This window comes from Zingiber officinale, chromosome 6A (assembly GCF_018446385.1).
Source record: "Zingiber officinale cultivar Zhangliang chromosome 6A, Zo_v1.1, whole genome shotgun sequence".
NCBI classification, from domain to species: Eukaryota; Viridiplantae; Streptophyta; class Magnoliopsida; order Zingiberales; family Zingiberaceae; genus Zingiber; species Zingiber officinale.
This window is the reverse complement of record NC_055997.1, coordinates 82,715,977-82,788,065: the sequence shown is the minus strand read 5'-3', so window position 1 is coordinate 82,788,065 and position 72,089 is coordinate 82,715,977. Positions and strand designations below refer to the sequence as shown.

At 40.6% G+C, this 72,089-nt stretch overlaps 2 protein-coding genes across 2 annotated transcripts; one reads left to right on the top strand and one right to left on the bottom strand.

Annotated features, from left to right (window-relative positions):
• Positions 1-34,856: 34,856 nt before the first annotated feature.
• LOC121994133 (probable pectinesterase 68) lies at positions 34,857-36,523 on the bottom strand. Its single transcript, XM_042548281.1, has 5 exons — positions 36,140-36,523; positions 35,871-36,060; positions 35,578-35,784; positions 35,279-35,517; positions 34,857-35,185 (listed from the first exon to the last, which is right to left on the bottom strand). The coding sequence occupies exons 1-5, from the start codon at positions 36,430-36,432 to the stop codon at positions 35,029-35,031; spliced, it is 1,086 nt and encodes a 361-aa protein (XP_042404215.1). The 5' UTR covers positions 36,433-36,523; the 3' UTR covers positions 34,857-35,028.
• Positions 36,524-37,150: 627 nt separating this feature from the next.
• Positions 37,151-44,950, top strand: LOC121996739 (NADH dehydrogenase [ubiquinone] 1 beta subcomplex subunit 8, mitochondrial-like). Its single transcript, XM_042550815.1, has 5 exons — positions 37,151-37,343; positions 37,435-37,521; positions 37,613-37,708; positions 44,626-44,699; positions 44,836-44,950. The coding sequence occupies exons 1-4, from the start codon at positions 37,206-37,208 to the stop codon at positions 44,680-44,682; spliced, it is 378 nt and encodes a 125-aa protein (XP_042406749.1). The 5' UTR covers positions 37,151-37,205; the 3' UTR covers positions 44,683-44,699; positions 44,836-44,950.
• The last annotated feature ends 27,139 nt before the right edge of the window (positions 44,951-72,089 follow it).

Genomic DNA, 72,089 nt, shown 5'->3' with positions numbered 1-72,089 from the left:
AAATTGGTGAGGAGTTTAAGTTTACCTGTAGAGAAGATTAATTGTTGTATAAACAACTAGATGATATTTTAGAATAAATACAAGGAACTGATTCAATGCAAAATCTATACTCACCCTCATCGTAGTAGCATAGCAAGGAAGTTGAAGAAAAATATTGCATGGAAAGTTATGTATTACTTTCCATTAACTGTTAGACTTCAATTCTTATATGCATCTACCGCAACAACTTACCACATGAGGTGGAATCATGAACATGTGCACGAATGAGGTATAACGCGTCATCCTTTTAATTCTTTTGCATGGAAACATCTTGATATAACATTTCCCTCTTTTGTAATGGAATCATGTAATATGAGACTGTGACTTTTCGCAAATGAATTTTAGTCATTTGGTCAGTTGGGAAAGTAATATTTATCTTGGTCTGTTATATTAACATCGTACAACTTACTGTCATGGATGTACATGAAAGACAAATTCATATTCCTTATTGTACTTATTCCAGGCCAACGAATCCAAAAGAGAAGATAAATATTTTCTTACAACCTCTGATTGTCGAGTTGAATGAATTATAGAATGTAATGCCAGAGACTTATGATGTTTCAACTAAAACTAATTTTATCTTGCATGTTGCCTTATTATGAACAATTAGTGATTTTCCAACATCCTCAATATTGTCAGGATGGAGCATGGCTGGTAAGTTAGCATGCTCACATTGCATGACAGAGTCTAATATATTTTTATTACCTTATAGTTAGAAGGTATTTTTGTTTCATAATTACCATAAATTTTTTATTAGTTAAACACCCTTTCAGACGAAATAAGAAAGTTTTCATAAAGAATGTTGTAGACAGAAAACTCCTGCCAACAATCAAATCAATTAGTGAAGAAATCATTGACCAAATAGACAACTATGGATTCTACTAGTATCTTAGCCTAATTTTGATGAGATAAATAAATACATTGTTAGATTGTGAAAGTGTGCTTGGAAGAAAACAAGTATTTTTTGGGAGCTGTCATATTGGAAGTATCTACTCATTTGACATAATTTAGATGTAATGAATATTGAGAAATTTTCTTCGCTAATATCTTCAATACTGTGATAAATGTTCCTGGAATAACTAAAGATACTATAAAATCACATGATAAATTAAAAGAACTAGTTAGTAGACCTGAGTTGCATCAAAATAAAACAATAAATCAATTTCCAAAGGCTTGTTATACATTGGACAAAGAAGGTAAGCAAGTTTTATATAGTTCGTTGAAAGAAATCAAATTCTCTGATGGGTATGCCTCAAATATGGCTCGATGTGTAAATATGAGCAAGTTAAAAATGTTTAGAATAAAAAGTCATGATTGTCATATGTTCATACAAAGACTTATTACAATAACTTTCCATGACTTACTATCTAATAATGTTTGACAAATATTTACAAAATTGACTCTATATTTTAGAGATTTGATGGCAAGATATGTTATGACGGTCGATATGCTTCGACTAGAAATAGATATTTATCTCATACTATATAAGCTTGAGCGCATATTCCCACCTAATTTTTTTGATTCAATGAAATATCTACCAGTTCATTTACCTTACGAGGCATGACTAGCTGGTCTTATGTAGTACATAAGGATGTAACCTTTTGAACAGTTGTTTAGGAAATTAAATAATAATGTTCTCAACAAAGCAAGAGTTGAGGGTCAATATGTAATTCTTATTTGGTTGAAGAAGCATTTTATTTCTGCTCATATTATTTTTCTTATAATGTAAAAATCAAACAGTGTAAGTATCCTTGAAATTCTAATGATGCTCAACTAATAGACTCATAGATGTTTTCGATTTTTAAGTTTCTTGATAAGTTAATGGGTGCATCTGTTTCGATATGGTTAAATCACCAAGAATATCATATTGCAAGAATATACGTACTTCTGAACTGTAATGAGGTCAAACCCTACATAAGGTGAGTTGACTGATATAATCAAACACTTATCCTCTTATGTTTGTTTAGTATCTCAATTGTCTTAAAACTATCTTCCGTGACAGCTTTTACGAACAATTACAAATACAAAATCCATCAATCGGTGCAAGTGATGTAAAGGAAAAGTTTGAGATTGAATTTGTATTATGGTTTCAAATCTATGTAAATTAGAGAATAAATTAATTTTCATACATCTATATCAAATTCCCACCTAATTTATTTCATAACTATTTTTATAGGTGAAGGATCATAGAATATCAAATGTGCAAGATGAAAGAATAACCAATCTTGTATCTTGACCCCTCCGTAACATAAGAGTATACTTTTGTTACTATGTTAATGACTTCAAATTTCAAGTGGCGCAACCAGATTCATGCACACTAAGCTTTAATTCTAGTGTTTCCATATAAAAGTATCTATCAACAACAATAATTCTGAGTTTGATTATTATAGGAAACTTGAAAAAATCATAGAGGTTGAATATCCTACCTTACCTATAAAAAGGTGTGTATTATTCAAATGTTCTTGGTATGATCCGACTCCAAGAATATGTACCAGAATATATTCGAACTATAATTTAGTTGAGGTTAATGTAAACAAAAGGTTCAACAGGTTTAAACTTTTCATTTTCTATCTTGAATACCCAACGAAGAGAAGAAGAGCTAGTGAATGGTTAGCACTTTGTCAAATAAAACCTCACTCAACAATAGAAATATTAAACTCCTTCATGGCCCAAAACCATTATGCATTTTAAAATAAAGAAATAGAGATACATTAAGTAGATTCACATATTTAATCAACATCTCAATTGCGTATAGATGTTAATGTACCTTATGAGGAGATAAATGATGGATAGATGTCCAACAATGAGTAGCTTGTTGAACTAACATAGTCTAGCGAGGACTTACAAAATGTTAATGTTAATGTTAATGATTTAGATTATAATAATGATTAAATATTAGTATTAATGTTCACCAATTCAGAAGTTGTAATTGTTATTTTTAGATGTAAATCTCACTAGTTATACCATATAAGATATTATTGTTCTGATTTGATTATTATTTCAAATGTATATGTATTATAATGTTATTGTGTACATATAGATATGTCAGATCAAGTGGCAGCACTCGGTGGCTAGACTATGCGTGAATTGTTAGGGGTTGGTAAGTATTGGTGTTATTAGTAATTTCCAATTCATCTAATTTTTTTATTTGTAACATATTTCTCATACATTCATTTTTCTCATGCAATTTTACTCCAGATGGTCATCAGGTGGCAATGTCTATGTCAATGAAATTTAAAGAATGAGTGTGCGCTACTAAAACTCTATAGAGGCATGCAGACCACGAGATGTGAGATTTTTATTATCAAAAATTTTTGTAAGTATTTTTTATTATCAGGAATTTTATTCTATTTTATACTAATTTTTGAACTTATTATTGCAGAAAAATATACTTGGGAGACAGAGCAAGAGGTGGACTTTAATGCAACCTGAAATAGTACTTGTGCTAAACTCTACAAGGATATGTTATACAAATATAGAAGAAAGAGAACAATGTCATCCTTTCTATCAGAAGATATTTAAGATGTATGGCGAGTTATTTGGGTTGCAGAAATATGATAGTCAAATTTAGCGATAGCTCAAGTTAATAGAAATACTGAGCTAACTGGCCCTAGTACCGAATTCACAAAGCATATAGCTAAATCTCGATTGATCGTAGAGTATGTCATAGACTTGGTGAGTTTACAATTAATAAATTTATATAAAAATTGTTTTAATTATCAATGGATTTATTTTGATTGAATTACATTATTAATATTTAGACAGATGAACTATAGTGACCTCCTTCTTGTTGGGAGGAATTTAGTAAGACACAAGAAAAAGGATGATGCATTTGTCGATCGTCGATCGAAGACATTAGATGTAAGAATATAAACTTGAATACCTTTAAGATTAACAATTAATAGCTTTTCTAATTATATATCTGATATAAATATTTTTTTATTTAAATAGGATGAAATGACTACTAAAGTTGCACAAGCTTCTCAGCCTGCTATAGAGGGAGATGAGGCGCAAATTCTATCCATTGACCAGTTAAATGAGCTTTATTATGATGAGGTCGATGGAAGGAAAAAGACCTCCTCCCTCTACGGTCTTAACTCACAAATGAGAGTCATATATGATCGTGTGATGGATCCTAGAGCTGGGGGTTATCCCAGCGAATCAAATACTGAAGTACAAATCTTAAGGGAAGCAAATCTAGATTTGAAGAATTGACTCTCAACATTAGAGCAACAATTTGAAGAGTCTCAGCAAGCCCAAATGAGATATGAACAAATTGGATAGGAAATGCAAGAATTCATGGCTCGAATGAATCAAACGCCATATGATTTTTGACTCTAAGTAGATTCAGGATCCTCATGATACTGATTAGTAGCTGATTGAGAGGTGTGTTCACCTTTAATTTTTTTTGTTTACCACTCATAAAACATGTAAAATAGATCTATTAATTTTGATATTGGATGCATCTATAATTATATTATATCTTTTCAAGAACATTTTAGATAATAATGTATTCTATATATCATCATCAACAGTAGATATCCAAACTAGCATTCAGGTTTTTTTTAACTTATAAAACTATTGTCTAGCCAATATATTTTTATTATAGTGTTCACCTTATTTACTTTAAAATCAATTTGATTCGTATAATTCTGATGATATATGACTAGTTTTTTCCTTATTTAATTAATAACCTATAGTATTATACTTTCTGCGGGATTAGATACTAATAACTAGTTTTAGATTAGATTGGATGTGATATATCTATGAGGTTTTTATTATCGATGGTAATGTGTTTCAATTTATTGGATTTAGATGTTTATTAGTAAAATTTGAGATGTCTTGGATATTGATCTTTGTTGAACTGGTTAGATACCATATTGGATTGGATTTGATATGTTGTTGGATTGTATTTGATATGTACTGTGATCCTGTCCGAGAGTCGAGACGATGAATGCTGGGGGTGTGGCGCTCCTGTCCCCGGCGATGGCCCTCCGACGTTTAAATCAAACACTCGCGATGTGGAAGAAACAAGGAAGCAAAATGGTAGGATAACTGTAGCTCCAGTAGAGATTATGCATACCTCCGTCGAAGCTTGGGGGTCTCTATATAGGACTCCCGAGGAGCATGTGCACGCTTCTCGAGGTGTGCATGCTTCTCGAGGCGCGCATACTCCTCAAAGTATACCCTGAAAAATCATGTCAGAAAAGCATCCCTGACACCATACCTCAACGACCCAAGCACACCTCTGACAAGACAGCGGAACCTTCCATCGTACGATCTTCTGTCTGACCATGCCGCCAAGCATGCTGTCTATCGACGGCACAAGTTCCAATAAGGATATCCTCTAATCCTCCTTTTGTCTGTTATAGGCCGAGCGGAAGACCCACTCGGCCAGCTATCGGTCGTCCGGGTGATCTTGTCCTCGGGTCGAGCGGAATGGCTACTCGGCCAACATCCCACTATTCGGGCTCCACTGCTATGCAGAACGGAGAAGCTGTATCTGAATGTAGTCTGCTCGGTCGTTAGTGTCTGCCAATGCGAGTCCGAGCGGGCTGATCGCTAGGCACATACCTTGTCTGTTTGAGCGCCGGAAGCTCGGTACATGACCAAGTTGTGCTAACATCTGTTTCATGTAGGCTCGGCAATTCTTCCTCCCAATCGGGAAAGGGGGTTGCCCGATTGGACGATGATACCGGGGTGTTGACCAATCTTGACTGTGACCTCCACCATGTCATTGACCACCCTGCTGATCGGGCCCCTCCTCATCACCAGATTACATGTCTCCCCCTCAAGTCTATTCGAAGGAGGCTGCAAGTCCAACTGACTGGACGGGTTAGTCTGGAGATCTGTTGGCCGATTGGTCGTGGTACTGGTTGGACCCCGACCGGTCTGCCCGAGGGTGTCAGGCAACCCTGACATTGTTCATTGAGGTTGATCATTACTTCGCATATTTACACTTGAGAAGTTTGCAGTTTTGATCCTTGGCTAAGAGCGGTCAACGTTGACATCATCCGAATCCCCTCGGCATTCGTACAAATCGTCTCCCTTAAAGTTGAGCACGCACCCACGCCTGTTAATGGTGTTCATTAAATGTTGCCCTATAGGCGTGGGCCACGTGTCACTGCTGTCGTCACCTCCCCGAGGTCTTGACTGACGGCGTCATCAATCGCAGCCAGCTCAACGACTCGATGCCTGATGACGTCTTCGATTATCTTGAGTGAGGTCGGAGGGTTTGTAAGAATTTTTGAAGTACGTCTGTATGCCATCCGCTCGGCTATTTCACTTCTTCTTAATGAAAGATCTTATTTTCTGTAAATTTTCCTTGCTCGTATGCCCGCTTTTGATCCTCCCGGTCAGCATAACCACCGGTCTGTCTTGCTATCTTCGCTATTAGCAAGTTTTTGACTGTATCATCTCGAGCGGACAGTATATTCGAGCGCGGGTCGTAGTTCGACCGCTGATAAAATCAGTAGGGTTGTTTCTCTCGGATTTAAGGTTGCCGCTCGATCATTTATGAGAACTCGCGCTTACTCGTCGCCATCCTATGATTTGATGAAGTCATAGGTTTAGGGTCGTCGTTCGACCGTTAATGAAGTCGTGGGTTTAGGGTCGCCGCTCGACCCTTGGTGAAGACTGGGGTTTAACGTCGCCACTCGACGATTTGACGAAGACTTGGGTTTAAGGTCGCCGCTCGACCGTTGGTAAAGACCAGGATTTAACGTCGTCGCTCGACGATTTGACAAAAATAGGGGTTTAAGGTCGCCGCTCGACCGTTGGTGAAGACCAAGGTTTAATGTCGCTGCTCGATGATTTAACAAAGACAGGGGTTTAAGGTCACCGCTCGACCGTTGGTGAAGACCAGGGTTTAACGTCATCGCTCGACGATTTGACGAAGATAAGGGTCTAAGGTTGTCGCTCGACCATTGGTGAAAATCAGGGTTTAACATCGTCGCTCGACGATTTGACAAAGATAGGGGTTTAAGGTCGCCGCTCGACCGTTGGTGAAGACCGGGGTTTAACGTCACCACTCGACAATCTGACGAAGACTCGGTTTTAAGGTCATCGCTCGACCGTTGGTGAAGACCGGGTTTAACGTCGACGCTCAATGATGTGACGAAGACTCGAGTTTAAGGTCGCTACTCGACCGTTAGTGAAGACCAGGGTTTAAGATTGTCGCTCGACCATTGGTGAAGATCGGGGTTTAAGGTCGTCGCTCGACCATTGATGAAGATCGGGGTTTAAGGTTGCCGCTCAACCATTGGTGAAGACCGGGGTTTAAGGTCGTCGCTCGACCGTTGGTGAAGACCAAGGTTTAAGGTCTTCGCTCGACCGTTGGTGAAGACCGGGGTTTAAGGTCGCCGCTCGACCGTTTTGCATGCCATTCGACACAAAGCTTGGAAGCTTAATCTTTTATTTTCTGTCCTGCATCGAAGGAACACAGGGATATAAAGGTACATTGATCACATCGGCGCACCTCTCATCTGGCTCGGTAAGGCTAGAGATGGTTCGCACTCCACGGTCATTCTAGTCGCCGCCCGTCCTCGTCCTCTAAGTAATAGGCGCCCGAACAGAGCTTCTCCACAAGTCTGAAGGGTCCAGCCCATGGGGCTTCTAGCTTGGTGACATCGCCGACCGGCTTTACTTTCTTCCACACCAAGTCACCGACTTGAAACGATCTTGGGATCACCCTTCGATTGTAACTCTGCCTCATTCTTTGTCAATATGTCATCAGCCGGCTGGCCGCTTTAGCGCGCGCTTCGTCCACCAAGTCCAGCTCCAGAAGCCTTCTATCGGCGTTGTTTTCGTTATAGTGTTGTATCTGATCGGATTCAACCTTGACTTCGATGGGGACAACTGCCTCGTCGCCATATACCAGGTGGAAAGGCGTTGCCCCGGTCCCTTCCTTGGGAGTCATGCGGATCCCCCATAGAACGTTGGGGAGTTCATCTACCCAGCTCCCTCCGATGTGGTCGAGCCGAACGCGCAGGATCTGAAGTATTTCTCGGTTGGCAACCTCCGCCTGTTCATTACTCTGAGGGTAGGCTACCGAAGTGAAGGCTTGTTGAATGTCATACCCTTCGCACCACTCCTTGAGCCTCTGGCCCACGAATTGTCTTCCATTATCAGAGACGAGCTGGCGCGGGATCCCGACCCGACAAATGATGTGTTGCCAAATAAATTTCATGACCATCTGCTCGGTTATCCTTGCCAGCGGCTTGGCTTCAACCCATTTGGAGAAATAGTCCACTGTGATGAGCAGGAACTTCCTCTGACCCGTCGCCATGGGGAAGGGCCCCACGATGTTCATGCCCCACTAGTCGAATGGACAGACCACTATGGACACCTTCATCTCCTCGGTTGGCCGATGCAAGAGGTTGTGATACTTTTGGCAGGACAAGCAAGTGGCCACTGTCCGAGCGGCGTCCTCTTAGAGGGTTAGCCAGAAGTATCCGGCAAGTAAAATCTTCTTTGCCAATGAACGACCGCCCGGGTGTCTTCCAAGGGCCCTTGGTGCACCTCTTGTAGTATGTAGTCAGCATCCTCCGACCCGACACATTTAAGTAGGGGCTTGGAGAAAACCTTCTTGTAGAGCTAATCTCCGATCAGGGTGAACCGACCAGTCCTCTTTCTTAATAAGCGGGCCTCCTCTTGATCGGATGGTGTAGCTCCCGATTGAAGAAACTCTGTCAGTGTCGTCCTCTAGTCGTCAGGGAAGGTAAGTCCCTCCATCCAGTCAATGTGGGCCACTAAGGACACCTGCTCGATCAGTTGTGATAGGATGATCGGCGATAACGAGTTGGCTAATTTGGCCAATTCATCTGCAGCTCGATTCTCCGCTCGAGGGATCTTCTGTATTACGACCTCCTGAAAGTTGGCCTTTAATTTTTTGAAAGCCTCAGCGTACAGCCTGAGCCATGGGTTGCTTATCTTGAACGTCCTGGCCAGCTGCTGTGCGACCAACTACGAGTCCGAGTGGATGAGGACCTTGATGGCTCCGACGTGCCGGGCAGCTTGTAGGCCTGCTATAAGTGCTTTATATTCAGCTTCATTGTTGGTTGCCCAATAGTCTAGCCGAATGGACAGCTACATCTGCTCCCCTTGGGGGGAGATGAGCAGTATTCTGATCCCGCTCCCTTGCCGAGTGGCCAAACCATCTACATATATTCTCCAAACGACTTCTAGTTCAGGATTCTGTATCTTAGTGACGAAATCCGCCAAGGATTGCGCTTTGATGGTCGTTCGGGGCTGGTATTAGATATCAAACTCGTTGAGCTCTGTCGTTTATTTGATTAGCCGTTCGGATGCTTCTGGATTGAAAAGGCCCCTCCCCAAAGGACTGTTGGTCATCACAATGATGGAATGCGCAAGGAAGTAGGGGTGAAGCCTCCAAGCGGCGAGTACCAACACAAAAGCTAGTTTCTCGAGACCGGTGTAGCGGGATTCAACATCTTTCAATATATGACTCAGGAAGTACACCAGCTGTTCCTCATCGTCCGGCCTAACTAGTGCCGATTCGACCGCATGCTCGGTCAAGGATAAATAAATTTTGAGTGGCTCGTCGACAGTTGGCTTAGCCAATACTGGCAATGAATTGAAGTACTCCTTCAATTCTTCAAACGTCCGGTCGCACTCTTCGTCCCATTGAAATTTGGTGGCTCAGCGTAGTATCTTGAAGAACGACAGGCTCCGATCGACTGACTTGGAGATGAACCAAGCAAGTGCAGTTATCCAGCCGGTGAGACGTTGGGCTTCCTTAAGATTCCTTGACGGTGGCATATCTTGTAGTGCTTTCACTTTGCTTGGATTCGCCTCGATGCCCCGCTCGGTGACGATGTAACCCAAGAATCACCCCACCTTTGCGCCGAACAAACACTTGCTTGGATTCAGCTTGATTCCGTATGTCCTGAGTGTCTGGCAGGTCTCCTTGATATTTGCAACTAGGTCAGTGGCTTGGAGGGATTTAATTAGGATGTCGTAGACATATACCTCGAGGTTGCTGTCGATCTGCGGTTGGAACACCTTATTCATCAACCTCTGATAAGTAGCGCCAGCGTTCTTTAGCTCGAACGACATGACATTGTAGCAGTAGGTTCCGTTGGCCATGATGAAACTGACCTTCTCTTGATCTTCTTGGGCAAGCGACACTTGGTGGTACCCTTAATACACATCCAGCATGCATATTAGCTCGCACCCGGCAGTGGAGTCTACCATCTGATCGATCCGAGGCAACGGGTAGAAGTCCTTCGGGCACGCCTTGTTGAGATCCCGGAAGTTGATGCAGACTAGCCACTTGTTGCCCGGCTTTTAGACCAGCACTACATTCATAAGCCAGCTCGGGAATTGAACCTCACAGATGTGGTCGACTTCCAAGAGCTTCTCTATTTCTGCTCAGATGATCAAATTTTGTTCGGCCCTGAAGTCCCTTTTTCTCTGCTGCACCGGCTGAGCGTATGGTCAGACGTGAAGCTCGTGCTGCGCTACGCTCGACGAGATCCCGGGGAGCTCATGAGTCGACCACGCGAATACATCGTGGTTTTGTTAGAGACAGGCATCCGACTCTACGTTCTGCTCTGCTCCCAGGTCAGACACGATGAAAGTTGTTGCATCCGCTCAGCAGGGGTGGACCTATACTTCCTCCTTTTCTTCATAGACTAGAGTAGGAGGCTTTTCAGTGACGGCGCTTACCTCTAGTCGGGGTGTCTTCCGAGCAAACTTGGCTTCGGTTTTGATCATCTTGACATAACAACGCCGAGCGGCCAATTGGTCGCCATTAACCTCTCCTACCTGGTCTTCTACCGAGAACTTGATCTTCTGGCAGTATATTGAGACTACCGCTCGAAATTCATTGAGGGCCAGTTGTCCAAAATAACATTGTAAACTGAGGGGGCATCCACCACAATGAAGTTTCTGGTCTTGGTCTTTCTGAGTGGCTCCTCTCCAAGTGATATGACCAACTTGGCTTGGCCGATTGGCAGAACTTCGTTGCCGGTGAACCCATATAGTGGGGTCGTCATCGATAGTAGCTCGCCTCGGTCGATCTGGAGCTGATCGAATGCCTTCTTGAAAATTATATTCACCGAACTCTCTGTGTCAACGAAAATCAAGTGAATTGTATAGTTGGCTATTACCGCTCGGATGATGAGGGCGTCATTGTGGGGGACTTCCACTCCTTCGAGGTCCCAGGGTCCGAAACTGATTTCGGTCCCGCTCGCTTTCTCCTGACTACAGCCCACGGCGTGAATTTCTAAGCGTATGACTTCCGGGCTCAGTTAGAGTCACCACTGGTTGGTCTACCGGTGATGATGCTTATTTCTCCCCGAGCGGCATTGCTTCTATTCTCTTCCTCCCGAGTGGACGACCTGTGTCACTCGTGTGAAGCTAGGGGATGGTCATTGCTCTTCTGTTGATGGTGGTGCTGCCGCTCAGGTGACCGCCTGGCGTCTTCTCGTCGCCTAGAGGTTTGATGCCCGTGTCACCGGTTGGGTGAAGGCGATCTGCAACGATAACCCCTACGTGTCGATCGGGCGATTGGTGTCAACCCACGATAGTCGCGGGTGTTGTGGGGCGTCGATTGGTGGAAGGAACAGATCATAAGTGTCCATACCTTGGCCTTAGATGTCTTTGGCCGATCGAAATCCACATGTTGCACGGCCTGTGCCCTTGTTTCTTGGTGCGGTCGACCTTCAGCTCTCACCCCCCTTGGCGGTTGGTGGCTGCTCGGCAATCGTCGTTCGGTTGGTGCTGAGGACTCGGGCGGTGCCTCCTTCCTCCTGGCTGCCTGGGCTTCCTCCACGTTTATATACTCATTAGCCTTCTTGAGCATATGGTCGTAGTCGTGGGGCGGCTTCCTGATTAGCAACCGGAAGAAGTCTCCCTTTACGAGCCCCTGGGTGAAGGCATTCATCATGGTCTCGGATGAGACCGAGGGGATATCCATAGCTACATGGTTGAAGCGTTGGATGTATGCTCGGAGGGTTTCTCTCGGCCCTTGCTTCACAGAGAACAGACTGATACTGATCTTTTGGTAGTGTCTACTGCTCGCAAGATGGTGGAGGAAGGTCGTTCGAAAATCCTTGAAGTTTTGCATTGATCCGTCCGACAGCCTCCTGAACCAACGCTGGGCTGAGCCAGACAACGTTGTAAGAAAGACTCGACACTTCACCCCATCTGTGTATTGGTGAAGTGTAGCAGTGTTGTCGAACTTTCCCAAATGATCATCCGGATCGGTCGATCCATTGTATTCTCCAATTGCCAATGGACCATAGTGCCTCGGCAATGGGTCTTGAAGTATTGTTTCGGAGAACTGGCGGTTGATCCGCTCAGGAGACGCATCGACTCAGGGCGCCTTGCCTTTCCTTGCATCCCGAACGGGCGCTTCGTCTGAAGAAGATCTCCTTTCCTGATTTGCTTGCGCAATCTCTAAGGGTGTTTGGAACAGAGCCCGATGGAATGGAATAGGCACAAGTGGAGCTTCTCCATGCGTGCCGGTCGGCAGTCTATTTTGTCCCCAAATAGAATACTGCTTTGGTCGGTCGTCGTGAGCCGCTCGGCCTCTAGAGGCCGACGTTGCTTATTGCGCCAGTCGGTCGGCTAGTGCCTTTTGCTGTTGTTGCTCGACGATCTTCGCCGCTCGCGCTTATATTAGCGCGTCGAGCTCCTCTTAAATGAGCGTCACGGTTTGAAGTTGTCCAGCTTCTTCCATTTTCTCGGCTCGGATGCAGGTACGTTCCCACAGACGACGCCAAATTGGATCTTGTCCGAGAGTCAAGGCGATGGATGTTGGGGACGTGGTGTTCTTGTTGACCATTGGTGGACTTCTCGTCAGTGAAATATGCAACCACAGCAACGTCAGTGCCGAGCCGGGGAGGGGTTCTCCAGCAGTGGCCCTCCGACGCTCAAGTTAAACACCGGCGATGTGGAAGAAACGAGGAAGCAAAACGGCAGGGTAACTGTAGCTCCAGTAGAGATTATGCATACTCCGTCGAAGCTTGGGGTCTTTATATAAGACTCATGGGGAGTGCATGCACGCTTCTCGAGGGTGCAGGCTCCTCAAAGCATACCCTGAAAAGACGTGTCAGAAAAACGTCCCTGACACCATACCTCAACGACCCGAGCATATCTCTGACAAGACAGCGGAATTTCTATCGTGTGATCTTCTGCCTGACCATGCCGCTAAGCATGTCGTCTGTCAATGGCACAGGTTCCCATAAGAATATCCTCTGATCCTCCTTTTGTCTGTTATAAGCCGAGTGGAAGACCCGCTCGGCCAGCTATCGGGCGTCTGGGCAATCTTGTCCTTGGGCCGAGCGGAATGGTTGCTCAGCCAACATCCCACTGTCGGGGCTCCGCTGCTATGCAGAACGGAGAAGCTGTATCTGAATGTAATCTGCTCGGTCGTCAATGTCTGTCGATACAAGTCCGAGCGGGCTGGCCGCTCGACGCATACTCTGTCTGTTTAAGCGCTGAAAGCTCGGTACATGATCGAGCTGTGCTAACATCTGTTTCATGTAGGCTCGATGATTCTTCCTCCCGGTGGGAAAGGGGGTTGCCCGATCGGACGATGATACCGGGGCGTTGACAAATCTTGACTGTGACCTCCATCATGTCATTGACCACCCAGTTGACCGAGTCCCTTCTCATCACCGGATCATATCGTTTGTTATGTTGTTTGTATATAATGTGAATATGTGGATTTGTGAATGAGTTATGGTGTTATGCTATGAGATTATTGTTTGTGTGGATTTATAAAAAATGTGGAACCGCCACATCAGCGGCCCCCCTAGAGCCGGTCCCACGGATATGGAGGGAGGTAAATGCAGGTACACAGGTGGAAAGTGCATAGCGGAGACGTTAACCCCAGGCAGTGACACCCCGGGGATCGACCCCTGGACCTTTCAGCCACAGAACCATGCACTCCCCATCTGTGCTACGCCCTGGGGACTTGTTTGTGTGGATTTATGATTTGATATGATGTTTGTATCGTTCCTTTGTTGTGTTGTATAATGTGAATGCGTTGTGAAATCATTGTTTGTGATGATATGTTGATTGGTACTTTATATATAACTAGGGAAAATGTTAAAATGGAGAGTTGTTGATGAAATTTTTACATAATTTAGTGACGAATATTAAATATCCGTCGTAATTTAATGATAGATATTTAAATTTCCGTCTCTAACTTTTGACAGAAATTTAAATTTTCATTAAGGATTTAAGCAATGAATATTAAGATATGTCGTTAATTAGCGACGGAAATTAATATCTATCGTTAATTTTAAAGACAGGATTAAAATTCCTCGCTAGAGCTATGACGGAATAGTAAGGTTTCATCTATGAATTTAATGATAGAATTTTAATTTTATCGTAAATTAACGATGTTACTAAAACTAGCAATGGAAGATTAACATTCGTCACTAGTTTTAGTGACAGATATTAATTTCTTTTATTAAGATTAGCGACATAATTAAAATTTTGTTGCTAAAAGATGTCAGTGGCCTATTTTATAACGAACGGAAATAATCGGTAGCTATTCTTAATTAGTGATCGATTAACGACGAATATTTTCAATACTAATAGGATTTTTTTTAGTGTTGGAAAATATTCTAATAGGATTTTTTTTAGTGTTGGATGACAAGATCGAAGGATATATCTATGATACCGCCACAACAATACGTTGATATGACATTTTTCCTATTAAGATGAGACATCCAATTACTAAGGAGAGCAGTACTATTCCAGTAGCGTTATAAAAGGAGTTGACTGTATTTGTGGCCAAATGTACATGAACACGTATGTATACAGACACTGGTTAATCACACAACTGTTTCCTCTTTCTGTTCATCTTCTTCATCTCTCCGTCTAATTAAGATTTTTTTTGAGCGTCAAAATGACTAAACCCGAGTAATTTCTTACCTCTATTTTAACGCTCTCCTCTCTTTCCCTCCTGCTTTGTGGATTTCAGGGTGGCTGCCACTCGGCACGCAGACTTCATCAATTTAGAAGATAGCTCACTCACTCACTGATGGCTTATCACGATCTCATACAGAAAGAAACGCTTTACCATTCCACCACGTCCCAGGCAAGATCCGATCCCTTGCCTCCATGATTAGACAAACATTAAATTAATTCCCTTCATTCGTTAGAGCGACCAGAAATTTTGAGCCGATTCATCTGCCCAGCTAAAAGGGGGCAAGATTAGTGTGATTTTGTTTTTATAACTATTAAATTTAAATAAATCTCAAAATAATTAATCTTGATTACTAAGATCGATTAACAGCTAAAGGGACTGTACTTGGCAGGGCAACAAGCCATGCCCCTCAGCGCGCCTCGGATGCTGACACGTACGGGACAGCCCTGCACTACATGATAAAGTCATTTGAATGATTTTTTTTTTAATAAATTATATAAAAATTATCAATCCGGCGCATGAGATAGATAAGAATAATCGTGTTCAATATTACCACCAGCAGTGGACGGTGGAACGTAACAAGCGAGGAAGATTCTTCTGCCACAGGATTACGTGAACACAATCCATGCATCAGGATCTTTCTACGAACATACTTTTTTTGAAAAAGGAGTTTGCTTTAGGGCATGAATTATTTGTATTTATTAATGTGTATTCAATTATTATTGCAGGTATTTTCTTCGCTGGTAAACAGACAAAAGAAGCCAATGATTTTTCCCTCGCCAGAAGGCAAATGCCTTTAAAATTCATCATTTTGTCCCCTCGATAGCACATAAAAGGGGTCCCGCGTCTTCACCTACAGCTACCAGCTCTGTTGTTTACTTCAGCAGACTGGCCATGTCTTATGCCTTCTTTCTATGCATGGTTTTGTTTCCATGCCAAATGCCAAAGGTCTTAAATTTGCAATGCAGGCAGCTACATGGTCATAAATTATGAGAAGACACGGATGGAAAGGACGGAGTTTAACACAAAATAAAATGTATAATTAATCTTAAAAGCATATTGATGTGGATATGGTTTAGAGGTAGGGGAAGAATTAGGAAAAAGAGGAGAGATAATTTAATCAAATTATATCATTGTGTAGATTTTAAGAGGAAGGGGGTACTGTTTAGAAGGAGGGCCTTCTTCTTCGTGCTAGTTTTTCGCCGTCAGGGGGACCAACTTCTCTCCCTCATGCTCCGCTCCTCGTCGACGCCAACCGTCACTCCTCTCCTTCTCCTTCTTGCGACGCTGCCACCAGATAGACTCGGTGCCGCCTAAAAGAGATAAAACAGAATTATCAAAATTAACCAAATCAAATCATGTTAGTATTTGAATTGTTCTAATAATTCTGTTATAATTATTAGAATAATTCTCAGAATTATTCTTAGAATAATTCTGTTATTTATTAATTGGTCAATTGACCAAGTACGTTTGAACATTATATATTGTATTGTCCTTAGGGCAAATATCAATGAACAACCAAGATCTATTATTGCTCCCACCTCTTCCTATTATTCTTCTATCACCGCCCTCTTAATGTCGCCATCAGTGACGCTTCTCCCTCCTGCATACGCTGACGACTGCTAAGCTCATTTTCTAGTGTCATCTCCTCTCTATCTCTCTCGCATCTAGGCTGCCTCCAGCAATCACCAGCCTCGCAGCCGACCCCGCGCCTCCGAGGACCGCCACCAGGAAGCACGCTCACCACCCTCCTCCTGTTAGGATGTATACTAAAAGCCTAGCTTTTGGTATAAATATTTATCTAGAAATAAGAATCACATTGGTCAAATGTTTACATTTATGATAAATGTAGTTGTTCAATTAATTTATATTGTAGATAACATGGTGTGTGGTGTCACACACAGAAGATCATGTTATCGATTCCTTATAAATTATAAACAGTAGCTCACGACCAAGATGGAAAGGAACAAACCATTGGAAGGTCGTAATGTAATTAGATATTAGTTTATCTTAACTATATAATTACACTAGTACACTTAGAGTGTATTGAGTAGGACCATTTGAGGTCGTTCCTTTTATACTGACTCTATGAAGGAACAAAGACCTCAGTTATTATGGAAGTGTGTGCTCTTAATCCTAATATAATAACAAGCACATATATTTGATATTTATTTCTTTAATTTATCAATGGGTGAGATTTAGTTCGATGAATCAATAAGCCCGATAAGTTGAGAAATGATATCACTTATAGTGTGTGTTGTTGATTATAGAAGGAAACTGTGTCCTAGTGATTTAGGTTGAGAATGTCCCCAAGAGGAGCTCATAAGGATTGTCATGTTAAACCCTGCAGGTGGACTTAGTCCGATGATCCGGTGGTAAAGTTGGGGGACTACTCATGGGAGGATAGTCAAAGACATGTGGAGGTAACATTTGTTATCTTAAACACAGGGAGACTAACACACTCATAATAAGAAGGAGCCCGAAATGTAATTTGGGATTGGTGCGGTAGTTCAATAATAGTTCTTTAGTGGAATGAATTATTGTTGATGAAATTAAGTTGTGTGTTCAGGGCGAACACGGGATGCTTAATTTCATCGGGAGACCAAAACCAATTCCTCCTCTCGGTCTCTATCGTAGCCTCTTAATTATAGAGTACTATACCCACCTATACCCACCTTCTTACCCATCCTATAGGGGCCGGCCAAGCTAGCTTGGAGACCAAGCTAGGGCCGGCCATGGGTATGTTCATGGGTGATTTCATGTGGCCGTCCCTATTAAAATAAAAATAAATTTTAATTTTAAAATTTTCTTATGTGGATAATACAATTTAAAAGAGAGTTTAAAAATTTAAATCATTCCTTTTATAAGATTCTACAAAAGATTAAGAGAAGAGTTAAAATCTCTTTCCTTATTTGTAGATTAAAAGGTTGATTTTAATTTTGGCAAAAACTTTCCTTTTAATTATATTCATGATTTAAAAGAAAGTTTAAAAAATTAAAAATTCTCTTTTATTAGTTTCTACAAAAGATTAAGAAAAGATTTAATATCTTTCCTTATTTGTAGATTGAAAGGAGATTTTAATTTTTAGAGATAACTTTCCTTTTTGGAAATTATCCACATGTTTAAAAGAAAGATTTTAATTTATAAAATTTCTTTTTATTAACCAATCATGAAGGATTAAAATTATTGGAGAAATTTTATAAATTTCTAGAAACAAATTAGGAAGTTTTAATTTTGTTTTAATTAAAACTCTCCTTGTTTTGGGGAAAGAGTGGCGCCATTATAATTTGAAAAGAAAATTATTTTAATTAAATAAATTTTCCTTTTCAATGGCAAAAGAATTAAGGAAGTTTTATTAAATTTTCCTTATTTGCCAAGACCAAGGATTATAAAAGAGGGGGTAGAGGAGGCTTCAAGGCGAACGACTCTATTCTATTTTTCCTCTCTTTTCTCCTTGGGTGTGGCCGGCCCTTTCTTTCCTCTCCTCTCCTTTGTGTGGCCGAAACCTTCTCATGGTGGAGATAGCTTTGGTGGCCGGATCTAAGAAGGAGAAGAAGGAGAGAAAAGAAGCCTCTTTTCTAGCATCCCTTGGAGCATGGTGGTGGTGACCGAACCTCTTTATCATAGGAGAAGTTTTGATGGCCGAAACTTGTAAGGAAGAAGAAGGTGCTTGGTGGTTCTCATCTCGGAAGATCGTTGCCCACACAACGTCCGAGGTTAGAAGAGGAATACGGTAGAAGATCAAGAGGTCTTTCTAAAAGGTATAACTAGTAATTTTTGTTTCCGCATCATACTAGTTATTTTTGGAAATAATACTAAATACAAGAGGCATACGATTCTAGAGTTTTGAATTTGTTTTCGATATAGTGTTCTTTTGTTTTTCTTTCCCTTGTGATTTGATTGTTCTTTTCGGTTAACCTAAAGTTATTTTAGGAAATTAAATATTAGCTTTCCATAAAAGGTTTTGTCTAGTCGGTGGTGGTTGCTCCCATATCCAAGAAGGTCATGTGCCTCGCCACGTCAGTACTGGGAACCAATTATGGAAATTAATATTTAATGGAATTAATAACTTAAGGTGATTTAGGTCGAACGTGTTAAGTTCCGCAGGAGACCCAAGTCAAAGCCTAAAAGAACGAATAGATTAAGTTTTGGATCAAACGTGTTAAGTTCATGAGCGATCCAAAATTTAATTTAAAAGAACACATGGTATCTAGGAAAAGGTTCAGACCTTTGTACAAAATTTTTGTACAATGTCTAGGTTTTCCGAGTAGCAACCAACAATTGGTATCGAGCTAGGGTTTTGCCTCTGTGTATTTGGTATTAGTTTAATTATGCACATGTCATACATAATTTAGGCGGGATAATAGTAGGATGTGCTAACTTTGTGGATCAGGATCCAACTATTATGGCTTTTAGTTATTATGTGTGATTGGACCCTTGGACATGTCAAGGGCATTTATATGTGTGTCATGATTGTATTATAAAATACAAGAAGAGTATTTAGTTTTATTAGGATTTTATTTTTGATCTAGATACATGTACATTCCTTTTATGGAATATAGGATCAAAAATGTAAAATTCTATTTATGTCGTGGATCGAATCTTGCAAAGCGTGGAACCTTCTAAGGACCAGAGGCGCAGTGGAACTAAGAGCAAGATGGATGCGCTAGACCCGGTGGCGGTGGCCAAATATGGCAGCAGCTTGGGATGACAATACACGGAGGATAACTAGAGATAAAAGCCATAATAGTTGAAAATTAGATTTTCTATTTATTGCTTGTAGATTGTGTTGTTTGTGCATGATTGGTTTACATATTTAGTAGTCGATCATAGTTAAAATGCCTCATTTATAAATAACTAAGTGTGATAGGGATTTTTAAGTAAATCCCATGGTCTCCATTACTGGTTTGTAAGTGATGCAAACAAGCTTCGCGTTGGCTCTGAGTGCCTTCCTCCATAACGGATGAGCTTGTTTGTGGATCACTAGAACAGACTTCCATTTTGGATGACTATAGGAAGTTAATTAAGAGCGTGTGATCTTCCCCAACGGAAGGGGCATAATCTTATTAATGGACTTAGTGTCAAGTAATGGTATACACTTAGACACATTTAATAGTATCCTCCCCAACGGAGTCACTACTATCACTTGTGTGACCAAAGGGAAACCAACTATTGATTTGTCATAAAACTATATTGGCAATATAATAAAATTAATAAACCCCTCTTACAAATGTTTGAATTTGTATACGTCCACACTAACGTGGCATACAAGATTCATGGTGTTTGAGGTAATTTTATTTGTCAAAAAGTTATATTGACAAGATAGTCAATGGGTAAAACCCTCCTCTTACAAATGATGAATTTGTATACGTCCACACTAACGTGGCATGCAAAATTCACGGTGTTTGAGGTGTTGGTGAATTTAAATAATATTATTTGAGGAATCAATGTTATTTTAAAATTCAAAGAGTTTTGACCAAATATTTGATCAAAGACAGATCAATTATTAATTTTATTCGTCATAAAGAAAAGTTAACGAGATAATAAAATTAATGAATAAAATCTCCTCTTCGATTTTGTATACACAAAATTCATGGAGATTTTAAGGAGTTGATCTTGACCAAATATTTTTGTGATTCTTAGGATGTTTGTCAATCCCTAGTAGTCATACTATAGAAAAAGACTTAGTAGTCCCAATTGTAATGATTGGAAATAGGACTTGGACATTAAGGTAGACTGTCTTCTTAGAACTAAAAACAATTTAGGTGTATTTAATTCATTAGTTGAAACATGTCTAGTGGTGTTATCTACCAGAACCTGGAGTGTAGATACAAGATGCCATTAATCATGTCTGCAATTCATTACAGGGTTCCATGAAACCCGACAACTAAATGAAAGGTAAATCACCGTCCACATGGGCACTACTGTAAAAGTGGTAGTTGTTGCAGTGGGAGATGTTTATCCTTTGATAAGAATAAAATATGGATTTTAAGTAATTGTCTTTACATACCAAGTTTAGAAAGAACCTGATTTCAGTTTCTAAACTATTATAGATATTGTGTCTATTTTGATAACAAGGTTGTTATCAAGAAAAATAGGAAAGTTATCTATTCTGGTATGATGGTTGACAATTTATAATCCAATAACTCCCACGATGCAACAAATGGAAATTAGTAACACACCTTCTAATTTTAAGAGAAAGCAACCTTCGGAAATGAACCAATTATATCTTTGGCATCTAAAGCTAGGTTATATTAACTTAAGTAGGATTCATTGGTAGCTGATGAACTTTTATGTTCATTAGTAGTGGAAATCTTTCCAACCTACGAGTCTTACTTGAAAGGAAAAATAACCAAGAAGCTTTTAAGTCTAAGGGGAATGGAGTCAAAGATATATTGGAATTGGTTCATTCTGATTTGTGTGATCCTATGACAATCCAGACAAGAGGTAGTATCGAATATTTCATCTATTTTATAGACAACTATTCAAGATACAAATACATTTACTTAATGTGCCGCAAGACTAAGTGCTTTGATTAGTTCAAAGAGTACAAGCCTGATGCGGAGAAATGTTAAAGTAAAAAGTCACTATGGAAGATCGTAGTGGCAAGTACCTCTTGAGAGATTTTAGGAGTCACTTATCAGTGTTAGGACCAAAAGGAGCTAGAGGGGGGGGTGAATAGCTCGTCGCGTGCTCGTTGCTCGGCGTTGCTTGTTTCTCCAAGAATATGCAGCGGAAAATACAGAAACAAACACAAACACGCTAACACTAGGATTTTACTTGGTATCCACCTCACAAGAGGTGACTAATCCAAGGATCCACACCAACGCACACACCCTCCACTATGAATAACACTCCTTTATGGTAACTACCAAAGGCGGAGAAGCCCTACAACACTCTCAGTACAAGAAGAAAAGAAAGGGAAACAAAATACAAGCTTACAAGCTTACAATGAGTACAAAACCCTAACCCTAACTTCTTCCTCTTGCAATAGATCCGCCTCTTGACTTGGAAAGCCTCCAAGAACCTTCAAGAACTGGCGATCATGTGCTTGTTGAGAGCTGTGGAGGAGCTGGAATGAATCTGAGAAGAGCTCGTAAAGAGATGTATCGAAGACCACGCTCGCCTGCGGCTTTAAACCCGACGCAACGGTCGGATCCCGATCGATTCGAATGTTCCGAATCGATCAGGGAGGCTTTGGATCGATCCACGGATCGATCCAGAGCGCCTCTGTGCTCAGGAAACGCGCCTGGATCGATCCAGCGCTTATCGCGCGAAGCAGCATCGTCCCGATCGATCGGCTGATCGATCGAGACCTCTAGATCGATCCACAGATCGATCCAGAAGCTTTCTGTTCGCTGGGAAGAATCTAGATCGATCCACTGATCGATCCACAGCCTGGATCGATCCACGGATCGATCCAGCACTTGGTTTTTGCCCAAAACCAAGTCCCAAACCTCCCTAACCAACATCCGGTCAACCTTGACATGTTGGTACATCATGCCTCGCATCTAGTCACTCCCTTGACCTGCCAGGACTCCCCACCAAGTGTCCGGTCAATCCCTTTGACCCACTTGGACTTTTACTCGTCGTGCCAAGTATCCGGTCACTCCATTGACCTGCTTGGACTTCCACCAGATGTCTGGTCAATCTTGACCCATCTGGACTTCCTTCCTTGCCAAGTATCCAGTCAATCCTTTGACCTACTTGGACTTCCCAGCACCAGATGTCCGATCATCCTTGATCCATCTGGATTTTCCCTTGCCTGGCTTCACTCACCAGGGCTTTCACCTAGCTTCACTCACTAGGGTTTTCCATCTGCCTAGCTTCACTCACTAGGACTTTCATCTGCCTAGCTTCACTCACTAGGACTTTCACCTGGCTTCACTCACCAGGATTTCCATCTGCCTAGCTTCACTCACTAGGACTTCCTTCTGCCTGGCTTCACTCACCAGGACTTTCTTCTGCCTGGTTTCACTCACCAGGACTTTTCTTCTGCCTGGCTTCACTCACCAGGACTTTCATTTTGCCTAACATCCCAGTTAGGACTTCCCAGTCAAGTATCCGGTCAACGTTGACCTACTTGACTCTTCTTCAATCAATATCTTATTGTCAAACATCTAAACCTAAACCAAGACTCAGCTTGGTTACCCAGGTCAACCTTGACCTGAGGGATATTGCACCAACAATCTCCCCCTTTTTGATGTTTGACAATACCACAATAACACTTACAATCCCATATGTAAGTTAGGCTAATCCCATAGCCTCCTTCTTCATGCCACTAGGTAATGAAAGCATAAATTAAGCTCTTCATTCTCCCCCTAAGAGGGCAAACTCCCTCTAGGTAATGAAAGCCTAACTTACTCCCTTTCATGAGTCCTTTCATTCTCCCCCTATGACCTTCCCATAGGTAATGAAGGACTAAGCTTAACCATACATTCTCCCCCTATTGGCACACATCAACCCATCGTTGGACACACATCAACCCATGCTCCAATTCTGGGCACACTTCAACAAATCCATTTGTTGAAGACTCTCCCCTTGAAGAGTTGCTCATCGTTGTTCACAACATCACTCGTTGTGACCAACACGATAATGAAGGTCCCATACCCTTCATTAACCTTAACCCTACATTCTCCCCCAATGTAGGCAAATGCCCATCCTTGAGCATTATCCACTTGAAGCCACTTGAACAATGAGGATATCCACTCCCCATTAAAGTTCAAACGCTCAACCTTGAGCATGTTCTTAACGGAAGGTTAACCACCTTCCAAGGTTCATGAAAAATAATTTTCATGTCTTTAAAGAGTCCCTCCCCCTAAAGACATGGTGGTAACTTCTGTCATTGCACCAACAATGACTTGGAATCCCCAAAACTTTAGGAAACCCAATTTTAGAAGTTTTGAGGTTCAAATATTCAAAATTTGAAACAAACCTCAACCTAAACTTCAACTTAGCCTTCCTTAACCAATCCATCCTTGTTTTCCACACGAAAACACCCTTTTTATGTATACAAATATATTTTCAGGGGTTTGGAATGGTTACCTAGACTAGAATAGGTTCAAAATGCTGAAAATAAGCTTTCCCAGCCAAAATCAGCATCTTCGATCGATTGGAGTTGGGTTCCAATCGATTGAACCCTGCTGAATCAATCCACTGATCGATTCAGTCTTCTTGGATCGATCGACTGATCGATCCAGCGAGCTTCTGCTCGCGAGAAATGCCTTCTCAATCGATCGACTGATCGATTGAGGCACTCCAATCGATCCACTGATCGATTGGAGGCCTGAAATTGCTGAAATTCAATTTCAGCCAATTTCAGAAACCCCTAGAAAATTCTACAAAATTCCAAAAATCGTAAAAATTTGTGTAGACATTATTTAGGGTATAATTTATCATGGAAAAATAGTTTTCTATGAAAATACATCATATTTTCAAAGATTGACACAAACTTGAGAACTTGCAAAAACTTTAGCGTTTTCTTCAAGTTTGTGTCTAACTATTCAATGGTGATTACTATCAAAAGATAGCCTTCACCAAGGTTTTCCAAAAGTCTTTTAAAATAATTTTCAAAACCAATATCCCATCACATTCCTTGGGCTTAATGCACATGACTTGTACATTAGCTTTCCCAATGATGGGAAAACACATAACTATGTGTTTTGATGAACCTAAAACTCAAAAGAATGCACTAAATCAACATGTTGAGTTTTGTTCATCATCCTAACATCTCACTTGTATCTATTGTGGACAAAACACATACAAGTCATCTTATAGGTCTTTGTGAGATGCAAAATTTGGTTTTGCCCTATTCTAGGGATCATGCATATCTATCTAGGCATTTTAGAGATATTAGACATCCACCCAGGATGTCACTTGTTAATAAGTGTTGTTAAATGCCACTTGTCCTTAATTACAAGGAATTAAACTTAATGCATGATTATGCTATGACATACATCAAAATGAAATAACTTTCAAAAGAAAGATTCCTATAATTACATGATGTATGTATGGCATGACATGGTATTTTTGTATTTTCATAATAAGGTATGAGTGCAAAAATAAACATGATGTCATGACATATAATGGGCAAATAATCATGGCAAGGTTTAGCATAAATAAAATATACCTAAATTATCTATCTAAATATCCTTAACCCTTAGCTAATCCTAAAGCATAAACCCTAGATTGCCCAATTTCCTTAGGAAAATGCCAAAACCCAACTTGACATTTCTTTAATCTCTTGAATTAATTATGCCAATTAAAAATTTAAAACATTCCTCAAATGTTGGCATATTTTATTTTCCCATAAGAGTAATCACTTTAAATTAAGGCTTAGATTTGCCTTAAATTCCTAAGACAATACCAAAATCTCAATTTGATAGTTCTTATTAATTTTCCAATATGTGCCATTTAAGATAAAATCAATACTTCTCCAATTTGGCACATTTACTCTTTCAAGGAGTAATCATTAATTCCATTTCATTTTCAAAGGTTAACTAAAACCTTGAAAATGCTCCTTGAGTGTCAATTTCCTCAAAGTTGGGTTAACTACCCTTCTAATCGGAGTTGACACTCTCTAACCCATCTATGGGGTAGAGAAGATGCTCCTAGGAACCCAACACCTATTGGTGCTCCTTGGATGCTCTAGGTACTCACTAGGGATAACTTCCCTAGATACCTTTCTAGTGACCTTGTTGGGCCTCTTAGAAGCCTTGGTCACATTTTCTAGGTCAACTCTAGGGATAACCTCCCTTGTGACCTTGTTTGTGACTTTCTTAGACTTCTTAGAAGTCTTAGTCACATTTATTGCAAAAATACTCTTAGGGATGACTTCCTAGTATTCTTGGCTTGACCACTAGACCTAGGGTTTGTTCCATAACTATATGGAACTCTATGGTAAGAGGGCACATCCTTCTTAGCCTTTGGTTTGTATCCCAAACCTCTATGGCCATTGGATGACTTTTGTACCCCTAAACCTAGGTTATGCTCATTTTGCCCTAATAGGATATTTTCCATCCTTTTTAGGGTCTTTTCCATTTTATCAAGTCTTGACCTCAAGACTTGATTTTCCATCACTAAGTCCTTAGTTTTTGGTTTTCCATTAAGTTCATGAGCATTTTTGTTTCTAGGCTTGTATCTTACATCCTTAGAGTTATCGCCTAGGTTTTTACCTACATTCCTAGCCTTAGGGATAGTAGTTTTGGCATGTAGGGCCACATGCTTTTCCTTAAAGCCCTCATGCTTCCTATTCTTATGGTAAATCGCATTAAAATGATAAAAGTTAGAACCATCATGCTTTTTACCATAATGTAAAGGGGTAGGCTCAATAAATGTTACCTTCTTCTTTACCTTGGAGGCTCCCCCTTGCCTAGTGCCTCCTTGAGCCTTGACCACCTTCTTCCCCTTGGGGCATTGACTTCGGTAATGCCCTTTTTGTTGACACAAGAAGCACACAATGTGCTCCTTGCTCTTCTTTGTCCCGGGGGTGGTCTCATTGGGCTTCTCCTTGCCCTTTTTCGTCACTTGACCCTTCTTCTTGGCCAAGTTGGGACACTTGCTCTTGTAGTGCCCACTTTCCCTACACTCAAAACATATTATATGATTTTTATTTTTAATTGAAATATTTATACCTTCTTGTGTAGGGATGGCACTTGCTCCTCCATTTGCTATTTCTTGAATTTCGGAGGTGGCACCATCTTCTTCTTCTTCACTTGACCCGGATGTAGAAGCTTCTCCTTCTTCTTGATCCGGCGTCACCAAGGATTGCTCCCCCTCAATCCTAGAGGTGGAGGCTTCATCATCTTGAATGTGAAACAAGGAGTATGCTCCCTCCTTGTTCCCTTCGGTGCATTCCCTTGAGGATGAAGCTTCTTGGATTTCCTCTTCTTCGGAGGTTGAGTATCTCTCAACCTCGGGGTCCTCCTCTTGGTCTTGCTCCAAAGAGTCACCCTCTTTGGATTCTTCATGATCTTGTACAGTGGAGGGGATCTCTTCATGAAGCTTGGCCAATTTGCTCCAAAGCTCCTTGGCATCTTCGAATTCTCCAACTCGAGCCAAGATGTGGCTAGGCAATAAGTTGACCAGAAGCTTGGTCACTTTGTCATTTGCCTCGCCCCTTTGAATTCGCTCTGAGCTCCATCTGCTTTTCTTTAGAAGCTTGCCCTTGGAGTTTGTTGGAGCTTTGAAGCCTTCCATTAGAGCAAACCATTGCTCTATCTCCATCATAAGAAAATTTTCGATTCTTGATTTCCAAGAATCGAAACTCGTAGAAGTGTATGGTGGAGCCACCCTTGTATCAAATCCAAGTCCATCTTGGAATTGCATCTTGAAGTTGAGCTTCTTGAATTCTTTGACTTTGATGAATTTGCTCCAACTTCTTCACCCTCTAGCTTTTGTTGTTATGCTTGACCCTTCCGGCGATGATTCCGGTGAAGAGCGGCCTTGCTCTGATACCACTTGTTAGGACCAAAAGGAGCTAGAGGGGGGGTGAATAGCTCGTCGCGTGCTCGTTGCTCGGCGTTGCTTGTTTCTCCAAGAATATGCAGCGGAAAATACAGAAACAAACACAAACACGCTAACACTAGGATTTTACTTGGTATCCACCTCACAAGAGGTGACTAATCCAAGGATCCACACCAACGCACACACCCTCCACTATGAATAACACTCCTTTATGGTAACTACCAAAGGCGGAGAAGCCCTACAACACTCTCAGTACAAGAAGAAAAGAAAGGGAAACAAAATACAAGCTTACAAGCTTACAATGAGTACAAAACCCTAACCCTAACTTCTTCCTCTTGCAATAGATCCGCCTCTTGACTTGGAAAGCCTCCAAGAACCTTCAAGAACTGGCGATCATGTGCTTGTTGAGAGCTGTGGAGGAGCTGGAATGAATCTGAGAAGAGCTCGTAAAGAGATGTATCGAAGACCACGCTCGCCTGCGGCTTTAAACCCGACGCAACGGTCGGATCCCGATCGATTCGAATGTTCCGAATCGATCGGGGAGGCTTTGGATCGATCCACGGATCGATCCAGAGCGCCTCTGTGCTCAGGAAACGCGCCTGGATCGATCCACGGATCGATCCAGCGCTTATCGCGCGAAGCAGCATCGTCCCGATCGATCGGCTGATCGATCGAGACCTCTAGATCGATCCACAGATCGATCCAGAAGCTTTCTGTTCGCTGGGAAGAATCTAGATCGATCCACTGATCGATCCACAGCCTGGATCGATCCACGGATCGATCCAGCACTTGGTTTTTGCCCAAAACCAAGTCCCAAACCTCCCTAACCAACATCCGGTCAACCTTGACCTGTTGGTACATCATGCCTCGCATCTAGTCACTCCCTTGACCTGCCAGGACTCCCCACCAAGTGTCCGGTCAATCCCTTTGACCCACTTGGACTTTTACTCGTCGTGCCAAGTATCCGGTCACTCCATTGACCTACTTGGACTTCCACCAGATGTCTGGTCAATCTTGACCCATCTGGACTTCCTTCCTTGCCAAGTATCCAGTCAATCCTTTGACCTACTTGGACTTCCCAGCACCAGATGTCCGATCATCCTTGATCCATCTGGATTTTCCCTTGCCTGGCTTCACTCACCAGGGCTTTCACCTAGCTTCACTCACTAGGGTTTTCCATCTGCCTAGCTTCACTCACTAGGACTTTCATCTGCCTAGCTTCACTCACTAGGACTTTCACCTGGCTTCACTCACCAGGATTTCCATCTGCCTAGCTTCACTCACTAGGACTTCCTTCTGCCTGGCTTCACTCACCAGGACTTTCTTCTGTCTGGCTTCACTCACCAGGACTTTTCTTCTGCCTGGCTTCACTCACCAGGACTTTCATTTTGCCTAACATCCCAGTTAGGACTTCCCAGTCAAGTATCCGGTCAACGTTGACCTACTTGACTCTTCTTTAATCAATATCTTATTGTCAAACATCTAAACCTAAACCAAGACTCAGCTTGGTTACCCAGGTCAACCTTGACCTGAGGGATATTGCACCAACAATCAGAAGTTGGATTTCAATCCCAACTAACTGCATCTGGTACACCCCAACAGAATGGTGTAGTAGAAAGAAGATATAGGACTCTTATGGAATAATTAGATAGATGATGAGTTATTCAGAAAATTACCAAATTTGTTTTAAGGATATGCTCTGGAAACGGAAGTGAACGTAGTACCTTCCAAAGTCATAACTCTCTGCTCATATAGAATTGCTGAATAGGCGTAAGCCTATTTTGAAGCATATTCGGATTCGGGTAATCCAGCACATATGTTAAAGAGAGATAATGATAAGTTGGATAAGAGTTCACTTGTTTGTAAGTTATCCTAGATAAACAAAAGTAGGTTTATAGTCTTAAAAATCAGAAGGTCATTGTTAGCATCAATGACTGATTTTTAGAAAAGGACTATATAATGAACCACGTGCTCATAAGTAAATTTGTTCTTAAGGAAATAATAAAGGGCATGTCTAACCTAGTACCAACTGTACAAGATGAGATACCACAAGAAAACTGCAACACATATCACAAATGATACACAATTGCAGAAAGTGCCTTGTCGTAGTGGGAGGGTTGTTAGGCAACCTAAATAGGTTCATGTTTTGGGAGAGTTTTTGGATTCGATCCCTGGAGGACATGAACCTGATCTCCGGTCATATGATGAAGTACTCCAAGATAAAAATGCAAGCATCTTGGCAAAGAGTAATGAATAACAGAATTAGAATATATGTATTCTAATAAAATCTGGAAGCTTGTAGAATCACCAAATGGTGTAAAAGCCGTTGGGTGTAAAAAGGTCTATAATAGGAAAAGAGGGATAGACAGGAAGGTAGAAACTTTCAAAGCAAGGCTAGATGAAAAAGGAAACTTTTTCACTGGTAGTCATGCTTAAGTCTATCCGGATTCTTTTATCTATTTAGTAAGTGGATGTCAAGACAGCATTCCTTAATGGAAGTCTTGAAGAAAGCATCCATATAAAGCAACCAGAAGGGTTCATTGCGAAGGGCTAAGAGCATCTTGTGTGCAAGCTCAATCAGTCTATGGAATGATACAAAGCTTCAAGGTCTTGGAACATCCAGTTTATCAAAGTAATCCAGACCTATGGATTTATTGAGTAAACGGATAAGTCTTGTGTATACAAAAGATGTGATGGAAACGTGGTGGTATTTCTTGTACTATACGTAGATAACATTTTTGGTAGTTGGAAACAATATCAAAATGTTGCCAGAAGTAAGGGTATGGTTGTCCAAACAATTCGATATAAAGGACTTGGGAGAATGTATATATTCTTGAGATCAAAATAATAAGGGATCGCAAGAAAAGAATATTTTACTTATCCCAAGCTTCATACATCGGAAAAATCCTTGCTCGTTTTAAAGCATGCAAAACTCCAAGAAAGGTTTCTTACCTTTTCAGGATGGAGTAACTTTATCTAAAGATATGTCTCTGTAGACATCAAAGGAGATAAAGGAAAGGCAGTTCTTTATGCTTCGGCTGTCGGAAGCCTAATGAATGCTATGCACGAGATAAGAAATCTGTTTTGCCAAGGGCATAGTTGGCAGATATCAAAGTAACTCTGGACAAGGACAGTGGACTGCAGTAAAGCAAGTACCTTAGAGGCACTAGAGATTATATGCTAGCTTACAAGGCAGTTAATTTGGTCCTTGTGGGTTGCATGGATTTTGATTTCCAATCGGATAGGGACAATAATAAGTCAACATTGGGGTTTTGTGTTTACTTTAGGAGGTAAAGTCATAACTATGGAAGAGTGATAAGCATAGGTGTTTTTCTGGACTCCACCATAGAAGCTTAGTATATGGCAAACCTCTGAGGTAGCCATAAAAGCTGGAAGACTCAATAACCTCAAGATAGACTTAGATATGATTTCTGGTTTGTCCAAAGATTATTACAATTTATTGTAATAATGTTGGTGCAGTAGCAAACTCGAAGAAACCATAAGTCTATAAGGCAAGTAAACACAATAGAGCGCAAGTACCACCCAATACGAGAAATCGTATAAACGAGGAGAAGTTGTTGCCGCCTAGATTGCATCAGATGATGACCTATAGATCCTTTTACTGAGGTCCTTAAGGCAAGAGCTTTTGATGGGCATGTTGAGGGTTAAGAATCAGATGTATGACAGCAGATATAGCAGCTTAGTCTTTTAGTATAAGTGGGAGATTGTTAGGATGTATACTAAAAGCCTAGCTTTTGGTATAAACATTTATCTAGAAATAAGAATCACATTGGTCAAATGTTTACATTTATGATAAATGTAGTTGTTCAATTAATTTATATTGTAGATAACATGGTGTGTGGTGTCACACACAGAAGATCATGTTATCGGTTCCTTATAAATTATAAACAGTAGCTCACGACCAAGATGGAAAGGAACAAACCATTGGAAGGTCGTAATGTAATTAGGTATTAGTTTATCTTAACTATATAATTACACTAGTACACTTAGAGTGTATTGAGTAGGACCATTTGAGGTTGTTCCTTTTATACTGACTCTATGAAAGAACAAAGACCTCAGTTATTATGGAAGTGTGTGCTCTTAATCCTAATATAATAACAAGCACATATATTTGATATTTATTTCTTTAATTTATCAATGGGTGAGATTTAGTTCGATGAATCAATAAGCCCGATAAGTTGGGAAATGATATCACTTATAGTGTGTGTTGTTGATTATAGAAGGAAACTGTGTCCTAGTGATCTAGGTTGAGAATGTCCCCAAGAGGAGCTCATAAGGATTGTCATATTAAACCCTGCAGGTGGACTTAGTCCAACATGACGATGAAGTTGAGTGGTACTACTCTTGGAGCTAGATATTAATTAAGTGAGTTGTCAGTAACTTACTTAATTAGTGGACATTTGTTATCTTAAACACAGGGAGACTAACACACTCATAATAAGAAGGAGCCCAAAATGTAATTTGGGATTGGTGCGGTAGTTCAATAATAGTTCTTTAGTGGAATGAATTATTGTTGATGAAATTAAGTTGTGTGTTCGGGGCGAACACGGGATGCTTAATTTCATCGGGAGACCAAAACCAATTTCTCCTCTCGGTCCCTATCGTAGCCTCTTAATTATAGAGTACTATACCCACCTATACCCACCTTCTTACCCATCCTATAGGGGCCGACCAAGCTAGCTTGGAGGCCAAGCTAGGGCCGGCTATGGGTATGTTCATGGGTGAATTCATGTGGCCGTCCCTATTAAAATAAAAAGGAATTTTAATTTTAAAATTTTCTTATGTGGATAATATAATTTAAAAGAGAGTTTAAAAATTTAAATCCTTCCTTTTATAAGATTCTACAAAAGATTAAGAGAAGAGTTAAAATCTCTTTCCTTATTTGTAGATTAAAAGGTTGATTTTAATTTTGGTAAAAACTTTCCTTTTAATTATATTCATGATTTAAAAGAAAGTTTAAAAATTAAAAATTCTCTTTTATTAGTTTCTACAAAAGATTAAGAAAAGATTTAATATCTTTCCTTATTTGTAGATTGAAAGGAGATTTTAATTTTTAGAGATAACTTTCCTTTTTGGAAATTATCCACATGTTTAAAAGAAAGATTTTAATTTATAAAATTTCTTTTATTAACCAATCATGAAGGATTAAAATTATTGGAGAAATTTTTATAAATTTCTAGAAACAAATTAGGAAGTTTTAATTTTGTTTTAATTAAAACTCTCCTTGTTTTGGGGAAAGAGTGGCCATTATAATTTGAAAAGAGAAAATTATTTTAATTAAATAAATTTTCCTTTTCAATGACAAAAGAATTAAGGAAGTTTTATTAAATTTTCCTTATTTGCCAAGACCAAGGATTATAAAGAGGGGGTAGAGGAGGCTTGAAGGCTAACGACTCTATTCTATTTTTCCTCTCTTTTCTCCTTGGGTGTGGCCGCCTTCTTTCCTCTCCTCTCCTTTGTGTGGCGAAACCTTCTCATAGTGGAGATAGCTTTGGTGGCGGATCTAAGAAGGAGAAGAAGGAGAGAAAAGAAGCCTCTTTCTAGCATCCCTTGGAGCATGGTGGTGGTGACCGAACCTCTTCATCCTAGGAGAAGTTTTGATGGCGAAACTTGTAAGGAAGAAGAAGGTGCTTGGTGGTTCTCATCTCGGAAGATCGTTGCCCACACAACGTCCGAGGTTAGAAGAGGAATACGGTAGAAGATCAAGAGGTCTTTCTAAAAGGTATAACTAGTAATTTTGTTTCCGCATCATACTAGTTATTTTGGAAATAATACTAAATACAAGAGGCATACGATTCTAGAGTTTTGAATTTGTTTTCGATATAGTGTTCTTTTGTTTTCTTTCCTTGTGATTTGATTGTTCTTTTCGGTTAACCTAAAGTTATTTTAGGAAATTAAATATTAGCTTTCCATAAAAGGTTTTGTCTAGTCGGTGGTGGTTGCTCCCATATCCAAGAAGGCCATGTGCCTCGCCACGTCAGTACTGGGAACCAATTATGGAAATTAATATTTAATGGAATTAATAACTTAAGGTGATTTGGGTCGAACGTGTTAAGTTCCGCAGGAGACCCAAGTCAAAACCTAAAAGAACGAATAGATTAAGTTTTGGATCAAACGTGTTAAGTTCCGCAGGCGATCCAAAATTTAATTTAAAAGAACACATGGTATCTAGGAAAAGGTTCAGACCTTTGTACAAAATTTTTGTACAGTGGAACCTCTAGGTTTTCCGAGTAGCAACCAACACCTCCTCCGTTCTCTCTCCCGCCTGAGGAACTCTGCCACCTCACATGTCACCCCCTTCTTCCTCACGATGTAGTCACCTCCATCTACTTTCGTTGTTGCCAACGACAACTGTCTCCCCTCCCGCGTGAGTGTCACCGCGGACCTCCCCACTCTGACCGACGACCATCCTTCAGTGGCCTATGGTGCTGCCACCCTCCTATGGTTGTCGCTCGCCCTCTCCAGCATCAAGGGTGTAGCCTTTCGCTGGCCAGTCCTTTGCCACCATCGCCAAGCAACGTCATCCCCTTCTGTCGTGCCGCTGGTCTCCGGCCAAAGCGTTGCCTCCCCTCTCCATCTATCCTATTGCCGCCTTCGTCACCCTACAAAGCACTCCACCCCTCTCCTATGGAAATAGACATTGCATCCTCCGTTCAGCGCTGCCTCCTACGCCCCATGCTTACCGTCTCTTACAATCTACCCCCATGGTCGCAGTCGACCTTTGATCCATCTTATCGTACATGTCCGAAGTCGATTCAGCATCCGATACACACCTAGACCAGTCTGTCGTCTTTATTCCGCTCTGGCTTTATACCATTTGTTCCCGCTTCGACTTTGTGTCTCCTACTCTGGTTTCATACTGTTCATATATCCCTGCCTGCGCACCGATATCATATCCTAGCCTGCGTGCCGATGTCATATCCCAGCCTGCCTGCCAATGTCGTATCCCGTCCTGTGTCGTCGTTAGGTCGTCCTGGTCTACATGCCGCCTTCCGATTTCATGCCATCACGCCTGGTTCTGTTTCGTCAAATCCAGCTCTCTAGTCAGGTCAGAGTCATCTGTTCTTTTGGGTCATGACCACTCGAGCATCGTCCCATCTGAGGACGCCCCCCTGAGCCAGGGTACGTTCTTCGTTCATATTCTATATGCATTTCATTATTATATTATTAGTCTGTTACTTATATATTCGTTAGATCTGTCTCGAGTATGGGGTACTAGGGATTGGGGCGACCTGGTCATTGGTCAACATTCTATCCACTTCATCCGATTGTCCCTCTGACTCAGATTTCGGACAGGATCACATATAATAAAATATATAATAAAATGAGTGTGAAAACTTGCCTTAAATCTTTGGCCAATCCACTTCTTAATCAAATTTTCCTTCATTAAGACTTTAGCAAGTGAAAGAATGAACGCTGAAACTTATCAAGAGATTAAGAATTAATTAGTTCCAAAACTTATTCTATCAATATGCGTTTTTTTTAAAAAAAAATAAACAATTAATCACTACCATGCACGCCATCAATCCCTAGCTAACTCTACCTTTAGTCAGTCTCAAATTAAGTATACATAGATACTAACAAACATTAATCTCTCAGGGATCTGAAGGCCCAAGCCAGTGCTTCCCGTTGACAAAGCTCTTCTTGATGAACGGCCGAGCCATCTCGTAATCCAGGTCTCTCGCCCAGGAAACCCCTCGAACCGCCGCCGAACCCGGGCCGTAGCATCTGTACACCCCGAAGAACGCCGTCCTACGAGGGAGCATGCAACAGGCCTATGACGACCGAGTGCAGATGGCCAGCTCTCGCGAAAATTAACTAACGGTGAATGAATTTCTTCCTTACTTGTTCTTGTTGCTGTTGTCGTCCCAGTCGTCCCAGCCGCCGGCCGCCACCACGTCATCGAAGTAGGTGTAGGCGTAGACGATGCGCGAGTACTGCCCCATCGCCCGCCCCACGTACAGCATCCCCGTGCCCGTCACCCTGCACTTGACGAACGCGAACCCGGTCCGCTCGCACGGGCTGCTCCGGCCGTGCGCCGCGATCGACCCGAACCGGTTCGCGATCGAGTGAATCTGACAACCCTGAGCGGTTCAAAATATTCAGACCGGACCGTATTGTTATATATTTATAATAATATATACCTTGTACATGGACCGGCCGTTCCCGAAGATGAAGTCGATGGAGCCCTCGATGTAACAGTCCTTGAAGTAGTGCCGGCCGGCGTCGTCGCACAGCGTGTCCTGCGCACCGTAGAAGCCGCACCCGAAGAAGTACGCTTTGTCGCCGGAGATCCGGAACGCCGCCGCTTGCCATCCTTCCATGCCGGGCTGCGGCGCCGGCGCTGTATTCTGCATTTTCATTAATTCTTTATATATATCGAATAAATTGAATAAAAACCATCGGTGTGATAAAGATGAGTTAATTACGCACGCACCTTGAAGCTGATGTTTCTGGCTCGGAAATAATTAGCAAAAACCGTCACGGAGGCGGTGTTATATGTCCGAAGCTGTTGGCCGTTGGGGCCGCGGTCGCTGGCGCGGTCGTGCCACTCGATCACCGTCGCTTCGCGGCCGGCGCCGAGGAACGTGATGTACGGCTTCGTCGCCGGCACCGTCACCTTCTCTCTGTATTTTTTTTTCAATTAATTTATTGCGACCCATCGTACATAAAGTATATTATATTGTCTCCGTGCAGCTAGCTTACATGTAGCAGCCGGCGTGGATGTGGATTATGACCCGCTTGATATTGTTCTCCGGGACAGAGTCCACCGCGTCCTGCACCGACAGGAAGTCTCCGGAGCCGTTGGCATCCACCACGATCGTCTGCTGGTTCCTCGGCTTGAACCAGTCCTTGTGGCCGTGAGACCTCGTCGCATTGGCCTCGCACCCATCATAACCAACTCGACCACCATTATATGTACTCCCCTGAACCATGCCAAGCATCGTCAAGCTGATCGAACATAGGAAGAGTACCGGACGGAGAGCTTCCATGACCATCAATGGTGAAGAAAGAAGAAGAGAGGAGGAGGAGGAGGAGGAAGGAAGTCTATAAAAACAAGGAATACTGTAAGGCCTCTGAATCTTATATGTACACTGTACGTAAGTGTCAGTATCGGTTCAACGGTTGTGAGTTGGAATAAGACGACTCAACGAGCAGAGACAACAACATGCAGACCACAATACGCTATCCAAAAAAGGAAGAACATAAATCATGGTAAAAAAAAAAAACTTTATCATCTTGCTTTTGAATGCACGTATTAGGATTTATAATAATTGCGTGAAAAAGGAAGCTAGGCAAGATCTGCAACGGTCATGGGAGGAGCTAGCCAACAGTATAGTAGGGAATTAGGTGGAAGAACATTGGAGGTAGAGCTTGGGAATGACAGCTAATCCCAGTTGAGGTGGGGAAGAGAACAAATGATGGCAGGCAACGGTCAGATCTGGTTCACGTGGAGGCACACGTAGACAAAGAAAGAGTCACGGGTTTTGACAGACAGTAAAGGATAGTTGAGGTGGGGAAGATAGTTAATTCGCCGTGGAACTTGCCGTGATCCTCGTTGGCAGTCGTGCGTCGTTAAATATCTGTCATACGAGCCAAGTTGGACCGGCATTGGTTCAGTCCAATTGCCACCACTGGGCTCTTCATTGGGCCCGTTTGGGGAATTAGGCTAATGGACCCAACCCAACACAATGACGCCCTAGTTTGAGACTTCACAGTTTTATGCGTCACAGTGATCGATCAATCGATCGAGAGAAACTGAGAAAGGGAGATGGCTGGGAAATTGAGCGGCGTGGCGTCCCGCATCTTGGGCAGCAACGGCGTCGCTGCCCGATCCGCCGCCTCCGCCTTCCGTACTCGAGCCGGCATGGGTCTACCCGTCGGCAAACACATCGTCCCCGATAAGCCCGTAAGCTCGTCTTCCTGTCCCCCCTTTCTTATTCTATTGATTTTCTCCCCAACTCATTTTATCCAGGTTTTGTGAAATCGTGGTTTTGCAGCTTCCCACTCACGACGAGCTGGTCTGGGACAACGGTAGTGCGTACCCGGAGCCCTGCGTAGATCGGATCGCCCCCCACATCGGGAAGGTGCAATCGAACCTGCTAAGATTGGAATTATTCTCGTTTGTTGTCGTTCTAGAGATGTTGAATGCTTTTGATTTTGAAACAAATTGATCAGTATGAAGCATTGGCATGGTTATGCGGCGGGTTGAGTTTCTTCGTGTCGCTAGGTTTGCTGGCTGTTTGGAATGACAAGGCGTCCACGATCCCCTTCGTGAGTACTCTTGCTTCTCTTCCATTCAAAGCTACCGTCATAAGCGTCTATTTCTTGATGAGTATGAAGCATAAAATTGTGTGCTGAGCCTTTGTGTTAGACTATCATGATTGGTATGATTAGCGTCACCGTTCTTCTAGGCTGAGACATGATCACTATGCTTATTTTTGGATAAATCCGCTGTCTTTTTATTAGTTGTTTGGATGGTTATTGCTTTGGACTAACTTGTTCGTTTATTTCATCATTGTTATAATTGTGTTGGTAATAGGACTGCTACTCGGAATTACCATGGAATACAGTTTAATATTGTAACTATGGTTTATTATTTAAGCGGTTAGCTAATTGCCTGCATATAACATTTTGGGTGACTAAGCTATCATCTAGTCAAAGCCAAAAATATTTGTGACCGTGCATTATTTATTGCACCACGTGCCTCCGGAATTATGGTGTAGTGGAAGGGCGTCCAGTTGTCACCCGGGCACCCATGCTTCGATTCCCAGCTACGACATATTTGTAGGGATTTTTACTTCAAATGAGGCTCGCAACCAAGGGATGTGGGCTTTTGGGCCGCACACTGTGAGCGCTTCCCGATTTATGCTGGCGGCTTGTAGGAAACTTCTGTGGACCGGGCTGGTTGTCCCAGGTTCGATGTTACCTAACCTAGTTAATCATTTGTTCTTCATCGATGTCACTCTCGTGAAAGTGTTAATTTCCTTGTTCCCCTTTGGCCCATTGCTTGCAGTGATGCCCATGTGATGTCTCATATTCTTGTAAAGTATGTAAGTCTATCTTCTGCTACTGCTCACTTGCATCAACAAATCTCCAACCTGCAACATGTTCTCTGTATCTTCTCTTCATATTACTTGTCCTAGGAACAACCCATCAGAAAGTGCCCCACCCGGGACACAATTGATCTCAACATTTCTTGATAAACTTGCCACTTGTTAGAAGCTAGTGGGTTTTTACTTTGACAAAACTATTAGTGTGGCGGAAGCGGTTCAGATTGCTAGAGGGGAGGGGTGAATAGAGATCCGCAAGATTTTTTTTTTAAAAAAATACTATTTCTCTTGCCAACAATTTAGCAAGGAGACACACACATTAAAGTCAAAATAAACACATAAAAGAAATAGGATGCGAGAAATTACTTGGTTACAACTCTGGGGTTGTTAGTCCAAGAACTATAAAGGCTCCACTATCTTCTCCTCTTCAAAAACAACCCGGAGGCGAAGAAGCCTCTTACAACGGCTAAGTACTAGAGTAAATAAAACAATTCGAGAGTGTGTTGTCGTTGTTCTTTGAGCTTCGGTCCTATTTATAGCCTTCATCTTGTTTTGACTGTTGTGTTGACGTGACATCTCTGGTCGACTGAATCCTCTCTGGTCGCTTGGATGATGCTAACGTATCCTTAGGCTTTATCAACTTCGACAACGGCTCGATAACAACTTTGGATAACCTAGCTTCTTCCGATCAACCGAGGCTCTCCGATCACCTTGAGATTTGTTGACATTGTCGTTCTGATCAGTTTCAACAACAGTTCCTGCTAACGTGGCAACGACATGCGGGTCGCTTGGAGTTCTTCCGACCACCCAGAACTGGTCAACCTTACACTTAACCATTTACTGAATTCACCTTCCCAAGTCGCCTAAATATGTAGTTTTTTTGGAATTCACCTTCAGATGCACCAAACCTTCTAACTCGCTCTTGTGCGTCCTTTTCGTTCCATCGGAGTACTCTTCTGTAGTTCCTCATACCTCAGATGCACCTAAGCCCGTCGGCTCATTTTCTGTGTCATTCGCTTGAGTCTTCTGCCATCGGGTATTTGTATGTTTTCCTAAGTCCCTACACACTTAGATATACAAATTAAAACACAACAAGGCCTAATGTTAAACTTCTTTGATAACATATCAAAACACCACTAGGGGTTCTAACATTCTCTCCTTTTTGATGTTCGTCAAATTAAATTTAAGTTAGGGTAACTTGAAATAAAATAAGCATTATGTAAATAAATTGGCATAATGAAAATAAGTCGAATATTTCCAATGCCTTGCATTTATGCTTAATTTCTCCCTCTTTTGACAAGAACAAAAATGGGGTTTGAAAAAAAAACTTAAAATGTCTCCATTGATTGATAATTCAGTAAAAATGTCGGAATTACATAGAAAAAAAATTATGAAGTGAAAAACTCAATATATTCTATCATAAAATTAATTTTAATCAAAAATTATTTTTCATTAATTTTCTAATTTCAATATACTTATTTTTCAAAAAACAAAAAGAAAATTTTCTAAGCATTGAAAAATCATAAAATTTTGGCGACTGATAGAACACATTTCATATTTTTCAAGAAAAATAATTTCAAAATTTTCAACAGAATGTGCCGAAATAAAATATTTATTTTTAATCATGCATAACGAGTGAATCATTTATTAAATTTTTTTTCTATAGTTGACTATTCTAAAATTTTCTAAGTCATCAAAACATATTTAGGTATCCAAAATAAATTTATGCCTACGGGATTTACCAAATATTTTTTTGGAATAAAAATTTTGGTACTTTTCTAAATTAACCATTAGGATATCTAAAGTTACATTTTGGTCCTCCATACCCTTGACTAAATTTTGTTCTTTGATTCTATAACATCATATTCAAATTATTTGGCCCAATGGAAGATTTTTCAATTTTCAATTTTTGTGTTTCTATTTGTTCTTTTAATTTTGTATTTTCATCCTTAACTTTTTCAAATTCTTCCATATAGCATGAATTTTCTAATCTATTTTCTAATTCAATTTTTATCTTTTTCAATTCTACATGCTTTGTTCTTAGTTTGCATAATGAACTATAAAGCATTTTAATAGCATCGTATAATTGATCTGAGGGTAGATTACGTACCTCACTTACCATGTCGGATTTGTAGGTTGAGGCTCCTCCTACACTATTGCTTTCTTTGCTTGAGTTTTCTTACTCTTCTTCTTAATGAGTTATCATTAGTGCAAGACTAGCTATATACTCGGTCTTTGAATCCTCTTAAGATGAGGTGTTGCTTTTACCATTCTGTCCTTGAGCTTCGCTTTACCTTTTCCCTTTTTCTTGAGCTTGGGGTAGTTGTCTTTGATGTAATCCTCATCACAGTTGAAGCATCTTACCTTTCTCTTTTGCTTTTTCCTTAGCAATTTGGTTGCTTGTTTCCTATCAAAATTGTTGGTCTGAAAATATTTACTTATTTTTCGAACCAAGTATGCTTGTTCATCAACATTTATTGAAGACTCTGAATCTAACTTGCTCTGTTTGCACATCTAGACTTGTGTAATTTTATTGTAGAAAAGAAATCTTCTAAACTAGTTTCCTCGAGATTCTTAAAAATGTGGTAGGAGTCTACTATTGATATCAACTCTTGAGTTCTCGGGAAGACATTTAACGCATATATGAGGGTGTCTTGATTTTTTAAGACAGTTTCTCCGAGATTGTTGAGACTGGTGAGAATCTCCTTTACCTTGGCATGTAGTTATGCTACTTTTCCCCTTTTTTCTAGTTGAAAGTTATTGAGTTGACTTCTTAGGAGATCACGCCTTACCAACTTTACCTTTAAAGTGCCTTCATAAAATTCTAGGAATTTTTCCCAAAGATCTTTGGCAAAGTTGTAGGTGTGCGATCCAGTTAAGTTCCTACACTGGTAAAACACGTAGCAAATGAAATTTGGCCTTACTATTAGATATGAACTCTTACTCTTACTTTTTGGTCCATTTATGTTCCTATAGGTCTTCTCTATCTTCATTCCTAGGTACCTCAAAATCATATTTAATGCATAACATAATCTCGACATTGGTTTTAAAAAATATCTCCATTTTCTTTATTCATATTGTGAATTCACCCTCGAACTTCTGTAGATGGATGCTTGATCCAGCCATTCCTCCCATTTTAGTTGCTTAGTGCTAGTTCTTCTAAGTGATTTGACTTTGGTATCCATTTTAGTTGCTTAGTGCTAGTTCTTCTAAGTGGTTTGACTTTGATATCAATTGTTGGTGCAATAGAAGTGGTTTGGATCGCTAGAGGGGAGGAGTGAATAGTGATGTGCAAATTTTAAAAAAATAACACTATTTCTCTTGCTAACAATTTAGCAAGGACACACATTAAAAATAAAATAACCAGATAAAAGAAAGAGGACATGAGAAAATACTTGGTTACTACCCTCGTGTTGTTAGTCCAAGCACTATGAAGGCTCCACTATCTTCTCCTCTTCGGAAACGATCCAAAGGCAGAGAAACCTCTTATAACGGTTAAGCACAAGAGTAAATAAAATAAAACAGAATTAATTCCAGAGTGTGTTGTCGTTGTTCTTTGAGCTTCAGTCATATTTATAGCCTTCATCTCATTCTGACTGTTGTGCTGACGTGACATCTTCGTTGTCGCTTGGACGATGTTGACTTGTTCTCAAGCTTTATCAACGATTCTTGATAACTTAGACCCTTTTGGTCGATCGGAGGCTCTTTGATTGCTTGGCGGGGCCATTTTGATCTATTTTGACAATGACTCCTGCAAATGTAGCGACGATATCCAGTCACCTGAAGTTCTTCCGGTTTCCTACTGACTTCACCTTCTTCGATCACATGGATGATTCTCGATCGATTGAACATGTAGTTGTCTGGACTTGTCGTTCTTCCGGCATCTCGCTCCTTGGATGCATTGAGGCCTTTTGGCTCCCTCCCTTGCGCCCTTCTCATCCCGCCAGAGTACTCTTCTGCAACTCTTCGGATGCACCGAGCTCGTTGGCTTCTTTTCCATGTCATTCTTCTCGCTCGCCAATGTCTTCTACCATCGGATACTTGTATGTTTTCCTAAGTCCCTGCACGCTTAGGCATATAGATTAAAACACACACAAGGTCTAATGTTAAACTTATTTGACAACACATCAAAACACCCGTTCTAACAAAAACTTAATGCTACAAACTCTGAGAAACTCCCCTGCAAGTGTTCCAAGACTGGGTTTGCAGGCAGCCCTCAATAACACTAAATCTCGAAACAACACCAAATCCTAGTTCTCTATCTTTTCAAAATCAGTCCACCAATTCTTGCTTTAAATTCTACCATCAACTCAAATGAATGCCAAGTTCAACTATTTCTATATTCTCTTCTTATATAAATTCTCTTTAAATCTTTCAATCTCCATAACTCTCACCTCAAAGACATTAAAATGAGCAAAATTGCGCCTTTGGAATTGGGGCTATTGTTGCAAGACCTTGTTCATAGAACGAGTTAATTGTGTTGTTTGATGAATACTCTAGCAAGATGATTGACCCTCTCATGAATGTTTTTCAGTTGTTTTCCTTATTTTTGGTGGCACAGACACAAAACATGATATCTATACATGTGACATCCTTGTGCAGATGAGATGGTTAGGAATCTCTTCTAGCTTCTCTATATAGGACCACATATTAGTCAATATAAGATTTCTGGTGTTGATTTTAGAAACTTTCTCCTAGTGACACTATAGGTTGGAGTTACATTACCACATCAGTAAGTTTTTTTTTTTAAAAAAAATATTGTTTCTTTGATCTGTTAGTGAGGACTCAAATTTTGGAGTGCATTCCCATTCACTTTTTATCTAAAGCCTATATAAGGATGCTGTCTCATTACTTCATTTCCACCTTGTTAACTTGTGCAGATTAATGTGAGCATGGTGGAATTTACCATAGTTGTCATGGAAGGTGTGAGTGGGAGCAGGGCCATCTTTAGTGCACAGTGCATTTACTTGAAAAAATAAGACATGTGAATGATATGTGTGACAATCTAATCTCTACATTGTTTTCCACCAAATCACCATTCATATACTGCAAGCATGGTTTATTTCAAGCAATTTTCCTAAGAAGGTTGTAGCCTTCCAATATTAGACCAAATTTCAAATCTTATCCGTATGTCCGGGTGTATTCTCACTTCAATAACATGCTCTTTGGGCTCCACCACCCTAACTATAAACTCCATCGACATAGATACTTTTATTGCTTGCCTAACAAAGTTCTTTAACTTGGAAGATTTAGGATCTTTCAAATGTATTTAGTTATATTTCTTATTTTCTTAGGCTAACACCACCATTCTATCCAACCAAATGTCATTTTTGTGACACCCACATTTCTTATTCTAGGTCATATGTCTGTTATACAAGCAATACAACCTGATTTTTTGTCCACTTCTATCCTGTACGAGGATCAGCATATTAATTTCAGAAGTTCCACAAGTCTCATAATGCTACCAAACATTACTATCTTGCTCCTTGTTCATCAAACTGTATCAGTAAAGTACTAAGGTTCAGTGGATGCTGGAATTATAAACTAATAAGAACTTCCTGTTAGGAGTATAACCAGGGATGTTAATTCTGTATGATGGACAGTTGAAAATTACCCCACTACATATGTGTCAAACATTGGTATTTTGACGATATACGACAAGCTCATTCCAAAGTATAATGATTTTTTTTGGCAAGAGGTGTATTTATCAAAAAAAGAAGGAAAAAAAACAAATTGTAAATGGATTTGGTGTTTGGTTCAGTTGAGGCTTCTTTTTCTGCTCACTTTGCTTAATTTGGAAATTAGTATTTGAATGATTTCAATATAATTGAATTTGAGAACTTAAAAGAATCACTCTGACATTAAAGTATCATGATTTTTGTGTTATCATTGGCACACTGGATATTGCTTTTACAGTTAAATATTTATTGGTTAACAGTGCGCCTATAACTAGAATGAAAGCTGAGCGAATAGTCTCATGTTGGTTTCAGTTTCTTCTCTCTTTGTTTATGTTGATTTGCTAAAATTTTGCAGATTCGACCTTTATACTTTTCTGACCTTGGAATTGCCTGTTTGTATCTTTAAGTTTAGCTTAGCTGTGTTGAAACATCTTGCTCATGTTAGTTTTGCATTCTCCAGGCACCCAAAGTTTATCCATATGATAATCTTCGCAAGGAGCTTGGCGGAGAGCCATAATATATGCTCAAGTTGTGGTTAGTCTCAAGATCAATTGCTGATCTTCCGGTGCTACATTTTCGCTGTTTTTAATTGCAATAAATATACATAGTGAATACTGAATGTGATTTATTTTTTGCTTTCTGCCATTTGCTGTACGTTTTTTCTTATCAGAATGAAGCTACTGTTGGCTTTGGCTTGCTTTCTCTTAGCGGAGAGTGCTTTGCTGTTGATGAATTATGAGTCTACATAAGCTTTTGAATGATTACTAGCTCTTAACATCCTTTCAGTTTGGTCTTTGTCAAAATTGCAATAGTTGTCAGAAAATGACAGGTAGTAGTAGTGGCATTCTGAGAAGCCACCTATCAATTATTCAGTAATGGACACTAATGTAGAGGCTTTGACTAAAATGTCGTAAGTTACGAGTTCATACATTGATTTGAACGTTAACATAGTTTACAAGTTACAAGATGATCATTTAGCTTTTGGTGGGGCAGGAAATCCCTTTTTATTCTCCGCATCTGATTCTGGCTACTTCACATACTATTATGGATTGGACCAGCAATTTCAAGTGCCTGTTTAGTCAAGGTGTAGATGACACGCTCCGGAGGAATCCCTGTCCGAAGAAATTTCGGCAGCATCTCCCCTGTACGGCGGACAATCTGAAGCATTACTACATCACCATATACCTCAGCCACATGCGGCTGGAATAGATAACAATATAGAAATAACACAAACACGCAATTAATATACACAGCCTACCTGGCTGGACATAAATGAATAAAAACAACCGCACAGTTAACAACAACCCACACAACTGGAAACATGCACAGCGGAAGACACAAAATAATACGAACGTAAAACTAACAATGGCACTAACAAAAATACCTACAACCACCAGACTAGACTCCAAAATCCATATCGAAGCATACAATACCAAGTTCACAAAACCAAAACATAAATTTCGTTAGCAACCAAAACCAGAAAAAGGAACTATCCTCGAGTGTGTCGTGGGACTGGCAGCTGGGACTCTCCAAGCATCCATGAATCATCTACTGCTACCTGGCGAAAGAAAATCATTTTTACGGGGTGGTGAGTATTGGAACTCAGCGGGTAAGGAAAGATAGTGCATGAACATAAAATACAACTAGAAAGTGAGCCAAGAGTATACAGTCTCATACAGAAATAGCAAATACTACAATAGAACCAAAATAAGCACTCATACCTGAAGCCATATCCTAGGCTAGGTATAGTGGGACAGAAGTAGTACTAATCTGCTACAGTACTACTCATAACTACAGAGACAATAAGCAAGGTATACACAAGCAATAACAGCGTATGTAAACAATAGCAGTAAATAAGCAATAATAGCATATATAAACAATAGCAGCCCAAGCAAATATAATAACAGCGTATGCACGGATGGTCACTCCCGCCCACCTCTCTGCACCATGACCCCTGTATGGTCGAGAGGCCGGGTCAGTGACAGACTGTACACCACTCCAGCTACCACTCACACGAATGGCCGAGGGGACAGTTGCATAGTAGCTAACTAGTTACATCTGCGACGGGGTCCCTGCTGCTCGTACTCCAGCTACCACTCGCACGAATGGCCGAGTGCGGCACGACAGGACAAGCGGCATCAACTCCAGCTACCACTCTCTCGAGTGGCCGAGGATGCGGCATGCATGCAATGACATGATGCAAACAATGCAACAGTCATCATATATATATAAGCAGAAACAGGTATGCTACATGAAACCAACATGCTCAGTATAGTACATAATAAACAACAGTCAAGCATACAAATATGGTATCTAATATCTGCTACTTATCATGGACAACAACTAGAGACTGTATAGATATGGAAACGAATATCTCAAAGATCACGTGGAAGTATCAAGCACAGGAAAAATAAGAGTGGAGTCAAGGTACACAGTCCTTATCCAAAATAATTCATGCACTAAGGTCAAAGTACTAAAAGAAAACAAAGCAAGAAGTACCCGCCTCAATAGAAGATCCAATCCAGAAATCTTTCGTCGAGACGCCCGACTCGAATCAAAGTCCTGTAATGCATAATATACAGATTTAACTAATTACTTAAGTTAATTAACTAAAACAAATCTCCGACTAAAATCCAATCCATTGATTAACTAGAGTTAACTTTGTTAAACCTTAATCGTTCCACCAATCGATTAGATTAGAATCTAGACCTAATCAACCTAACCTTACACCAAATTAAAAACAATCCATTCCTAAAACAACCCTCAACCTATCACGAAATAGACGCACCAAACAACCAAACCAAAAATACCGGTTCTGTTTGAAACACTGAAATCCAATCAACACCTCATAATCTTCCAAATCTGTCCAGAATTCAAGACTATCTTGAAGAACCAACACAACATAAAAATCAGGACTCAACTTACCCAATTTGAAGGCAATTGCAACATTCACAATTCGGAGAACAACTTAAAGGAGAAAACATCTAGAGGTCCAAATACGAATTCTCAACAACACTACAAGAATACCCTCACTGTTTCATAAGAGAACTGACAAACATTCCCAAACATAGTATGCCAGCAATTGCAAGAAGACTTCAAGAAAATAAAACAAGATTCCCAAACTGTCAGTCATCCCAAGCATGGTATCGTAGACACCAAAACCCCCAAATATCACCTTAAGCGTAAAGACAACACAAAACGCCATGAACCTATCAAAGTATCACAAATTCGAAGCAACCGATCAAGGAACTTTGCGCTAAAACCATACCAAATTGCGAGCACCCAAATCCAATCGGGAAAACCAGAAATAGTGCAAGACGAAACAAGATCATCACAGTCGGCACATCCCACTGCTTCTATGTACCTAGCCCTTACCTTATTGATCACATAACAAATAAGGGGAATACTCACCGAATCAGCTAGGGCACAACTCGACGAGATGAGGATCAGCGGCTGTGTGGTGGCAATCGGTGCTAGGGCACACTGGGGTCGACGTTGAGTAGAGGTGGTCGGCGACGTCTGTGGGTGAGGCTCGGGGATGAGGAGAAGGGATCGCCGGCTGCTGTGTGCTCGCGCGAGGGAAGGAAGGAGAGGCCGCCGGTGAAGATGGTGCCTGCGCGTGAGGAGAGGCCGGCGGCTACGGTCTGTGTGCGAGGAAGAGAGGGCGTCGGCGTCCGGATGCTCGCGGGAGGAAGAGGGATGGTGGCGCGTCGGCTTAGGGCACGGGAGAGGAGCTCGGCGCTGGAAGGGGAAAGAGGAGGTGTCGGGTAGGTTATGAGGGTTGGAGAGATTTTATAATAAATACTTAGGTTTAGTGCAATTAAACCCTAAGTTGATTTCCTTAATCAACTCCTACTTCCGGGTATTTCTAACAGGCTTTTATCGGCCCCATTAGTACATCCCCTCTAAATACATCATAGGAGCTCCAATTAAATCCCAGAAAATTTCTAAAAATTTTTAAAAATTCCATTAAGATTTTTCGTCCATTAAAACCTTATCATTTAATTATATTTGTTGCCATATTTTACATTCTCCCCCACTAATAAAAATTTGGTCCCCAAATTTACTACTAACTCAGGAATCCTCATCTAAGGATAACAACCAAATAACACACCCATACACTAGTCCATCATAGTGTCATGATCAAATCCTTAACCGAAAAGGATGCTTCTGTGGGTTATGGACTTATCTTGCTTCCACTACGCCACTCTGATATTCTGCTTTCACTTGTTGACACATAAAGAATCAGACTTCAAAGTTCACAATATCATCCTCTGCATTTTCCCTTTTTATAATTGCTATATATATAAGTAGCCTTAGACCTATGAAAGGATAAGTCGATCTCCTACTGATTAATCTAATAAGAGTAAATCAGTCCTCTACTAACCAAACCAATGCGAGTAAATCGATACTCTATACATCGGGTCCATAAAAATATCTAGGGCATTGTAAACCTAAATAGCAATATCAAGGACTCCTCATGTCTATACAACAAACATACCCAACAATAAATCATCAAGTCATATATCTACTAATAGAGTATCTGAAAATAAGATATTACTACATTTAGACGTTGTGTAAGAAGATATTCACCAATGACTGACACAACACAAGTCATACATGGTATAAACAACTAACCAAGTATTAAATATGTATGATAACGGTATACAAACATACCTCTTATAGCTTGGAGAAATCCTGCCGCCGCCAGGTCCCGAAACTCGAGAGTCACATCGAGGGATCAACTTTACAAAAGGAAAACAAAACAATCGGAACACCGAAAATCATAAATCAAAACAGGATCAAAATCAAAACACAAAACACAGCATTTGACTCGAACATGCTCTGATACCATTAAATTGGTATCAAATTAACTCAAAAATAATCATAAATCAAAACAAGATCGAAACAGCTCTGATACCACTAAATTGGTATCAGATTAATTTAAAAATACACAACGTAAAAACAAACAGACATCGTATACCTACTCTAATACCACTAAATTGGTATTAGATTAATTCAAAAATACACAACGCAAAAACAAACAGACATCGTATACCTGCTCTGATACCACTAAATTGGTATCAGATTAACTCGAAAATTCAAAACACGAAAGAAAAATCGTAAAACCTGAATAATAAAAATAGGCTTCGCAACCTGGGCTCTGATACCACTAAATTGACACGCCCCGGAGGAATCCCTGTCCGAAAAAATTTCGGCAGCATCTTCCCTGTACGGCGGACAATCTGAAGCATTACTACATCACCATATACCTCAGCCACATGCGGCTGGAATAGATAACAATATAGAAATAACACAAACACGCAATTAATATACACAGCCTACCTGGCTGGACATAAATGAATAAAAACAACCGCACAGTTAACAACAACCCACACGACTGGAAACATGCACAGTGGAAGACACAAAATAATACGAACGTAAAACTAACAATATCACTAACAAAAATACCTACAACCACCAGACTAGACTCCAAAATCCATATCGAAGTATACAATACCAAGTTCACAAAACCAAAACATAAATTTCGTTAGCAACCAAAACCAGAAAAAGGAACTATCCTCGAGTGTGTCGTGGGACTGGCAGTTGGGACTCTCCAAGCATCCATGAATCATCTACTGCTACCTGGCGAAAGAAAATCATTTTTACGGGGTGGTGAGTATTGGAACTCAGCGGGTAAGGAAAGATAGTTCATGAACATAAAATACAACTAGAAAGTGAGTCAAGAGTATACAGTCTCATACAGAAATAGCAGATACTACAACAGAACCAAAATAAGCACTCATACCTGAAGCCATATCCTAGGCTAGGTATAGTGGGACAGAATTGGTACTAATCTGCTACAGTACTACTCATAACTACAGACACAACAAGCAAGGTATACACAAGCAATAACAGCGTACGTAAACAACAGCAGTAAATAAGCAATAACAGCATATATAAACAACAGCAGCCCAAGCAAATATAATAACAGCGTATGCACGGATGGTCACTCCCGCCCACCTCTCTGCACCATGACCCCTGTATGGTCGAGAGGCCGGGTCAGTGACAGACTGTACACCTCACACGAATGGCCGAGGGGACAGTTGCATAGTAGCTAACTAGCTACATCTGCGACGGGGTCCCTGCTGCTCGTACTCCAGCTACCACTCGCACGAATGGCCGAGTGCGGCACGACAGGACAAGCGGCATCAACTCCAGCTACCACTCTCTCGAGTGGCCGAGGATGCGGCATGCATGCAATGACATGATGCAAACAATGCAACAGTCATCATATATATATAAACAGAAACAGGTATGCTACATGAAGCCAACATGCTCAATATAATACATAATAAACAACAGTCAAGCATACAAATATGGTATCTAATATCTGCTACTTATCATGGACAACAACTAGAGACTGTATAGATATGGAAACGAATATCTCAAAGATCACGTGGAAGTATCAAGCACAGGAAAAATAAGAGTGGAGTCAAGGTACACAGTCCTTATCCAAAATAATTCATGCACTAAGGTCAAAGTACTAAAAGAAAACAAAGCAAGAAGTACCCGCCTCAATAGAAGATCCAATCCAGAAATCTTTCGTCGAGACGCCCGACTCGAATCAAAGTCTTGTAATGCATAATATACAGATTTAACTAATTACTTAAGTTAATTAACTAAAACAAATCTCCGACTAAAATCCAATCCATTGATTAACTAGAGTTAACTTTGTTAAACCTTAATCGTTCCACCAATCGATTAGATTAGAATCTAGACCTAATCAACCTAACCTTACACCAAATTAAAAACAATCCATTCCTAAAACAACCCTCAACCTATCACGAAATAGACGCACCAAACAACCAAACCAAAAATACCGGTTCTGTTTGAAACACTGAAATCCAATCAACACCTCATAATCTTCCAAATCTGTCCAGAATTCAAGACTATCTTGAAGAACCAACACAACATAAAAATCAGGACTCAACTTACCCAATTTGAAGGCAATTGCAACATTCACAATTCGGAGAACAACTTAAAGGAGAAAACATCTAGAGGTCCAAATACGAATTCTCAACAACACTACAAGAATACCCTCACTGTTTCATAAGAGAACTGACAAACATTCCCAAACATAGTATGCCAGCAATTGCAAGAAGACTTCAAGAAAATAAAACAAGATTCCCAAACTGTCAGTCATCCCAAACATGGTATCGTAGACACCAAAACCCCCAAATATCACCTTAAGCGTAAAGACAACACAAAACGCCATGAACCTATCAAAGTATCACAAATTCGAAGCAACCGATCAAGGAACTTTGCGCTAAAACCATACCAAATTGCGAGCACCCAAATCCAATCGGGAAAACCAGAAATAGCGCAAGACGAAACAAGATCATCACAGTCGGCACATCCCACTGCTTCTATGTACCTAGCCCTTACCTTATTGATCACATAACAAATAAGGGGAATACTCACCGAATCAGCTAGGGCACAACTCGACGAGATGAGGATCAGCGGCTGTGTGGTGGCAATCGGTGCTAGGGCACACTGGGGTCGACGTCGAGTAGAGGTGGTCGGCGACGTCTGTGGGTGAGGCTCGGGGATGAGGAGAAGGGATCGCCGGCTGCTGTGTGCTCGCGCGAGGGAAGGAAGGAGAGGCCGCCGGTGAAGATGGTGCCTGCGCGTGAGGAGAGGCCGACGGCTACGGTCTGTGTGCGAGGAAGAGAGGGCGTCGGCGTCCGAATGCTCGCGGGAGGAAAAGGGATGGTGGCGCGTCGGCTTAGGGCACGGGAGAGGAGCTTGGCGCTGGAAGGGGAAAGAGGAGGTGTCGGGTAGGTTATGAGGGTTGGAGAGATTTTATAATAAATACTTAGGTTTAGTGCAATTAAACCCTAAGTTGATTTCCTTAATCAACTCCTACTTCCGGGTATTCCTAACAGGCTTTTATCGGCCCCATTAGTGCATCTCCTCTAAATACATCATAGGAGCTCCAATTAAATCTCAGAAAATTTCTAAAAATTTTTAAAAATTCCATTAAGATTTTTCGTCCATTAAAACCTTATCATTTAATTATATTTGTTACCGTATTTTACAGTAGAATCGAATAAGTAGGGTTGTTCATACTTGAATATTATGAGATTTTTCAGTGCTACCTCTTTGGATATCATCGTCTGCATGAGTACATCAGAAAAATAAGAAACATAAATAGGACTATGCATTTGAGACAACGCCGTCTCTTTACATGCACGAATTAAGGGGAATGGAATCTCTATCTCACTATACGTTTACCTATCACTTTTTTACAAAATAATTCATGCTCTTGACTCTGCATTTCATGACTCTGAAACACTAGTTTGTCTTGTCAGTGATGTACGTACAAGCACTAATTGTGAAGCCTCAATGTTTAACTCATGAGTGTCCATCTCGTTTGATTCAGTTGATTAAGCAAAGTGGGTTGGAGGATCTGAAAAACAGCTTATTTGGGCTAGTCGTGTTGGGTAATATTGACAAACCAGTCATGCTGGTTGGGTCAGGAATGTTTGAGCAAGTTTGACGGCTTGATTGTGCTGGTTGTACTGATTAGGGCGGGTGATTAATTCAGGTAGGATGGGCGAGTCAGATAGTCTGGATTGACTATGCAAGCTAAAGAGTTGGGCAAGCTAGATAAGAATGTCGTGCTAGTTGTGTCAGGTGGGAGAGACGGGCTAGAAGGGCTCGACAGGACAAAGTTTGACTAGTCAGAGTGATTATGAGGGTCAGACGGTCCAGACTGACTGAGTATATTGGATGCATTGGCTAGTTGGGTGGGAAGTAAAAAAAAAAAATTGTAAAACGATCCTCTCGACTTCGTCCTTTGCTTCTGTTCATTCCAGCGGAAGCAAAAAGTTGAGGACAGATCCTCGGTCCGTAAATTATGGATCAGAGGATAATTTATTTTTTAAGATTTTTGATTTGAATGAACCTTACTTATTTAAAGGTGAAGTCTATCTAAATCAAAAATCTTCATACAAAAGATCATTTTATGATCCATAATTTACGGACTAGAAGATCTCTACTGCTTCTAATGTGAGTCAGGTGACGTACTAAAGGCGGAATATGAAAACTGAAAAGAGAGGAGTCATGCAGATGCACGATAAATGATTATTTATATTCATTGGCCAGCAGATGGGTCGAGTTAATCAGTGGTTTAATTGTTTTTGGTTGGTGTCGTTTCTTTTCATGTCAAATCGAAGAAATATATCCAAGAACTCTAGAATATTAATAGGTCCCTATTTTCAATCTGGGAAGATTATAAGAAAATTCGTATCAAGATTTATGTTCGCATGTGCTTGTTAGTGGTGGGAAAAAGAAATTCGTATCAAGATTATAATCGGCTTTTGGTGCTTGTTAGAGAGGCAATACAAAAATTTTAAAAGTTCAGATTTCAAATTTGCACTTCTACTTGCTTTCAAATAAAGTTTTACATTTTATATAAAAATCTGAAATACTAAGGCATCCATGTGGTATTGGTGCTGGAATTTATTGAGATTTCCAATGTCAGATTCAACCTGAAAAAATAACTAAAATAATGGTGTACATTCATGTTGGCATTCAACTAACAATGTTCACTAGAGCATTCCTTCTGTGTAGTTTTTTCGGGAAATAATGCATTGCTTTAGAAGATAATGAGATGGAAATTCATCAGTATAGCAAATATAAAAACATGGTTTCGAGCACAGTAGTATTTCCTAAAGAATGACTTCCTCAAAGTGAGGTGCTCTTGGGAAGACTATTCATATACACAACATTTACAAGACTTTCGAGATCATGACGTAAAACCTTTGTATCATTTTGCTTCAATCAGTTAACACAACCTGAATGATTTTAAAAGGCTTAGTCACAACATATCTAAAATCAGGGCTGAGTAATTAAATTGATCGCCTATTAGAAAAATAATATTGGAAGAATAAAACAAAGTTTTTTACAGAAAATAGCCCATGAAATTAAGGATGCTGAAGTAGCTTGTAAATAAATATATAGTAAACCATTCCTACTATTTAGGCCCTCTTCTTTTATGGTATGTTAAAACTACGATAATTTATCAAAGGATGTACACATATAATTGTATTTACCAAAAAACATAGGGTAGTTTGGTTTATACCAAAAGACGCATATTAAGAAATTTAATTCCTAGATTACCCCTCTGGCTATCTGCCAGCCACCTTTTTCAATTACCATTTTCCAAGCATCCAAGCCACAAATAGATTTGAAAATTATTTTGTGGTTCGAATACATGTCCTCTCATCGTCTCTCTCCCTCCATCCATTTGCATGGTGTTATAAACACGAAAGAAATATGAACCTCCTACGCTTGTCATTCTTGCTCGTGCTGGTTGGCGGGATTGCAAAAGACCAAGTAGGGTTTTGGGATATTGCCATAAGAGTTTCAAGAGGAGTCCAAAGGACAACTGCAGTTAAGAACGTCAGGCGAGAAGGACAAACTTCTAGCAAGAGCGAAATTAGTAGAAGAATACATTTAAAGATTTAGACATTTATGTATAGATTTATTACTGTAAAATAGGGTAGTGATGGTAAAAAAAAATATAGTATTGTTGCAAATGGTGATGAAAAAAGTCTTGGTTATTGTTTCGTTTGGTTGTGTGGGGAATACTTAATCGATTTGCAAGTTGCTCCAGTATGATGGTAAATTTTAGCTAGACCTTACTCATGCATGTTAGGTTAATTATGATAGGTATCAGGACCTTGATCATATCATGCCCACTTTCTGGCTTCATCAAAAGTTTTGTTTATCACTATATCTACCTTCTCTCCTCGCTCAACCCTTCATAGTGATTGGGAGTTTCCATAAATCCAATTACCCTTGGTCTATCAAAGTGTGTTGACTAAAAGCCACTTATGAACCTAAACTTGTTTGATTACACTCATTTAATGTGTTGTTAGTTTCTAAGGTTGTTAGTTAAATTGGGCTAACCATTTTTTATTTAGGCCTCGCATTTTGTCAGTGGTGGTCCTAGTTTACAAGTTGGGTCTGATATCATCGATATAGATCTTTTCCTCGCTCAACCCTTCCTAGTGATTTGAATTATGCAAAATTACAAATTAACTTATGTAATTGCAAATTTACTAAATTAGTTTGTAATTTATTTATCAGGGACGATCATATAAATGAAGAAATTCTCTCTGAGATATGGAATACACTTGATACAAATCCTAGCATTGGACATGGAGCTAATGTAGGAGAATTATCCAGAATAAATATTCCATCATCTTCACAGTATAGTTGTGTGCCTAACACAAATAGAAGTACAAACAATAATTCCATATTTGATTTAAATGAAGAAGCTAGTATTCAAGAAGATGAAGTTTTGAATCCTTGTACAACACTTTGTGATTACTTTGAGCCTACTTGGAGTGAGGAGGAAGGGTATTATAACCGAATTTGAGAGGATTTACAATGTAATATAGATTTACAAGAATTCTTAGCTGATGATATGCAAATTGAACAATATGAAATAGATCCAGAGGAGTATAGTGACTTAGAGGAGGAGTTCCCAATAACTAATGATCCATATATTCTAAATTCTCGATTGCTCCAAAGGACAATTGAAGAGGCAACAGATGTGCATGAATTTTTTGTTGGACAGATTTTTCTGTCTCGACAAGAGTATAAGAATGCACTTGTGAAATATGTCATAGTTAAACATATGAGATATAACCCAGTTGAGACTCGAAAAAATAAAGAAAGTCGTCTGCTTCAATCAACTGTGTACATGGAGAGTAGTTGCCCGGGGGATGTAGATTTCATTGTTACGAAATATATAAAGGAACACTAATGTGGCACCATTAGGGAAAGTGCTAATTATCCAACATGCTCTTCCTCCTATGTAGCTTCCTTTGTTGAAGAGCAATTTCTTGCTAATGAACAATACAAGTCAAGTATGATTATAGCATATATAAAAGCTAGGTTTGGAGTGACCATATCATACAGAAAAGCATACATAGCTCGAGAGAAAACAATGAAGAAAGTCGTTGGAAATTATGACCAAGCATATAGAGATCTTCCACTATATCTGCGTGAGCTAAGAGTCAGGGATCCTGAAACCTATGTGGCACTACAAAGGAATGGGGATAATAAGTTCCAACGCTATTTTTGGGGTTTTGAGTTTGTAGAAGAGTATTCAGGTCTTATCTTCGCAAATTGATTGGAATTGATGTCACACATCTAAGAGGCAAATATCCGGGTGTGTTGTTGATGGCTACAACAATTGATGCTAATCACAATGCCCTCCCAGTAGCCTTTGGAATCGCCGAAGTTGAATGCGGGTCTACATGAGAGTGGTTTTTGGATCATACGAAGAGATTCTTTGATGTTGATCCAGAGTCAATGAGCATAGTATCAGATAGACATCGTGGCATTATATTAGTAGTTAGGAAAGTCTACCCTACCACCCATCATGCTTTCTGTTGCCACTACATATCTTGCAATATGATAATAGATACTGGCAGTAGGTCAGGTTTAGGCCTGTTTTGGGCAGCAGCTCGAGCAAAGACAACACTCCAATATAATCTCATAATGCAGTCCATGCTTGAAAAATATCTAGATGCTTATAAGTGGCTTCAGAACATTGACCCTAAAAGATGGGGTAATGCACACTTTAGTGACAGAAGGTACACAATACTAACCACCAATTGTGTAGAGATTTTAAATGCTTTGTTCAAAGAGACACGTGAACTTCCCATAAACAGGTTAATTGATAACACCAGAAGAAAGGTAGCTCAATGGTTCTTTAACTGTAGGGAGGAAGTCTCGAAATGATATGTTGCATTGACACCTCATGCTACTAAAGAAATGGAATCAAGGAGGGAGAAAGCTAGACAATATAAAGTCCACCCCTACTCTCAATCTGAAGTGGAAGTAGAGGCATGGGGTGCTTCATACATTGTTGATTTAGAGAGAAAATATTGTAACTGCGGGGAGTTTCAAATTTCAGGATTGCCTTGCTCACATGCAATTGCCGTCATCATTCACCGGAACATGGATACACTCCCATATTGTGAATATTATTTTCATTCACAAAATTGGAATGCGACATACATGGATCGTATTTACCCCTATTGAAGCAAGAAATTTTGGCTTAGGGGAGTAAACAACATTATAGTTCTATGCCTCCGTAGCCTTGTACAGCTGGGTAGGCGAAAGAAGGCAAGGATCGAGTCGAAACATAATGGGAAGGTAAAAATAAAATGCAGTAGGTGCAAACAACTAGGCCATAATCGGAGGACCTGTAGAATGCCGCCATCCCCTGGGTCATGATGTAACGACCCGCCTTCTACTACTAAGCTGTAAGGCCGATCGTTACGTAATGCTGTGCTAAATTACTATTGCGGAAATCTGGATTGATTAAAATTTTACTAAACTGATTACTGTAAAGTCTGAACTTAATATTCTAGGTGTACCTAGAAGTTGTACACATGCTAGGGAAGGTAATCTATGCCTCCCAGATGCCCTGCTAGCTGTAATCAGGCATTTCAATCGATCCATGGATCGATTGGGCTGTCGGATCGATCCAGTGATCGATCCACTGATATCGCATCGGTGAAAGACCACGACGGTCCGACCGATCCATGCTACATCGTCAGATGTGGATCGGTCTGACCGATCGGATATACTTGATCGGTCGGTGGCCGATCGACTCAGCCGATCGGTCGGTGACCGATCGGCGTGCTTGAAGAGCTCTGGATCGGTCGGCCGACCGATCCATAACGACGCTAACTCTAAGGCATCTGGATCGGTCGGTGACCGATCCATAATACGCATTGGATCGGTCGGTGACCGATCCAGTGATACAACTCGATCGATCCGTAGATCGATCGGAGATTCTGATTTCGTACTGAAACTCTGATTTCAGCACTAGTTCGTGCCAAAACCTCACATAACGATTATACAATGCATGGAAAACATTCTAATATCCACTAACTAGCATTCTAACATGACATAGTGCAAGGTTTATTAATTCATAGCATTTAAACCACTAGAAATGCATAAAAGTATCTTAAGAAAAGAAACTAAGTTCTTAATTTGCTAAACTTCCTAAGGATCTTCATTCCAGGTTCCTGTCACACACACCATCTCTGCATTGACCTCCAGCTTCCTCTGCTAGTCCATCTTCCCTTTACCTTTATCTGCAGTATAAGGGAAAATAGTATCTGTAAGCTTTAATCTTAGTAAGAAACCATCTACCTCACAAAAACATGCATACGGTGCTAATAATGATTTTAAAACATGCTATTTAAAACATATGTTGAACATGTAAAAGATGGCATGGCATACAATCATTCAAATATGTATATCAAACTGAACATGGAGTTATCATGCATATTCACAGGGAAATACTAAGCTGGAGCATGATACTGAGCTAAGCTATTACTGATCTGATACTAAAACTGTACTGAATTCATATAACTATTTTATGAACTTTTGAAAACTATATACATAATAGTTCAAAATAATAATCATGCTGCTGTTTGGGCCCGACAACTGTACCTGCTGTGCGCGCATCCCTAAGTAGACCCGGGTTTGCAAGTCCCGAATTTAGAAAGGTTACTATGTTATCTGAACCTAGGGACCGACTGTGGGAGCTCAACCCAATGGATATCTAATCCAGTACAGTGCCATTGAAAATAAAATACTGAATATAACTACTAATTGCTTATTTTGCTGTTTCTAGGTTATCTGAACCTAGAGCTAGGTTATCTAAACCTAGAGGCGACTGTGGGAGCCCACCCATTGGACCGTAGTCCCATGTAAGCTGAACTAGACTAATATACTGATTTAAGTGCTACTAATGCATTTAACTGACCTGTTAAAAAATATCTGAGGTGGTATTTAGCTACACTAATTATTTTGTCGAACACCTGGTGTGCTCCAACTCTCCCCTCTAATAGGGAGACCACCTCTAGGCACCCGACAACGTCTAGAGCCTCCAACTGAAGGAGAACAACGTGTCTGGCCCATCTAGAGGTGCTCAACTAGATCCCTAATCTGCGAGGAGGGTTTAAACACACCCTGAGTGCTGAAAAATCTGCATATAGCTAAACTAAAGGCATGCAATCAAACGAAAGCTACTTATACTGCAGGTGAGGGGTTTCTTACCTCGTACGCTAATTTCCTTACAATTCTATTCGCTAAAATTCCGGTGGAGACGACCCCTTCGACAATCTTCTCGTGTCTATGCGTTCCTCTCGCGAAGAAGAGCGTCCTCGTGCCGGAGTTGTCACCGGAAGATGACCTTGGGGCCCTAGGGAGGGAACCCTAGAGTTGGCGCCGAGAGGAAGAAGGAGAAGGGAGGGTTGCGGCGTGGCTAGGGTGAGGAAATAAAGTTCACGGTGGAAAATAATCTCCTCACTTAATAATTTTCCTATTTATATTTAGGAATCAATTCGCCCAACTCCAATATAAATTTAATTGATTCCCTTTCCTTTCAGCACGGCCCTGCTGGGTTCAACCGGTTACTTAAGTGGTCTAAAGGTTTAACGGACCCGAGAGGTCCCAGGTTCGATTCCCGCTTAAGCTTTTTTGCTTTTCTAATTATTTTTGCTACTTCCGCTACTCTAAAAGTTCCGGAAAAATATCTAAAAATTTCAGAATAATTATAGAATATTTCTAAAATAGTTTTGAGAATTTTCGGGTGTTACAATCCCCCATACCTTATAAAAAGTTCGTCCTCGAACTTAGAATAATTCTGGGTACTTCTGTCTCATGCTGGCTTCCGTCTCCCATGTTGCCTCTTCTGCTGTGTGACTGTGCCAAATGACTTTGACTAATGGTACTTCCTTGTTCCGCAATTTCTTAACTGCTCGGTCTATTATCTGAATAGGCCGACTGTCATAGCTGAGGTCTTCGCGGATCTATACCGACTGGGGCTCAATCACTTGAGTGACATCTGGGGTATGCTTCTTCAGCATAGAGACATGAAATACATTGTGGACAGTTGACATTTCCTGGGGTAGCTCTAGCTCATACGCTACCTTGCCCATTCTTCTGCTAATAAGGTATGGTCCCACATATCGGGGACTTAGCTTGCCCTTCTTCCCAAAACGCATTACTCCCTTCATGGGAGCTACTCGGAGGAACACTGAATCCCCAACTGAAAACTCTAAAGGTCTGGCGGCTCTGAGCTGTCTCTATCCTCTGACGGATCTGCTGTATAGCTGCTGTGGTATCTGCCACTAGATCTGTCTGAAGTTCTAGTTCTTTCTGTTCACCACTCTCATACCAGCAGATTGGAGATCTACACCTCCGCCCATAGAGAGCCTCATAAGGTGCTATACCGATAGTGGCCTGATAGCTGTTGTTGTATGCAAATTCTGCTAGACTCAGATATTTGCACCAACTTCCTTTGAAATCTAGGGCACATGCTCGGAGCATATCTTCGAGTACCTGATTTACCCACTCCGTCTGTCCATCGGTCTGAGGATATAAAGCTGTGCTAAACTTCAACTTCGTGCCCAAAGCTGACTGTACACACTCCCAGAAGTGTGATATGAATCTGCTATCTTTGTTTGATATAATGGTTCGTGAGACTCCATGTAATCTAAGATCTCCTTGAGATACAACTGAGCTAGCTGTTCTATGGAGTAGGATATCCTGATAGCTAAGAAGTGGGCTGATTTAGTCAATCTGTCGACTATTACCCAGATGGTATCAAAACCATTCGTGGTTCTGGGTAATCCCACTATAAAATCCATAGAAATGTCTTCCCACTTCCATTCTGGTATCTGTATGGGCTGCAAAACTCCCCCTGGTCTCTGATGTTCTGCCTTAACCCTCTGACAGGTTAGGCAGGTGCTGACATATCAAACGACATATCTCTTCATCCCAGGCCACCAAAAATGTTTCTTCAAGTCCTGGTACATTTTGGTGGAGCCAGGATGCATCGCATAGGGAGTCTTGTGAGCCTCATCTAAAACCTTCTTTTTGAGTTCCTCCTGATCTGGAACACATAGCCTGTCACCGAAATACAACACCCCGCTATCTGAGATTCTGAACTCTCCACCTTCTGATTCTGCTAAGCCTTGCTTGATCCTCTGAATTTCAGGATCCTGCTCCTGAGCTGTCTGGATGTCACCGAGCAAGGTAGACTCTAATGTCATAGTAGAGAGCTGTCCGACTATGAGCTCGAGACCGAAATCTGAGATCTCCTTCTGTAGGGGCGGTGACATGACTGCTAGAGATAATAGGGTAGCGCTGGACTTTCTGCTGAGGGCGTCTGCTACCCTATTCGCTTTTCCTGGGTGGTAGAGGATATCTATGTCGTAGTCTTTGACCAGTTCTAGCCATCTGCGCTGTCGCATATTCAGATCCTTCTGAGTGAAGAAGTACTTCAGACTCTGATGATCTGTATACACTCTGCACTGAGCTCCATACAAGTAATGTCTCCAAATCTTGAGAGCGAACACCACTGCTGCAAGCTCAAGGTCACGAGTAGGATAGTTCTTCTCATAATCCTTAAGTTGTCTGGAGGCATAGGCGATCACCTTGCTATCTTGCATCAGCACTGCTCCTAGTCCCAACTTCGAGGCATCACTATATATGTCAAAACTATCTACGTTCTTTGGTAGAGACAGAATAGGTGCACTGGTCAATCTCCTTTTCAGCTCGCTGAAACTGTTCTCACAGTCCTCTGTCCACTGAAATTTTCTGTTCTTTCTGGTAAGAGCTGTCAGTGGGGAGGCTATCCTGGAGAAGTCCTCTACGAATTTCCTGTAGTAACATGCTAATCCCAGAAAGCTTCTGATTTCACTGGCGTTCTTGGGTCTTTTCCAGTTACTCACGGCTTCTATTTTGCTGGGGTCTACCATGATACCATCCTTGGAGATGACGTGACCCAGGAAGGACACCTGATCTAACCAAAATTCACATTTCGTGAACTTGGCATATAGCTGATTCTGCTGAAGGGTCTGTAACAGTATTCTCAGGTACTCTGCGTGTTCTTCCTGAGTTCCTGAATAGATAAGGATGTCATCGATAAACACAATAACAAATTTATCTAGGTAATCCCTGAATACCCTGTTCATTAGGTCCATGAAAGTAGCTGGAGCATTTGTCACGCCAAAGGGCATGACTACGAACTCATAATGTCCGTATCTAGTCCTGAATGCTGTCTTGGGTATATCCCCTTCTTTAACCTTCACCTGATGATAACCTGATCTGAGGTCTATTTTAGAGAACACTGCTGCTCCCTTTAGCTGATCAAATAGGTCATCTATTCTGGGAAGAGGATACCTGTTCTTAATTGTGACTTGGTTCAGTGCCTGGTAGTCTATACACAGGCGCATGCTCCCGTCTTTCTTCTTCACGAACAATACAGGTGCTCCCCATGGTGAGTGACTAGGACGTATGAAGCCCTTGTCAAGCAGCTCCTGTAATTGCTTATGAAGTTCCTTCAGTTCTGCTGGAGCCATGCGGTAAGGTGCTTTGGAAATAGGATTGGTACCGGGAATGAGCTCTATCTCAAATTCGATCTCCCTGTCTGGTGCTAGGCCTGGTAACTCTTTAGGGAAGACTGCTGGGTAGTCACATACGACTCGGACCTCTGCTAGCTATTGGTCCTTGTCCTGACTGGTACTGACTACGTGTGCTAAAAATCCCGTACATCCTGAATCCATCAACCTCTGTGCCTTCATAGCTGAGAGAAACTTTTTGGCCTTTCTCCTGGGTTCTCCGACGAACTCAAACTGCGCTTCTGCTTCAGGTTGGAATATGACTTTCTGTTTACGGCACTCGATGGAGGCATCGTATTTGATCAAGAAGTCCATCCCGAAGATGACGTCGTAGTCAGTCATATTTAGCACGATCAGATCACAGAAGAGTTCTCTGTCTGCTATAATGACTGGCACTGCTCTGAGCCAGTGCGTGGATGCCATAATTTCTCCTGAAGGCAGTGTCGTCAGAAACTGACTATTGAGTACCTCTGGAGGTATTACTAACTTCTCGGCAAATGCCCTGGATATATATGAATGGGTTGCCTCAGCATCGAATAAGACAGTTGTACTTTGCTGTAAAATACTAATCTGACCTGTAACAACTGTCGAGGCATTTGCTACGTGAGTAGATCCTCGCATTGGTCGTAGCTGGAGGGGCTTCTAATATGCCCTGGCTGATATGTGGACCATCTAAAGCGGCATGCATCTGATGTAACTGAGCTGGCTGGCCTCCATACTGAATTGGCTGTGGCTGAGGAAGACTGGTCTTGTTTGGACACTGCTTGGCCATATGTCCTTCTTGTCCGCATTCAAAGCATCCTCGTGTGCCCTTACGACAAACTCCAGGATGGAATTTCCCACAAGTAGCACACTTTGGATAACTAGGCTGCTTGCTGGCTGGTCCTGGTTTGCGCTTGTTGCTGGAGTTCCCTTTCCAGTTAGAGCTGTGGCCCTGCTGTTTCTGAGTGCCTGAGCCTCCTTGACCTTTAGCTTCTGAGAGGACTTGCTTCTGCTGCCTGATGCTATTCTGGTAATGCTCAGTGATTAAAGCACTGCTCACTAACTCTTCGGTGGTTTGTGGCCTATGAACGCCACCAACCACGTTCATCGCTATTTCCGGCCTCAGCATCTTGAGCATCAACCGGATTCGTTCCCTTTCTGTGCTGACTAATTATGGGCATAGACGAGCCAACCTGTTGAATTTCTTCACGGCTTCCTCAACTGATAGGTTGCCCTGACGAAACTCTGTGAACTCGTCGTAGTGGCGGTTGGTGACCCGCATGTGAAAGAACTCCTCAAAGAATTCCTTCACGAAGTCAGCCCATGTCATCTGGTTCACTGGGCGCTTCGCTCTGATTCTCTCCCACCACATACGTGCATCTCCTGTCAGACAGAAGGAGGCGCACTTCACCTTCTCATGTTCTGGCCAGTCCAGAAGCTCCATCGTACTCTCCAGTGTTTTGAACCAGGCCTGTGCATCCCATGGTTCACTGCCGCCTGAGAAGTTCTCTGGTTTGACTCTTTGCCACTGGATCAGATAGGCTTCTCTCTGCGCTCCTGCTGCTGGGGCTACTGGTGCCGTAGGCTGGACTGGTGGAACCTCTAAGACCACTGGTGTCGCTAAGTTAGGCTCCGGGGTGACAGTGGGAGTGTTCTGCTGACTAGCCTTTAAGGTGACTATTTCCTGTTGCTGTTCAGCTAGCTGCTGCTGTAACTGAGCCACCAACTGCCTGCCTCATGCTGGGGCTCAGTGGCTGCTGCCCTTCTAGCTGGGCGTCCTCGTGCCATTTCTAAAGACATGAAGGACATACATGACTAACACAAGCATAATTGAGTAACTATTGTTATCATGTTAACTACTATCATAAACAAGCATGCTTCAGTTATATCTAAACATGAAAATAAGAAACTTAAAGAAAGTGAGAGATGTTCTTACTTGGAAGCTGCAGGTACAATGCTAATATGTGTGTAGGAAGTATGGAACACTGCTCTGATACCACTCTGTAACGACCCGCCTTCTACTACTAAGCTGTAAGGCCGATCGTTACGTAATGCTGTGCTAAATTACTATTACGGAAATCTGGATTGATTAAAATTTTACTAAACTGATTACTGTAAAGTCTGAACTTAATATTCTAGGTGTACCTAGAAGTTGTACACATGCTAGGGAAGGTAATCTATGCCTCCCAGATGCCCTGCTAGCTGTAATCAGGCATTTTAATCGATCCATGGATTGATTGGGCTGTCGGATCGATCCAGTGATCGATCCAGCTTGATACTGGCACTGGTGAAAGACTCTGATCGGTCGGTTGACCGATCCGTAAGCTACATCGCTTCTGTATGCGGTTGGATCAGTCTACCGACCGATCCAGGGACATACTGATCGGTCGGCTGACCGATCCAGTGGCTCACTGATCGGTCGGCTGACCGATCAGTGAGCTTCTGTGCCCTCTGTTCGCATCTGGATCGGTCGGCTGACCGATCCATAACAGACGCTAACTCTCTGTTCGCATCTGGATCGGTCGGCTGACCGATCCATAAACTCTCTGTTCGCGACTGGATCGATCAGCTGACCGATCCAGTGGCACAACTCAACTCTGATCGATCCGTAGATCGATCGGAGTTTCTGATTTCGCACTGAAACTCTGATTTCAACACTAGTTCGTGCCAAAAACTCACACAACGATTATACAATGCATGGAAAACATTCTAATATCCACTAACTAGCATTCTAACATGACATAGTGCAAGGTTTATTAATTTTATAGCATTTAAACCACTAGAAATGCATAAAAGTATCTTAAGAAAAGAAACTAAGTTCTTAATTTGCTAAACTTCCTGAGGATCTTCATTCCAGGTTCCTGCCACACACATCATCTCTGCATTGACCTCCAGCTTCCTCTGCTAGTCCATCTTCCCTTTACCTTTATCTGCAGTATAAGGGAAAATAGTATCTGTAAGCTTTAAGCTTAGTAAGAAACCATCTACCTCACAAAAACATGCATACGGTGCTAATAATGATTTTAAAACATGCTATTTAAAACATATGCTGAACATGTAAAAGATGGCATGGCATACAATCATTCAAACATGTATATCAAACTGAACATGGAGTTATCATGCATATTCACAGGGAAATACTAAGCTGGAGCATGATACTGAGCTAAGCTATTACTGATCTGATACTAAAACTGTACTGAATTCATATAACTATTTTATGAACTTTTGAAAACTATATACATAATAGTTCAAAATAATAATCATGCTGCTGTTTGGGCCCGGCAACTGTACCTGCTGTGCGCGCATCCCTAACTAGACCCGGGTTTGCAAGTCCCGAATTTAGAAAGGTTACTAGGTTATCTGAACCTAGGGACCGACTGTGGGATCCCAGCCCAATGGATATCTAATCCAGTACAGTGCCACTGAAAATAAAATACTGAATATAACTACTAATTGCTTATTTTGCTGTTTCTAGGTTATCTGAACCTAGAGCTAGGTTATCTAAACCTAGAGGCGACTGTGGGAGTCCACCCATTGGACCGTAGTCCCATGTAAGCTGAACTAGACTAATATACTGATTTAAGTGCTACTAATGCATTTAACTGAGCTATTAAAAAATATCTGAGGTGGTATTTAGCTACACTAATCATTTTGTCTAACACCTGGTGTGCTCCAACTCTCCCCTCTAATAGGGAGACCGCCTCTAGGCACCCGACAACGTCTAGAGCCTCCAACTGAAAGAGAACAACGTGTCTGGCCCATCTAGAGGTGCTCAACTAGATCCCTAATCTGCGAGGAGGGTTTAAACACACCCTGAGTGCCGAAAAATCTGCATATAGCTAAACTAAAGGCATGCAATCAAACGAAAGCTACTTATACTGCAGGTGAGGGGTTTCTTACCTCTTACGCTAATTTCCTTACAATTCTATTCGCTAAAATTCCGGTGGAGACGACCCCTTCGACAATCTTCTCGCGTCTATGCGTTCCTCTCGCGAAGAAGAGCGTCCTCGTGCCGGAGTTGTCACCGGAAGATGACCTTGGGGCCATAGGGAGGGAACCCTAGAGTTGGCGCCGAGAGGAAGAAGGAGAAGGGAGGGTTGCGGCGTGGCTAGGGTGTGGAAAGAAAGTTCACGGTGGAAAATAATCTCCTCACTTAATAATTTTCCTATTTATATTTAGGAATCAATTTGCCCAACTTCAATATAAATTTAATTGATTCCCTTTCCTTTCAGCACGACCCTACTGGGTTCAACTGGTTACTTAAGCGGTCTAAAGGTTTAACGGACCCGAGAGGTCCCGGGTTCGATTCCCGCTTAAGCTATTTTGCTTTTCTAATTATTTTTGCTACTTCCGCTACTCTAAAAATTCCGGAAAAATATCTAAAAATTCCAGAATAATTATAGAATATTTCTAAAATAGTTTTGAGAATTTTCGGGCATTACACATGACTTACTTGTAAATTAAAGTAGTTGATCCATATGTTTTGTATGCGGTACATACATAGAATTGTAAGAAAAACAATTGTGAAAAGTGATGTTACTGTTATATTTTGTAAGCCTCCAACGGTGCTGTCATAACCTGATGTAAAGCTCTTTGGTGCTGGAAAACATTTCAACCTCTGTTGGGTCTGATATGATACCATATCAGGCCCAACGTGGACCTGATATGAGACCATATCAGGCCCTACGTGGGCCTGATATGAGACCATATCAGGTCCAACGTAGCCCTTATTCTCTACATAGTATATGTCTTAAAAATAAAATGGTGGTTGTTGGTTCTCCTAACTTAAAAGGTGTTATTTAGAATTTATATCTCTTCCCCTCTCAAACCTTCATATTGAACGAGAAGTTAAGGAAATCAAATATCATAAAAAAATGGAGTAATATATAGAATAAAATTAATCGATACACTTTGAGCGAAATTTTTTTTGAATAACTAGAATAATTTCAGATAAGATATGAGTACTTATATATATATATATATATATATATAATCATTGAAAAAAAGGGTGCACCAAACAGATACCAAATGACACGGAGCAAGAACTTCTAATCCAGGATGTATAAATAAGTTTTGACGCCATATATAGCTCTTCCCCTCTCAAACCTTCACAAGGAAGGTGATTTCAAGTAAATCCAAGTAGGGTAGGACCATCAATGGATTTTGATCAAAACTCACTGATGGACCTACACACTTCTGATTGGACCCATTTCAATTCGAGTGGGGTTCTAGAGTTTCAAGGACTCCAACGGTGCTAGCAAAACCTGATTTACAACTCTTTAGGGGTGGTAGCAAGTTTTGTAAAAAAAAATCAGCCTCTATTGGGCCTGATATGATACCATATCAGGCCCAACATGGGCATGATATGAGACCATATCAAGCCCAACGTGAGCCTGATATGAGACCATATCAGGCCCAACGTGACCCTTAATCTCTACTTAGTATTTGTCTTAAAAATAAAATGGTGGTTGATGGTTCTCTTAACTTAAAAGCTGTTGTTTAGAATTTATAGCTCCTCCCCTCTCAAACCTTCGTATTGAACGAGAATTTGATGAAATCAAATATCATAAAAAAATGGAGTAATATATAGAATAAAATTAATCGATACACTATGAGCGAAAAAATTTCAATTTTTGAATAACTAGAATAATTTCAGATAAGATATGAGTACTAATATATATATATACACACACCGTTCCGTGCCAAATGACACGGAGCAAGAACTTCTAATTCAGGGTGTATAAATAAGTTTTGACACCATATATAGCTCCTCCCCTCTCAAACCTTCACAGGGAAGGTGATTTCAAGTAAATCCAAGTAGGGTAGGGTCATTTTTAGGTTTTGGTTAAAACCCACTGATAGACCTAGACACCTCAGTTCGAGTGGGATTCTGGAATTTCAATGACTCCAACAGTGCTAGAAAAACCTGATTTACAGCTCCCTAGGGGTGGTAGCAAGTTTTGTAAAAAAAAATCAACCTCTAATGGGCCTGATATAAGACCATATCAAGCCCAACGTGGGTCTGATAAGTTTCATTTTAAAAAACTTGATTCTATCTCCCCCTTCTATAAACTCAAAATGTGCTACTATGGTCCGTATCCAAAAAAAGTCCAGACTTTCAGCAAGGGAATATGATTAACCATAATTTTAATTTACACCAACAGTAAATCATTACAAGAATAGTCTATTACAAATTTTAATTATCTACAGTTTAAAGTTTTTGTGAGACATGATTTTATGTCCAAGTCTAAATCAATTAATTTTATTCTATATATTACTCCATTTTTTTAGGGTATTTGATTTCCTCATATTCTCATTCAATACGAAGGTTTGAGAGGGGAGGAGCTGTAAATTTTAAACAACACCTTTTAAGATAGGAGAACCAACAACTATCATTTTATTTTTAAGTCAAATATGAGGCAAAGAGTAAAGGTATGTTACGATACTATTAGCTGTACTTCACTCCCCATGTTGTAGACTTAAACCTCATGGTAGCACGTTTTGAGTTTATAGAAGGGGGAGATAGAATCAAGTTTTTTGAAACAGAACCTATTATGCCCACGTTGGGCCTGATATGGTTTCATATCAGGCCCAACAGAGGTTGATTTTTTTTTTCAAAACTTGCTACCACCGCTAGAGAACTGTAAATCAGGTTTTGCTAGCACCGTTGGAGTCATTGAAACTCCAGAATCCCACTCGAACTGAAATGAGTCTAATCAGAAGTGTTTAGGTTCATCAATGGGTTTTGACCAAAACTCACTGATGGCCCTACCCAACTTGGATTTACTTGAAATCACCTCCCCTGTTAAGGTTTGAGAGGGGAGGAGATATGGTGTCAAAACTTATTTATACACCCTGGATTAGAAGTTCTTGTTCTGTGCCATTTGGCACGGAATGGTGCACCTCTTTTTTTTCAATGATATACATTTTATATATAGTTATATATATATTAGTACTCATATCTTATATGAAATTATTCTAGTTATTAAAAAATTGAAATTTTTTCTCTCATAGTGTATCGATTAATTTAATTCTATATATTACTCCATTTTTTTAAGGTATTTGATTTCCTCATATTCTCATTCAAAAAGAAGGTTTGAGAGGGGAGGAGATGTAAATTCTAAACAACATCTTTTAAGTTAAGAGAACCATCAACCACCATTTTATTTTTAAGTCAAATACTAAGTAGAGATTAAGGGCCACATCGGACCTGATATGCTCTTATATTAGACCCAAGTTGGGCCTATTATGGTCTCATATCAGGCTCACGTTGGGCTTGATATAGTATCATATTAGACCCAATAGAGGTTGATGTACTTTTTTACAAAACTTGCTACCACCCCTAGAGAGTTGTAAATTAGGGTTTTCTAGCACCGTTGGAGTTATTGAAACTCCAAAATCCCACTCGAACTGAAATGGGTCCAATCAAAGGTGTCTAGGTCCATAAGTGAGTTTTGATCAAAATCCACTAATGACCCTACCTTACTTGGATTTACTTGGAATCACCTTCCTTGTTAAGGTTTGAGAGGGGAGGAGATATATATGTTGTCAAAACTTATTTATACACCCTGGATTAGAAGTTCTTGCTCCATGTCATTTGGCATGGAACGGTGCACCTCTTTTTTCAAATGATATACATTATATATATCTTAAATTATTCTAGTTATTCAAAAATTGAATTTTTTTCGCTCATAGTGTATCAATTAATTTTATTCTATATATTACTCTATTTTTTTAGGGTGTTTAATTTTCTCATATTCTCGTTCAATACGAAGGTTTGAGAGGGGAGGAGCTGTAAATTTTAAACAACACCTTTTAAGTAAAGAGAACCAACAACCACCATTTTATTTTTAAGTCAAATATGAGGCAGAGAGTAAAGGTATGTTACGATACTATTAGCTATATTTCACTCCCCATGCTGTAGACTTAAATCCCATGGTAACATGTTTTGAGTTTATAGAAGGGGGAGATAGAATCAAGTTTTTTGAAACAGAACCTATCAGGCCCACGTTGGGCCTGATATGGTCTTATATCAGACCCATGTTGGGCTTGATATGGTCTCATATCAGGCCCAACAGAGGCTGATTTTTTTTCAAAACTTTCTACCACCACTAGAGAGCTGTAAATCAGGTTTTGCTAGCACCGTTGGAGTCATTGAAACTCCAAAATCCCATTCGAACTGAAATGGGTCCAATCAGAAATATTTAGGTCCATTAGTGGGTTTTAACCAAAATCCACTGATGGTCCTATCCTACTTGGATTTACTTGAAATCACCTTCCCTGTGAAGGTTTTAGAGGGGAGGAGCTATTTATGGTGTCAAAACTTATTTATACACCCTGGATTAGAAGTTCTTGCTCTGTGCCATTTGGCATGGAACGGTGCACCTCTTTTTTTTCAATGATATATATTATATATATATATATATATATTAGTACTCATATCTTATATGAAATTATTCTAGTTATTTAAAAAATAGAATTTTTTCTCTCATAGTTTATCGATTAATTTAATTCTATATAATACTCCTTTTTTTTTAGGGTATTTGATTTCCTCATATTCTCATTCAATAAGAAGGTTTGAGAGGGGAGGAGCTGTAAATTCTAAACAACACCTTGTAAGTTAAGAGAACCATCAACCACCATTTTATTTTTAAGACAAATACTAAATAGAAATTAAGGGCCACATCAGGCTTGATATGCTGTTATATGAGGCCCAAGTTGGGCCTAATATGGTCTCATATCAGACCCACATTGGGCCTGATATGGTATCATATCAAGCCCAATATAGGTTGATTTTTTTTTTACAAAACTTGATACCACCCCTAGAGAGCTATAAATTAGATTTTTCTAGCACCGTTGGAGTAATTGAAACTCTAGAATCTCACTCGAACTGAAATGAGTCCAATCTGAGGTGTCTAGGTCCATCAGTGAGTTTTGACCAAAATCTACTGATGACCCTACCTTACTTGGATTTACTTGAAATCACCTTCCCTATTAAGGTTTGAGAGGGGAGGAGCTATATATGGTGTCAAAACTTATTTATACATCCTGGATTAGAAGTTCTTGCTCCCGTACCATTTGGCACGGAACGATGCACCTCTTTTTTTTCAATGATATATATATATATATATATATATATATATATATATATATATATATATATATATATATATATATATATATATATATATATATATATATATATATATATATATATATATATATATATATATATATATATATATATATATATATATATATATATATATATATATATATATATATATATATACCTTATCTGATATTATTTTAGTTATTCAAAAATTGAAATTTTTTCGCTTATAGTATATCGATTAATTTTATTCTATATATTACTTCATTTTTTTAGGGTATTTGATTTCCTCATATTCTCGTTCAATATGAAGGTTTG

Bases quoted from the DNA above. Each gene is read 5' to 3' on its own strand.
- LOC121994133 (XM_042548281.1), bottom strand. From the start codon at position 36,432: ATGGTCATGGAAGCTCTCCGTCCGGTACTCTTCCTATGTTCGATCAGC. The intron at 35,518-35,577 runs GTATATATTATT...TGAACCGCTCAG, and splicing joins ACGGCCGGTCCATGTACAAG to GGTTGTCAGATTCACTCGAT. The intron at 35,186-35,278 runs GTAAGGAAGAAA...GCTCCCTCGTAG, and splicing joins GACAACAGCAACAAGAACAA to GACGGCGTTCTTCGGGGTGT.
- LOC121996739 (XM_042550815.1), top strand. From the start codon at position 37,206: ATGGCTGGGAAATTGAGCGGCGTGGCGTCCCGCATCTTGGGCAGCAAC. The intron at 37,522-37,612 runs GTGCAATCGAAC...CAAATTGATCAG, and splicing joins TCGCCCCCCACATCGGGAAG to TATGAAGCATTGGCATGGTT. The intron at 37,709-44,625 runs GTGAGTACTCTT...TGCATTCTCCAG, and splicing joins AGGCGTCCACGATCCCCTTC to GCACCCAAAGTTTATCCATA.